Below are 56,982 nucleotides of genomic sequence, written 5' to 3'. Positions count from 1 at the left end.
CCTTGGGCCACCTTCTCTCCTTTCAGGTGTGGCAAAAAAAGCCTGTGGGGCCTGAGCCACTTCTTCCCACCGAGGCTGCAGCGTAAGGTCGGGGTGGTTTGGAGAGAAGGTGCTGTTTGTTAGGCATTTACATCTATGCATGGAGACGACTCCCAAACCTTGGGTCGTGGGACACAGCAAGGCTTTGGGAACTCCAAGGAGGCTTCCGTGCGAGCCAAGCAGTGTGCGAGAGTGGCTGGTCCTATCTCACTCCCCCAGGCTCGCCTTAACAACGAGCACTTCGGCGGCCGCCGGCGGGCAGGTGGCTCCTGGGGGGCAGCTGCTGAGGGGCCGAGGCCATCATCACCTGCCGGCGGGTTCGTGTGCGTGCGGCCAGCCCCGCTCCGCACCCCCGGAGCCATTCCCGCGGGCCGCCGCCTTTGAAGTGCAGCCCCCGCCCGAGGGCACGGGCGCTGTCGGGGCGGTCGCTCGGGAGCGCCGGCCGGAGCGGGGCTGACCAGGGGGCACCGGGGGGAGGGCGCACGGAGGCGTCGCCCGGGCCGGCCCGGAGCCGGGTCTCTCTGTTTCCCCGTAAATAAAGCGTCGGGCCGTGGGCGGCCGTATAAATGCGGCTGCGGCGGGGCCGCCTCGCCCTGCGCCAGGCCGGGGAGCGGGCGCAGGCAGAGCCGCGGTTCAGGACGCGGACAGCGCTGCGGGGCCGCGGGCGCGGCAGCGGGGCCGGCAGGGGGGGCCGCGCTCGCCGGCTCAGGCGGGGCCATGGCCGCGGGCGGGCGGGCGAGCGAGCCGCTGGCCGAGCTCAGCCACTACGTGGTGGCGCGGCCCATCTACAGCGAGCCCGGCTTCCAGGAGGAGAACGAGCGGCGGCCGCCGCTGCCGCCCACGCTCCGCGAGCGGGCGCAGGCGGCCTGCAGGTGGGTCCGGGCGGCGGGAGGGAGCCGGGGGCGCGCTGTCCCGGCGCCCGCAAACTCCACCCGCCGAGGCATGGAGAGCCCCACACGCCGGACACATCCCTGCTCCCCTGCCCCTCACGCCGGACACATCCCTGCTCCCCTGCGTATCGCACTGCCCAGGGCGCGCTTTTGACACCACTACGTGCCCCGTCCCGGTCTGGCAGACAGGGCTGTGACAGCCACTGCCCCTTAAATTTAAATGTGCATCAGCTCAGCTCTCCGTCACTTTGGGGTTCTTGGGGCGCTCCAGTTGCGGCTCCGTGGGGTGTGTTCATCACTTGTTTTCTCGCAGATGTTCAAGGAAAAGGGCCTTTCAGATTGCCAAGTCCTTTCTGCCCATCCTGGAGTGGCTGCCCAACTACCGGGTGAAAGAGTGGCTGATCAGCGACATCATCTCGGGGCTCAGCACCGGCCTCGTCGCCACCCTGCAAGGTAAAGCCAGGCACGCCCGCGCTCCGCTCCCCGGGGCGTCCCCATAAGGGAGCCGGCTGAACACCAGAACGTTTTGCAGATGGAATTACAAATCTGAGGCTTGTTATTTAATACTAGATATTCGGTATTATTTTGCAATAAATAATTTATGGTTTTAATTTATTCCTTTTTCTTTCCTTGGCTAGAAGATTTAAATTTCCTGTGGTGTGCTACAAGGATGTATTTAACTTTTTTTCCAGGCATTTTACTCAAAGAGTATTTATTTTTATATTTAAAATTTTAATTACATTGTGATAAATCAGATAGGTTGTGTGGTCTTATTTCTCTTTCTTGGTTGTCTAAGCCTATAGTTCTTCTGCAACTGCCTACAAAAATCTAGTTATTCCCCTAAAATAATGCAACCCTAATATCTAATCCTCTTTAAAATTTTTCACATAAGGTTGTTCAGGTCTCTGCAGAAGACAACCATCAAGGAGGTGGTGATGTATTCAGATTATTTAAAAAATTAAACTTTGTGGATATTTAGAGTACATGGCTTGCAATATTAAGTTTTCCTTACTTCCTTATTCCATTTGTTAGTAAAGCTTCAGTAGATGAATAAATAGGAAAGTGTCAGAAATAAGCAGAAATTAGTTCAAATAAGCTACTTAAGGAAGACTCAGGGGGCAGAACCAACCTGCCTGAGGCAGCATCCGCCTAAGACAAGACTGACTATAACCCTGATACATCCAGTAATTTAATCTCAGTAAAGTTCTTACACTATTTTCATTTTTTTTCGGGACTGCAGCAGGCAAAACTAGCTGTGTGAACCCCACACTTTCCCTGAATGGAAATTCAGTGTTTGCGGAAGAGGACAAAGATTTACATGGGAACAAAGAAAGCAGTTTACGCATTCCCGATTAGACACAAGTATTCTCTCCTGTCTGTTCCCTTGGAGCATGCTAGGAAGGCAGAGACTGGCAGGAAAAAAGCATTACAAACTTCTGCCCCAGGCTGGGGCTGACCTGAGAAATAAAGAAAGTGATTCTTTCCCAAAGAAAAGTGTCAGAGCTGGAAGATCCTTGCTGAAGGTAATGGCACAGTTACAGGATCTCTGTGCCTTTTAAAAAGGAAGGGCTAGATAGAACTTTCATATTACTTATAGCACCTATTGTGCTCATACTATAACCTCCTTATTTTTTTTTTTCAGTGCTCTTATTTTATCCTAAATAGAATCTACTTGTAAAACCAATTTTTAAATATACTGTCTGGTCTCCCACCTGTGCATTAAAAAAAAAAAAGTAGAAAAAAATGGAAAAACCCAAATTAATGCAAATCTACACCTAGCTATAATTAAAAAAAAAAAAAAAAAAAAACACCCTGAAATTTTAGAACATGAATTACAGGAAAAATTGGCCAAAATATTTGCAAAAAAATGCTGGGATCTTGAGGTCCCTGAAGTCCCTAATTCCCAGCAACTAAATGTGTTGCTTGCAGTCCTTCAGTCAGTCTCAGTAGTATGACCAGCACTTCAGGACTTGTCATTCTCTCACAGGTTTTGGAGAATCTTTGAAGGAGAACTCTGGCTAACTGGGATATGATTTTGAAAGCAATTTTTTTTTATTGCTTGCTGTATTTGACAGCTTGCACAGGTATGCAAAGGAAGAAGTACCAAGACTCTCAAATTTATGTGACTTGCTATTGATAGATTAGTTTTTACTGGGAAAAGAAGTGGCTCTATTTTCACAAGAGCTGAAGATACCGAAGCGTATTTGTTGTGCAATAACTCAGAGACTTGTGCTTGAAATTTCTGTCTGAAACTAGAACCTTCACACATCCTCCTTTTCTTTTAAGAAGCACACACTTGCAGCAATGTTATCCACTTAGGTTTCTGTCTCAGCCTGTGTATTGGGCTCCCTATGCAAACATGGGAACATCTTTCAGTACTCAGCTACCAGCATGGGATGTACAGTCAATTACAGTCATTGATACTCACTCACAGGTGTGCCTGCGACTGACTTACAAGACAAAACATATTCTAAATTGCATCTGCACCACAGCAGTAAATCTTTCTGAAAGACTAATCTAGACAAGATAGTAGATTGCTGAGAGATTTTAAATATGATATTTTGATGATCTATCATTTCAGGTTTGGCATATGCTTTGCTGGTTGCAGTCCCTGTTGGATTTGGTCTCTATTCTGCTTTTTTCCCCATCCTGACATACTTTTTCCTGGGAACATCAAGGCACATCTCAGTTGGTAACTGCATGTGTTCAAGTTACAGTGAATTATCTATTTCAGTGTTAATCCTTACTGCAGACATTCATATTTCATACAATATAACTACTTTCTGAAACAAATTGGCTATGGTGAATATTAACATTGGTGGATCTCCGGAAATTAAGGCTTATTTCTTCTTTATACAGGCAATTGTTCATAATAGCTAACTTTAGGTATGCCACTGCTTTTTGCTTGAATTTGTGCTGAAGTTTAAATCTTGTCTTTGGCTACACTCTATGCAAGAAATTACAAGCTCAAGGCCTCAGTAGGCAGTATGAATGACAAACATTTTGTCTATCAGCTAAAGCTCAAGATGGCTAAAACAGAGCTGTTTCAGTCTTCTCTACAAGCCTTATTTTCTGCATCCTTTTTTCATTACTGTGGACAGTATCTTCTTGCCTGTCATGGAGACCCAGAACTTGTGTATCCACTCCAGCCTCACTGTAGGGCCTCACATCAAGGCTATGGGTAAACTCTGTTGATTCTTTCTGAATACTTTCTTTAGAATATGAGGTTTGTTTCCTGTCAGTTCTCACACTTAAAATTCTTCTTACAGCTTGATCACTGAAGTGCCTTCATTCTAGTAAAATCTAATCTTTTCTTGTTCCTATCTATCAAGAACACATTGTTTTCCCCTCCCAGAGCTTTGGCATGATACTACACTTTTTCATCGGCTTTCTTCTCTGCTGCATCAAAAGTCTTTGTATGTTTTCTCAACTTTGTTAGCCTCTTCCTACCCTACCAAGCAGCTCACATTTGCTATCCAGATCTGTCTTGTTATGTCAACTTATGGTGGCATTCCTACTTTCTAGATTATCAAACATTCCTTTTTTTATGCTTTTCCCAATGCTCTTATTCGTGAAGTGTCCTTTAAGGTATCTATAAAATTAACTTAACCTTCTTTAAGACATTTTGTGACATTTTCCTTTTCTTCATAATTTTAGTAAATAACTGCAACAAATGCGATTACTTTTAGATTGTGTTTTGCTGACACAATGATCACTTTCTCTGTATCTTGCCCAAAGTATAGTTTCAGTCATCTTTAGCCAATATAATAGCACAATACTGCCAAAGATGTAGTCCTACCCATTGGATCATGTTCCTGCCACATGTGTGTTGTTGGGAACCCTGCTCATGTGGTGTGCTGGATCAGCTGAAAACTAACCATGACAAAAAAATCAAAAAAACAACCAAGAAAAAAAATCACAAGCAAACAAAGAAACCCTAAAATTCAAAGAAATAATTGTTGCTTTCACCTGGATCGGTTATCTGTATTGTCTGGTTATGATGCAGATACAAGGGAGATAGTTGGAGTGTGTTGAACATGTTGCCACTTTTGGCCTTGGTACAGTCCTAAATTGGCTCAAGGAAAGCATGAAACTGCACTTGTATCAGTATGTACAACACAAGTTATTTAAAGGAGGAGCAGTATTTAAAGAAGGTGCAGTATTTTTGTCTCATGTATGCAGTGCCTGTGGCTCTTGGCCCCCTAATACTACCAATGTACCCCAATTACAATATTACATTATTTTTTTGACGTAGAGTTCCTTGTCTAGTCTGATAAATGTTGGCTTTTTTCAATATGTGTTAAAGTTCAGTGTGCTCTGTTTGTCATTACAGGTCCATTCCCAGTGGTCAGTTTGATGGTGGGATCTGTTGTATTGAGCATGGCTCCGGATGAGAATTTTCTCATAGAAGGCAGTAATGCTACAGGGACTAATGTCACAGGGGCACTGATAGACACTGAGTCCAGAGATGCACAGAGAGTGCTGATTGCAAGCACTCTCACATTCCTGGTTGGAATTTTACAGGTAAAATAGTTGACTTGAAGACACAAGGTTGACACTGCTTTAATGTTAATGGCAGAAAAATGCCTACTACAGCAGTCAGATATTTTCATGTAGTAAAACACAAAAATGAAGGAAAGTTATCACAAACTTTTAAGAGCTTCATATCCTGTGTGGAGTCTCTGACAGCATGACTGGGAGCACAGAGAGCAGAATAGCCCTGCCTTGCAGACCAGAAGACCTGCATGAAACAGAGTACAATGGTGCATATCCTGGGGCTTCCTTTCACACATTGCTTCAGGTCTCCTTTATTTCCTTGGATGGACAATACTAAGCTACACTAAGCTGAAATGGGGGAAATATGGTCCTAAGACTCTGCATCAACAAAGAGAGAAAACAAAGCGTAAGAAATCTCCAAATAAAAGTGTACCTTTTTGTTATTTAACAAGCTGTTATTCTTCATAATTTTTCCAGGTTATATTTGGAGTTCTCCAGATTGGTTTCATTGTGAGGTACCTTGCAGATCCATTAGTTGGGGGATTCACAACTGCAGCTGCTTTTCAAGTGCTTGTGTCACAACTGAAAATAGTTCTGAATGTTTCAACTAAAAATTATAATGGTGTCCTTTCCATAATATATGTAAGTATGCCCTTCTAATCTGCTTTGGTTTTATGACGGGTGTTATTATATAATTGCTTATCTTCTGCTTCCATTTCACACAGAGATGGTTCATATATATGGTAGTAAGTATAGGGCATTCCTTTAGTTCTCCCTTTCATGAAGATCTGCAGCTGTTTATTTTTAGCTGTGGGGCTCTAAATAGCTGCCTTTGGGGTTCCTCAGACAGAAATTGCCATCTTGAAGTCTTTTTCAGACAGAGCACTTTTTCATATGAAGTTTAAATGCCAAGCAAAACAGTTCTTCACTTCTGGAGACTACAGTTTGTCCCATCCCTTGCTTTCTCACTTATTGTGAAGGACATTTGATCATTTATTAACCCTATCAGGTCATCTCCCAAAGCTCTTTACACTTAAACCAGCAGGTCACTGTGGTAAAAGGCATTGTTCTCCATTTCCCACTGTAGCCATGCATGTGAATTCCTAAAGGATACAGATTCCCACCCTTTGGCCAGGTATCTACTGGTTAGCAAATCTGAGGCTGATTGTTACTCTTACAACTCCATTTGTTGATCTTTTAGAAAATGCTCAAATGGAGAAATGTTTTGGCTGCATTACAGAAATACTGAATTCCTAGAGGTCTTGTACTACAGAATAGTATCCTTTCCCAGGAAAATTATTCAGAGTAGTGTCACTGACTTCAGCATGAAACTATCCAGGTTCACAGTATTTTAGATGTTCCATAGCACTTCATATTAGAATAGCAGATTTCTAAATGAGGCTGTTTTAGGGGGGAAAAAAAAGTATTTGGAGATTTTACCTGCCAGTTCTAGCAACCAGACTAGGAAAAATACAGCAGACATCTAGATTAACAATAATAGGATGAATATAACTATAAACAGCAAGGTAAAAAATTAAAAAGGGATCTGGAGGATTATTTGTGGGGGTAAAAAATTATTTTCTTAACAGGCCTTTTCAGAACTAATGAAAACTCTTCCCCTCAGAACAAGGAAAGTTAGATGAGTACTTACTGTATAATATACCTTACAGCAGACCTGGCAGAATGATGGACTTGTTAATCCAGCATTTTTTTCCATCTGTTTGTTTATTGAATGAATGGTATAATTTAGTAGAATACAATTTTTGAGAGGACTGCATGGTTCTTCCAGCTCCAGCAAGGCTGAGTGGGATGCTGACTTTTTAGGTTAAAGTTCAAAGCTTCTGTGTTCTTGCAGGTGAGCCAGGTGAATGTCTTTGCAGGTGCATGTAGAGCAAAGAAATTGTTATTTCTGGTCTGCTCAACCAGTGATTTGCTGGGTCTGCTTCAGCAAGTTTTGGACTTGCTTCAGTAGTGTTTAAAAAACTGCAACACCAAGCATCCAACATTAGCAGAATCTGCAGCCAAAGTTAGGAATTTACTGTTTCCCTGTGGAGTGAAGCAGTGCAAGAGGTGCTCAGCCATTCTCATGGGATCTGTGGTAAACAGAAGAATGGGCAAGAAATGGCTTCAGTCAGCCAACGGAGGGCGTCTGATTCAGTGTTTCAGGAAGGCTTCTTTACCTTAGGAAACATAGTCAATTAAGCACTTAGATGTTGTATTTCCAAACCAATGTCTGTTCAGAAGGGTGGGAGTGCTGCTGCTGCAAACCTCCTCTTATGTTTATACCAAAAGCTCATTACTGGGAGAGCTAACCAGGATGCAAGGAGTCTGTTTCTAGCCCCTTTTCTACCAGATGGTTCTGCTACAGCTACTTCACTATGCATGGGATAATTACATTTTCTTGGAGACAGGAGGCAAGTGAGAACTACCCTGATGGTTAGGAGTGGGAGAGAGTAATATTTGTGACTTTCTGTTATCATCCCTTCATGTTTTCTCTGTACAATAACTTGTAATAAACAAGAGGATCAAGCAAGGGCACAGGAAGGGTAGAGAAGGGAGCAGCCTATTGCAGCCCAGTTTGAGTGCTCCAGTCTGGGGCTAAACTCTGCTGGGAGGGTTAATTTACTGTAGAGTGAGGTTTAGTGGCTGCTTTTCTGAAGTGCAGGATTCTCCACAGCCTGGTATGACCTGTGTGTTCACACTCATTCTCTGTTTGTCAGCAGTCAAAATAGGAAACAAGTAATGCACAGACCACATGAACTGGGCATGAAGTGAACCAGAGCTTTGCCTGTGGGTCTGCTAGCTCTCTTTAGAAAAATGAGGATCTCCCTTGCTATTTGTCAAAGTGAAGAAGCTCCAGATCTTCCCTTCCTTTCTCTGATACAGGTAGAGGTAAAACACAGTTAGAGAGTTAGCTCTTTTTACTTAGTATTAATTGACTAAAATTGGGAAGCAGAAGCCCCCTGTGTGGACAATTCTTGCAGTTATGCTTTTCCCATTAAATTCACTATTAAATCCATTTACTGATAGCACCTTGACAATACATTTTCCTAAGGCTTCTCTAGGCTTGAATGAAGTTACTTGGCCTTTCCAAAACCCTATGCATCTGGATCATGTCATGAGTATTTGCACATCCTTCAAATGGACATGGGCATGTTTTATGCTGTCATTTTTGTTTTTCAGACTCTTGTTGAAACATTTGAAAAAATTGGGACCACCAACATTGCAGATCTTATTGCTGGACTCCTCACCATTTTTGTCTGCATGGTAGTTAAAGAAATAAATGATCGGTTCAAACACAAGATACCTATACCTATCCCAATAGAAGTTATTGTGGTAAGCAAGGGGGCTTAACAAAAGCTGAAAACAGATAAAATTGATGGGTCTAGGTACAGGAAGACAGGAGCTCTTTTTAAGTCTTAAAACTGTTGTTTTATCTTATTACAGACAATAGTAGCCACTGGCATTTCCTATGCTGCTGACTTGGAAAAAAAATACAATGCAGGCATTGTTAAGAGCATTCCAAGAGGGTGAGTTTTTTTGTTTTGTGGGGAAAAGGTATTATTTTAATTGGCTAAAAATGACTGTAGTAAGAGAAAATGCATAAAAGAAACATTGAGAGCTGTAACCTGAGTTTAGAACTCAGATCTGGAAATTTTCTGAGTTTTACTTCTGGCTCTATCAGTTATGCCACCCAAGTGTGTTGCCCAGCTTTCCTTCTGTAAAGTGGGCTTAGGAATGTCTGTCTAATTCATGAAGTCCATCTGAAAATTAATTACTTCCTGTTCATGAAGTGACTATGGGACTGTGGAAAATGGTTTTAAAAAATAATAATTTTTAATAAAGAAATTCTGCATAGATTTAATTTCTGTAATCCTGAGTTATCCCACTGCAGTTCATAATCCTGCTGCTACTGTTATCCCAAGCAACTTTGTCACTTCCATACTCATAGGAACAAGGATGTTGAGGATTACACTCGTAGAGACTTCCACTTGAAAGATTCAGAGCACTTCACAGTAGTAACCTTCACATTCCATTTAGTATTCAGGGCTTAATTAATTAAAATTTGTGGAAACACAGTAGGGGATAAAATGCTTCTGAGATCTTACTGAAGAAGTATGTTAACAATAGTATGAAGTGGCATTAACATATTTATATAATTCATCACACTATTCAATACATTCTTTATTCGATGCTTCAAAAAATGTAGTTTTTCACTTTGCTATCATAAGGCCAAATCTCAGTCATGCTGAGAACAATGGGGACTTTGTTGCTGACTAATACCATCAGGATTTGGGCTGGGGTGAGCTAGATAAGCGTGTTCTGTATGTCAATGGGCTGTTTCCACCTTTTTATTAACTTGAAACATTACACTTCATATTATAAGCAACCTGTATGCCTCTGCCTCAAACTCCTTGACAGTTCTGGTAAGAATGGAATTCAATCAAAGTTGTAACACCAATATATTTTCTAAATGCTAGGTTTTTGCCTCCTGAGCCTCCAAATGTCAGCCTGTTTTCCCAGATGATTGCAGCCTCCTTTTCCATTGCTATCGTTGCTTATGCTATTGCTGTGTCTGTGGGGAAGGTATATGCAACCAAGTATGACTATGCTATTGATGGAAACCAGGTATGTATAACCAAAATAGTTTATAAACATAGTGATGTTTATAATGTAAAACATGCTGACTTATATAGCCAAATGAAAGAAACACCATTCACACACATTTTTCAGACAAGCGCTAAAGTCTGACAGGAGAAATCCTTTCAACTCTTGGAAAAAAAAAATAGCTGAAATGGCCACATAGAGATGAGCCAGATCCAGCTGCAGAATGGGCTTTTCACGCTGTTTCATTCCTTCTTTATTGGTCTAGTGACTGCAGTAGCTCTGAAAGGGCTGAGCACTGTATAGGAGAATTTTCTGGTGATGTCAAGTTGACATGGCCTAGCAACCTACTTTCCATTTCCACTTGTAAGGCATATTTTGAGGTGGGTTGCTTGGGCAGATGAAGGCAATGTCAAGCTAAGAAGTTGCTCTGGACAGCTTTATTTAGGCTTAGACTTCATGCAGGATTTGAATCAGCTGAACTTTACAGTTAATAAATGATTGTACTTCTCAGCATGACTCCAGTAACATCAATATAACTGCACTTGTAACCTAACAGATCAGTCCTGCAGCTTCACACAAGTTACACACAAGTGCCTACCAGCATATGAACATGCTGGAGTAGCTGTGTGCACTAAGTGGCTGAACTGCTTTAAGCATTGGTTTCTAGGGGCACAGAGCTAGAATGTGCCATGAGCTGTGCATCACAAGCTCTTACAGGATTCCTGCATTTGTTCAATGTCTTCACTGGGGGTTATGTTGCTCGCCCGTGGTGAGGAATTAAAATGTCAGAAAGCTTCCTCATCCTGCATCTAGGCTAATTTTTAATTTTATCCTTTGAGCATATTAGAAAATGCCTGCACTACAACCAATAGATGAGTATTTTGTTTATTGAATCCTTTATTTTAGTCCTAATGGATTACATAAAGTTTGACTTTAGAAACTCTGCTTTGCTGTATATAAGTAAATTATGCTTCTGTTTGTCAGTTTACAATCCTCAAAGGTCATATCTGGTAACACTTGGTCTTAAAGGTGACAAAAATGCACCAACTTTCAGTTTAATAAATCTCAAAGCATAATACATAATCCTAGAAGTGCTGTTTATGCTGTTCTGTTGTTGAATACGTTGTTCTGCCAGCAGTGGTGTGCTTCAAAGATACTGATTAAATATTGTAGTAGAAGAATCAGTTTATAAAAGCAGAGTGCCTTCCTTTCAGTACTATGTTATGAATTTTACATGTAGCAAAGGTTAAATGCAGCCCAGGATGATGAGCAAATAGTTTAGTTGATCTGGAGAAGTTAAAATAACATCATAAAAGCAGGTAGTAAAATAATTTTGAAGGACAGGTTGATACTATTATCTACCAATGTCTACATTATCTTCATAGATCCCGATCATTAACACCTAAGAACACTAGGAACAATACCTCCAATATTTTCTCATCAATCACAGTGGTTACATGGGAATAGTCATGAATCATTTGTCTGTTACTGCTCTTGTGGTTGGAGCTAAATGAAAATTTACAGGAAATTTAGTTTTGTACAAAAGAAGGGAGACAGCCAAAATCAAATTTTAGATTATATTTTAAAAAGTTTGCAGTGAGTGAAAAGCTCTTGTGCCTGTGTCAGCTTGGTGAAAACAAGGTTTCTGTCAATTATGTGGGGTTGGTTGCACACAGCTCCCAAATTCTTGATTTCCCAGCAGAGGAATGGCCCAGATCCCAGGACATAAAGCTTCCAGGGTCCTTGTCACTTGAGCAGAAAAACCAGCATCAGTAGGTGCTGGCTTCAGTGACCCTGGGGCAAATCTATGAGAGTGCTGCCTCGGACTCAGTGTGAGTTCATTGGGATGCTTAGAGTGAAAAATTTCTGACTTAGCAAACTAGAAGTTTTCAGTGAAATTGTGCATTATTGCAAAGTTCCTTAACAGTTCTACTAATAATACAGTGCTTTGCATTAGTTAAAGTCTTGTCTAAACTCAGACTATTGTACTGAGTTTAGTACAATAAACTTGTTTAGCTTATGATACCTGGAAGTTAAATTTATTCTAGTACTCATTTCTTGATTCAATTATTCCAGTGTAATTCTTAGAAATGTTAGGTTTGATAACATTGATGAAAGTTTTAAACACCTTTTACTCAGATGAGTATGTCCACTTCAGGGGGAGTAAACCATCTTCTTTGTGTTGGTTTCCAAACAGAGGTAGCTGCACTGGCACAAGAGGCACTTGTGTAAACATTTAACAGCTATAACTAGTTCATACTTTTCATAATATTATTGTGCTACCTACTTTATCAACTACTGCAGAAGCTGCTGCTGTCTTTCTCCATTGAAAAACTGTCTTCAGGCATCTTTATTTACAGCATTATCCAATTATCTTTCAGGAATTTATTGCCTTTGGGTTCAGCAACATTTTTTCAGGTGCCTTTTCTTGTTTTGTTGCAACTACTGCTCTTTCACGGACTGCAGTCCAAGAAAGTACTGGTGGAAAGACTCAGGTAATGGCCTCTTCTTATTAGTACTGTGCAGAGGTAAATTTAATTTTGTGTAGTGCACAGATTTCGCTGTGAGATGAAAATAGTCCTAAAATGATTGCGTTGCTGGCACATGGAAAGCCACGGCTCTAGTAGTGAATCATTTTTGTAGCTCTGCCAGAAGAGGGCAATCAAGTTTTACATAGCATGAGTTACCTTAGGGGTCAGAGATCTTTTAACTCTAGTCCCCCAGAATTTCATTTCCAATTAAAGGACTGAATTTATCACAGTAGGATGTGGGAGGAAATCTCTCCCAGCTGGCTATGATATCTTTAAACTGCCGTATGCTGGCCTGAGCAGCTCTGCCATTTGCCATTCACCATCAGCTATGGAACATCTTCATCATGATGAGTAAATTACTTTGTTCTACCAAACTATAGCTGTGTGGTTCTTAATAGTGAAAAACTACAGGTTATCCAGCAGCTCCTTTTCCAGCTTACACACAGACTGCCCCATTCATCTGTCTTTGTAACATAACCCCTCAAGAGCTACTACCCTGTGTTTGTTTAGACTTCCTGCTTAATTGAATTCCCTCTGTGTTAGCTGAAGTGAATAATGGTTGCCCACATATGCCTAAACATAATGGCACTTTGGCAGGTCTCCTGTTCCTAAAGAAATGTAATGTGCAACTGTTTGTAGTTTTCTCTTTGTAATCCTAGAATCAGATGATAGAACCATAGTAAGTTCATTTCCTATAAACACTGTTCTTTGCAGGTTGCTGGTATAATCTCAGCTGGGATCGTTTTGATTTCTATTGTTGCCCTGGGGAAATTGCTAGAGCCCTTACAAAAGGTACTGTACTCTTCTGCAGCACAGCCACATCAGATCCAAATGTTCAGCTATGATGGGCAAGATTAATATCCCACTTTAAACTGTGCTATCTGATTCCAGACAGGGCTGTGGTTTATAGTGTGTGATGCTGAGCACTATCTTAATATGTATCTTTGCTTCTGAATACCACTTTTTCATTATTTTTCTTCACAGTCTGTGTTGGCAGCTGTAGTCATAGCTAACTTGAAAGGGATGTTCATGCAAGTGTTTGATGTTCCCCGTCTATGGAGACAGAATAAAGTGGATGCTGTAAGTAACCTAATTTTTTTTCCTCCTGAATGTTTTTGTCCACTTTTGGGTTTTTTTTACCTTTTAATACCATCCAAGTTTCTCTTAACTACCACATAAGCAGGATTTTGTGGGGTTAACATCAGAAAACTTTTATGTGTATCCTCAAAATGCAAATGTTATGAGGTCAGTAAAAAATTACCATTTTTAGGTCAGTATTCTGCTAATCTTCTTTATTAAAGAGTCAGAGACCTTTCCTTAATTCATGTACATATATTTCTGTTGTACCACATGAACATCCCATTTGCCTGAATAATCTCAGATAGTCCTCAGGAAAAATGGTTTTTTGTTGTGGTAAGACTAATCCAAGCTAGGATGTGGATTCATTTGGCACGCTAAGGGGTGTATGAAGAGACTTTTCTTATGAACCACTATAACCATATCTCAGGGTACTTGCTTACATCTCCCACTGTGTATTCTGTGGAGCAGACCTTCACTGTGGATCTTAGGGCAGAAAAAGATTGCATGGAAGACATTTTTCCCATTATTTTACGGTGAGTGTCATTGGGCAGTACCTGTCTTAGATCTCAGATATTTTAGTCAATCATTTACTGATTTATAGACAAAAGATTCCACTGACTTCAGTGAGAAGTGCAAGCACTCAGCTTTTAAAAAATTGAGTCTACTGCATGGGCAGTGATGTAGGAAAGAACTGAGGAGTGCACTTCAACTGTTCTGCCTGAATATTCAGTGGAGATCTTAGAGAAGTGCCATCAACCTGTTAACATGAAATACCTCTCTTTGCAACAGTTCTTTCTGATTCTTAAATGTCACTGAGAAATCCCCTTCCTTCCTTGTCTGTCTGCATGGGGGGCACCTTACAGTATTTTACATCTTGGTAAAATAAAACTCTTTCCAATTTTAAGAAAGATTAACAAAGATTGCCATGATCAGAAATAAGAAAATGCATTGCTTAATTGTATCTCCTTTAATTTTGCCAAAGGAATCAGATCCTTAAAAAATATTGTTATTGAAAACCCCTTTATTTCCTAAAAAGCTAACTATGCCTAATAATATCATGGATGAAAGCATCTTGGAGGAAGAAGAAGACTTCTGAATGGAAATCAGCAGATTGCTACTGTGCTACAATCAGCTCCAAAGTTAAAATCTGCTTCTCATATTACCTGGTCTAGTGTTTCTTTTGTGTGATTAGGAGTCATATGTTAAAATGAAAATACTTTACATTTGTTATTTCTTCTCCAGATGATCTGGGTTTTTACATGTATAGCATCCATCATTCTGGGACTTGATTTGGGATTACTTGCTGGCCTTTTGTTTGGATTGCTGACAGTTGTGCTGAGAGTTCAGTTGTAAGTAATACAGAATCAGAAATAATTCTTAGTTTTATATTATAAAAAAGGAAGATAATATGCTGAAATGCAAGATGATTTGTGGCAGAGTATCTGCTTTGGTTTACAAAAATTTTGAAATGAAAAAAAATCTGTTTCTTTTAGAACAAGACACTCTTTGTGTCCTATCATTTAATTACACTGATAAAAGAGAAGCTGCATTATTTGATCAGTATTTCATATCATGTTGGCCACTCTGGTGGTACTTAGCAATATGTTTTATATGCAGCCACATAGCTGAGTTCTGAAAAGGTACAGGAACTTTCTAGATCACATATAAACAGATGTATGGCTTTGGTAGTGAATTGATCATTATAGTAACTCTCAGCAGGTAATACTACTACAGTATGTTGCACATGCCAATAACCTTTTCACTTATTGCTTATACAAGACTGATTGAATGGCTGTAAAAGAAGAGCAAGAGAAAGCATGAGAATAAGAAAAAAAATTGTGTGTCTGGCTGATTTGTTGCTGCTTAAAGAATATATGGGAGTGGAGTGGTGAGAAAAGGTGGATTTGAAGAAACTTATTCAGTCATCTTGTTCTTGTTCATTGACCTTTTATCTGAAAATACAACATTACTTCTTTCCTTCAGCTTGGAGTTCAGAGAGTATGGTAACTAGCATTACCAAGATATAGTTGCACTGTCAGCAAATGCATAAAAATAAAGCCTTGTAAAAATTGTTACACAATAGTAGATTATAAAAAAAATTAAATTTGAAGAGCCTCAAAAAAGCATTCCCAAATTCAACTCAGATGTTACCAAAATATAAAGGGAAGATGAAGCCTTACAAACTTCAAAACAATTTGCTTCAGCTGTTAAATATATATCTGGAGACTGCAAAACATTTTGGTTTTGTTATTGACTAAAATAAAAATTTAAAAGGTTGGACAAAAAGATTTACATAATCTGAAAATAATGCAAATGCATTTCAGTTGATTTGAAATGAAAAAAAGCCATCAATTCTTTTTTCAGTGTAAAAAATTGGTTTTTTAAACTTCAAGCAAACTTATTTGCTTTTAAAATATTCTTCTGGTTTCGGAAACCAACTGAACAAGTTGTTCACTCAGCTCTTAAATCAAAATGGTGCATTAAGTAGGCTGAGACCAAAGTACCTTGTTTTTATAAAGGCCTGTTCACTACAGTGACACAAAATATCTTCAACACTTTTGCAAGTCTGTTGGTTTGGCATTAGAAAGCAAACTACAGGAGTCAAAGACACTTTGTATGCAGCAATCCCTTCAAATCTGTGAGTGCCCATGTATGACATTTACCTTCACTGTCCTTACTTCTGTTAGTCCTTCATGGGGAGGCTTTGGAAACATTCCTGGCACAGACATCTACAAGAAGGTCAAGGACTACAAAAATGTAAGTCATGGCTGAATTGTTTTCCTTGAGTCTACACATCAGTGTAAGAAAAGGTGGTGCCTTGCATATTGTACATAACTTGAATTTGGAATGGGGTATTCAAGGATAACAAATTTCAGCACCCTTTTCATCCAGATGGTTGGTCCATCTTGCACGTTGGGGCTGTAAGCTTCTAAAAATAGAACTCCCTCAATCATCAACAAATCCATGCAATTTTTAAAAATTAGATATGTAGTCGAACTGCTGAAATAGTTTAACTGCTTCTTATTGTCAAAATGTGGCTCTTGCTGTTTAACCTTATATTCTTTGGCTACAGGTTATAGAACCAGAAGGTGTGAAGATTCTCAAGTTTTCAAGTCCAATTTTTTATGCTAACATTGATGGACTGAAAAGCAGCCTCAAATCCACTGTAAGTGAGAAGTTATGGGTTTGGAAGCTTCTTAACTGTCCTTGAGATTTCCTCAGAACTATACTGAGTTAAGTTAAATAATTTTGGTCTGTTTTCTTTAGGTGGGATTTGATGCAGTCAAGGTATATAATAAGAGACTCAAAGCACTGAGGAAAATACAAAAGCTAATTAAGAAGGGAAAATTAAAAGCTACTAAGGTAGGTCTTTTTAAAATTATTTATATCTATTTTTTCTCAAAGGGTTACTGATGGAGCTTTTTTGTTAAGGTCTAATTATGAATTACTCTGTACTCATCTTTAAAATAGAGATGAAAAGTGTGACTTACTACATGGTAGTACAGTTCATAAGTAGCATACAGAATTTATAATACAACTTAACTCACAGTTTTAATCACCTAGACCCTAACTTAACTTAGAGTTTCTAACGACCTGCACCCCCTGCAGATCAGGTGAGGTATTAATACATGGTTTAATGTATCAATATAACAATTATAATCTAGATTTAAAAACTACATGAAAGAAGTTGAGTCACCAAAACTCAGAGAAAATAAAAGACAGTGTAGGCATCCCTGGCCCCTGGGGGTGTCTCACTGTTGGCAGCAGTTTTGGTCCAAATGTCCCACACAGGACTTGCCATAGAGAGTGCTCTGTTATGGCAATTCCTGTGTTACATTTCCCTTTTCTCTGATGGGGTCACCAACTACACCTGGTTGCCCACATGCCTGGGACCTTCAAGGCCAGCAAGGAAGGGAGAGATCAGCCTGGTGCCCAGGAACCTTGAGGCTGGCAGGGAGAGGAAGAAGAAATTGATTTTGTTTGTCTGATTGGTTCACAGGACCTTCAGGGCCTGAGAATGAGGGAAAAGGGAACAAATACATGACCTGCTCAGCCACAGAGAATGGCTTCTTGCCTTAGAAAATGGCATTAGTTATGCTACCCACTGTACCAGGATTGGGAGCAAGGGATACTGGTCACAAGTGTCTATGTCTTGTCAATTCCTTCAATAGAAGGTACCACAGGGTGGTATTTTCTGTAACTCCCAAAATTTACCCATGATTAAATTCTATATTCCATATATTGTCTGGCAATAGAATGGCATCATCAGTGAGCCTGGTATTAATAATGAAGCTTTTGAGACTGATGAGGAACCTGAAGACAGCCAGGATCCTCAAGTTCCCACCAAAGAAGTAGAGATCCAGGTGGACTGGAATTCAGAACTCCCAGTCAAAGTAAACATCCCCAAGGTGCCCATCCACAGTCTCATTCTTGATTTTGGAGCAGTAACCTTCTTGGATATTGTAGCTGTGAGATCAATAAAAACGGTAAGGACATTTTTTTCTGATGTTCTGTGAAAATGAAACTAGTCAGTAGTATGTAAATCCAGAGCTGCTAGCTGAAATTAATTTCTGAGTTTTAAAAAGTATGTTGTTGAAAAATACCATGAAAATATAAATATGAAAATATCAACAAGAAAGAGAATATTAGTGGTGTGTGTATTTAAAGTGGGAAAAAATGCATTAAAAGAACAATATGAAGGGTGCATAGTCAAGTACTCAAAATAATTAACTGCAAAATGTGGTCCCCTTATATGCAAATGTTATAAAATATTCTAGTTATATATTTTCTTTCCACATGCCTCCTGCTTTAATCTGGGCACAAGATGATGCTCACTCAACACAGAGGTAGTAAAACTTTCATTTTACCATCCCAGTTCAGTTTTTAGCCATAAGATTTATTTATTCATTCCTTCATTTATTCATTCATTTTAATTATGAAGGAAGAATGATTCATTTCTTTATAGTATTTTCTGTGGCTAGTATCAAGTGCTTCATCAACATTCATTAATTAATCTTCAAACTCACAGTACATAATAAGGAGATTATATGTCTTCCTAGGAAGAAGGAAATGAGGTGTAAAGATTAAGGTCTAGTATTTCCATTATTTTTTGGTGCCCAGTTACAAGTGTGTAGGACCAGATTGTTCAGTCTTCATTTTTTTCTGATAGTTCTCATGTTCAGATTAATGCTTTCAGTAACATAATTTTGCAGTTGGGACTACTTAGCCTATCTATAAAAGCAGATCTTTACCATGACTCAAGTTTATCAAGTAACAGAAATAGAATTAATAATCACCTCTGAAAACACTAATCTAAGAGACTTGCCTGCCATCAGGGAGCCAGGGGTAGATTTTAGTCTCCTGCCTTTTAACTAAATGAAATACAGGAGCAGTGTGTGTCTTGCATCAGCCTCCTGCCTAGGTACATGGAACATGGGGTTTGTTGACATGACTCTCTCCATATGTAGCTTTTTCATCCAAGGACAGGTCCATCTGTGCACTGCATGAGGGAAAAATCTGTGTAAAAAAATCTGCATGTGCCAGTGAATGAGTGTACCATACCACACATACATGAGGGAAACAAAGCTCACTCAGCCCCATGTGGTCTCCCTTGGAGAGATGATTATTTGAATTTTGAGAACAGAATGACAACCTTAATTGGCAGCAATGCTTGTGCATGTAAAATGGGTACTTCCACTTACATAGTTCAAGATAGGACACTTCAGCAACCAGGTACCTGACTAGTGGATCTTTAAGTATAGCAAAGTATAGCAGTACCTTAATTATGATGAATAAACAAAATGTACTATGTGGAATGAAGACAATCAGAAAAAAATAAAGTGTATGTGCCTATACATTACACAGACGTACAAACAGATATGTATTTTCTCCTTACAGACTTTATTTATTGATGTCTTTGTTGCAAACTTTTTTTTTTTTTAGATAATTAAAGAGTTTGAGAGAATTGATGTGAGAGTATACTTTGCTTCATATCAAGGTAAATATACAAGTATTTCTACTTTCACTCATGCAAAATATAAAATGAAGGTGAGAAGGGATCTCAAGATGTGTCTGTGTGGCATCCACAATAATAAATATGTGAACTGTAACACTGATAAGCATTGTTGGCTCCACTGGGACACAGAAAATTGTGCAGTGCAAAGGAGATATGGAAAGTAAAAGTCAAAACTAAACTATAATTGAGGGATTCATTTGGATTCACTCGATTTCTGACAGTTGCAACCATGTATTTTAACTTTTATTTCTTAAATACTTCATATTGTATAAACAAGTTATGACTTTTTTTTATTCAGACAACCTTATATCTCAGCTGGAACGGGGTGCCTTCTTTGATGACACTGTCAGAAAAGACATATTTTTCTTGACTGTCCATGATGCAGTGCTCTACATAAGGAATCAAATGACATACAGTGACAACCAGGATCCCATATTTGAGAAGGTAAGGATATCCAGCAGTACATTCCCCTTCCTTCCATCATCTAGCACTCATTCTGGAAGTTTCTGTGGCACATTTGAAAACTAGACCTAGAACTGTAGTACAAAAAAAGTGGGAGTGTAGTAAATTAGGCAGCTTCTGTAGTACATGAGTATTTTTGTAGATTAAAGGAAGGGTCTGTCAGCTCCAGGAGCTTGTTAGTGAAAAGAACATGAGAAACAGCACATATGGAAAACACTTCATCCTAAGACACATTTTCTGATTTCTGACTACTGGCATCTTAAGAACCTCATCAGCTGGAGGTTGCATTTGCAACATTATATTTAATTGCTACAGATGGAGTTTTCTTCAATGTGTCTGTAATACTTCTTTTGGAACCTGTGACACTATCCTGTGGAGATGGGTTCTCTAATTTTCAATTATATGACAAATATTTCCTGCTTGGTTTAGGCCTCCTGGACTTCTGGATTGTTAGCTGCAATGAATAATCATTCTCTGCTCCCTTTCCCAACGCTCCATAGACTTCTGATCAAAGCCATAGTCTCACTCTACTTGGCATAGATGTGTACAGAAGCTGTTCCACACTAGTGTTAATTCCTGCTGCCCTTCTCTGTGCATTTCATTATTGTATTCTGTGTTTTGTTCAGATAACCAGAACACTCTGTAGCATTTAAAGGTTTGCTGTGCTCTGTAGCATTTAAAAAGCTCTCATTAGGAAAATGGTCCTATAATGTCCTCCTTTCTTTTCACCACAATTCCTTTCCTAGCAATCACTACTACAGTATTATGAATAAATAACAATTAAAATTAATATTACTGATAATTAACTAGGGTAGAACTCTTATTTTTATAACTTTTTCATACTAATTTTTCTGCTAGACATTAACATTTTCATAATGCTATACAGCAATTTAAAGATAGCCTTTATTATTGTTACAAAGCCATAACTAGTCATATGAGCAGAGACAGGCCCAAAGGCTCTGCGATTTTTAAGTTCCTCTCAGCTGAAGTAAATCATCATCTTTGTCAAGGAACAGTAAACAAAAGACTATTCTAAGATGTGGAAGTTATTTTAGGTATTTTAGAGTAAAAAAATAAATTTCAATTATATGGACAACATGTAACTCATCATGTTTCTTAATTTCTTTCTACCAAGATTTCACTCATGCAGGAGTCAAAAGAACCCATAGAGTTCACAGAAGCCAGCCAGCCTGATGATGAACTTGATGTTCAGGAAGAGGTAAGAACTTCAGAACTGAAAGTGTCTATCCCTCTGCCTGTAGCCTTGAGTCATGCTGTGAGAGTATGGCCCTCAGCAGGTACCTGCTCCATAAACACATACTCTCTCTGGATACCGAATGTCAGTACTAGGTGGAGGAAGTCACATTTTTCTTGAGATGGTAGTAGATTATATTTGCTTAATTATCTCCTCATCTGTCTTGCTTTAGGATTACTTTTGCCTTACACAGGCTTATCAGTAGATCTAAATATAAGCAGGGCACCTAAAAGAAGACTTTGTAAGGCTTGAGGCACCAGAGTCCAAAATGATGATCAACTTTCTCCTTTTGTTCCTCCTTTTAACACAGCAGACAGCTTCTTGCACAACCTGCACAGTTTACAGAAGTTACTTCCTTTGTACTTTCACTGTGTTTTTAGTTTACACAAACATGTAATTTTCCCAGATGGTGTATGTATACTGAGAACTAACCAGAGCCTGTTTCTCTCCACCTTTCCAAACCCATTTCTCTAGGCTATGCGCCGACTTGCCTCCTGAAGGACTGCTGGTACCGTCCTGCCTGTGAGAGCACAGCAATATCCAGCCACCAGTACTGTCCATACCAGCATTTTCTGCTATGAAACCAATCTTTGCACTTGAAGAAAACCCTGATTGTTTGTCTGAATGATACAGATCTCTATAACTCTCCAAATTTTAGCTAGCATTATCCCAGAAATATTCTGGACTTTGATTCTGCAAGCACTTTCTGCTATGATATATATTAATAAAAAAGAAAATCAGAAGACTATTGTGAAAGATGTACTCAGTTTTGGGACTAGTCAGGCAGAAGTTGCACTACACTTTTATCAGTGTGTACAGGATGAAAAGCTGCTCTGTGGCCGGCCCAGGAGAGTGGAAGAGACCAAATTCTTTGGATGGCAAGCCTTTTGTTCAATATTTCTACAAAGCCTAGTGAAAGGGCTGGAGTTCTAGCTGGCCAAGGCTTTGAATTCAAGAACATTTGTGTGAGAATATGTGCTGATAAGCCTTGAAAAATGTACCATGATCATTTTTTTCAAGCAATTCCTTAAATTGCTGCAGGTAGTTAGATCACTGAAAGAGGTGACAGGTGAAACTGTCACATGAACAGGAAACAGCACTGAACTACAGTAATACTTCAAATAGGAAAAGTTTCTAAAGACCCTTGGATATGGGTTCATTAGATCTGTATTAATCCCATTGTAGCAAGTCTTGCACTCTGTTAATGATTGTCCCTTAAATAAGGGACAGAGAAGATTATTTTGGCTAGGTTACATAATCTTCATCAAGAGGCAGATCATGAGATAAATTAAGGAAAACCTTAGCCCCTGGGTACTTAATGAAATCCGTAAAACAGACTGATACTGAGTGTAAGCAAGAAAGTCAGAATGTGACCTAGTATTGATATTTGGGTTTTTTAATAGAATATAGATGTATTTTTTGTTTAATGAATAGTTATATTTTTATAGAGATTTTTTTCTTTTAATAGTCTACATCAAACTGCTGCTGTTCTTTGACATATGAAAGTTCATAATGCACAAGTGCAATAATTTACAGAAGATAAAAGATTTGAGCAGCAATATTTTAATTCTTAACTAATATTCTTAGTTTTCATGAAGAAGAAATGTATTTTGATGGAAAACTGACTGCTACCTTAATTTTTTTAGCATTACATTATTTTTTAAATGGGAAAAAACCCTGTGTTGTAAGGAAACAGATAAAAACTGAAGTGTAAGAAATTTCCATAGGTATAAAATGCCTTTAGGTTCAACAATGTGGAAAATTACCTTCAGTATATTTAATTCTCCTAACTTGATTTCATCAGAGAAATTTTCTCACATTACACTGAACAGAGATTTCTGCTGCAGGTGGAAGTGAAAGAGCTAAGCACTAAATAAATTATTCTGGCTTCAGGACCCTAGTGAACTCAGTTAATATCAGGGAAAAAAAAAATCCTTCAAACTTTGGCCAGTTGGACAGTATCTTAAATAATGGATAACAGCACCAATCTAAAATCTGTAGTCTCTTGTTAAGGCACAGACTTCAGCCTTCACAACAGTGAAGTTTCTCAGTACAGACACTTGAATTTAGGTGAGGTTGGTGCTCCAGTCCAAGCCAGCAAACAGCAGGATTGTATTCACAATGGACATGGGCTGTGGGGTGGGCATCTCCACCATCTGAGGATGGGGCAAGTGTTCAAGAGGCAAATCAGACCACTCTGCACCTCTGCAGATGGAAACATTAATTTCTATTGGCACCAGTGCTTCAGCCCAGCCTGTGATTTGCCAATTCATGCTTTTAACTCTACCTGTCTGTCCCCTTGCCAGCCTCTCACAGGAGGCTGGCACTACAGCCCACCTTACTGGCCTGAAGTCCCCATCTTAACAAAGGCCCCAGCTCCTTTGTTAACCTGACTACTGGAACAGCTGCCAGTGCACAAGGCCAGTGACATGTTTTTTAGAAGCTGTACTGCTTTTCTGAAACAGATGTACATTTTAAGTAAAAAGTAAAATAATCTACTTGGTAAGTGAGCTTTCAGCTAATTGTTATGCAGGACACAGTCGACAGAAAGATGGTAAAAAAATGGTTTTGGTGATTTTTTTTTTCCCTCAAGGCAACATCTGCACTGTGAAGTTTGAGTATAGATTCTTACTTGACAGAGATGCCATTACATTCTTTTTTGAACTTTCTCTAGTTCTTGTCTGTACAGGTATTTAAAAAGCAATTAAATACTCAACAGTCTTCCAGTTCTTTTTCCAAACAGGACATCTGATCTGGGATTGTGATAAAATATGATAAAATGCACTTATTCTTGGCCTGTGTATTTCTTCCAGACATGGTTGTTCTTAATTTAACAGGCACAAAATATTAAACGTTTTCTGAAAAACAGCATTTCTCTCAAAGCCTACAGTGGCACAGAAGAGTAAGATGTAGTATGCAGAATGCATTCAAATGCCTATCTCAGTGGTTATGTGCTTAATTTTCTATGTATCCATCAAAATTAAGGATACCAAAATAATGGATTTTGCAACTTTGAAGCTAAAATTCTCTACAGTTTTGTACTAATTAAAATATCTTTATGTTGTGTAACTAGATGTGCTTATCTTTTTCCAGTAGAATTAAAAAGTGGTATTTTTGTATGCATTTTGAGTATTACTGTTCTGTCTTTGCATGTCATATATCAAATTTGGAGATGTATTTTAAGTTTTTTTACACTTTTAAAAAGCTGCATTTGAAAAGTGATTGTACCCATTAACTAGAAAATAAAAGTTGTGCATACTGAAAATGTGCTCCTTGCACATGCGGGTGTCTTCTTTGGTTTTGGGTTTTTTATGTCTTCTCTTGGTGAATTCCTATTATGGGGAGATAAAGCATATTATGAAAGGATCAGTGTCACTCTTCCCTTGGGTCTGTTCTGAGGATCAACAAAGACAAAAGGGAAAACCTGTTCCCTCTGCCTTGTGCAGGTAAGACAAGAAATGCTAGACTTTAATGGTAGCTTTTAAATGTTAAGGCTATAAAGATAATGAGAGACATTGTCTGTAGGGGCACAAGATTCCAACCCGGGAGGCTTTTAGTGAGACAATCACCCATGTGAAGCACATGGAGTAGAGTTACCCGTACTTTAGGGCTGTGGAAGGACTGCTCGAGGCCATTTGCTACTTAAAACCTATGACTTTATTGTATTTTTATTTCTTTCCTTTCTTCAGTGCTATTCTTCAGCATCGCACTGAATTACACGGGAATTACAAAATGCTAAATTTAACATTTAAGTCCTCTCCTGAGCTAGTGAACTCTATAGGTGTGAAGCTTCTGGAGATTCACTGTTCCGTCACTTGTACAGGGTGTCAGCAATCTGCCATTTCCATGCCACAACTTGAGGCTGACCAGCAGCAGCCGAGAGCGCGATGCCGCTCACACCTTCCGAGTGTCTGAGGCCCGCACCGCACAGGGGGCCGGCCGGGGCCTCCGCGGCTCCCGAACGGAGAGACCCGCTCATGTTCTCACTCCATCCTTCCCCCAAACCCAGGGGGCCGCCTCGCAGTCCCACGAGCCGCGGCTCCGCACCGCGGGGCTGCCGCGTTCCCTCTCGGCCGCACCCGGCCCGGCCCGGAGCGCTCTGCCGGGGCTCGGCCAGCGCGGCCCCGCCGCCCGCGCCCCGCCCGCGCCGCCGCCGCTTCCGGCCGCGCCCTTCCGCTCCCACAGCGCCCCGCGCCGCATCATGGACCACAATGGTGAGCAGGGGGAGGCCGGGGGCCCGTCCGAGCCCGGCCCGCCGGGCCCGCGCCCGCCGCCGGGCGGGGAGCGGCCAAGCGGGGCCGGCGGGCGCGGGGCGGCGCAGGGGCGGCGGCGGAGGGCCCGGCCCGGCCCCCGGGAGCGCCGGCGGGGCTCGGGCGCGCCGCGGGGCCTGCTCCCTGCCCGGGCAGGCGCGGCGGCCCCGGTGCCACCTTGGCCCGACGGCGCCCGGCGCTGCCCCCGCCCCGAGGGCGCTCAGCCGGACTGAGGGGCCGCTGCCGGCGGCCCGGCCCGGCCCGTCCCGTCCCGGGCGGAGCGGCGGGCGCTGGTGGCGCGGCCGGGCCGGGTGCCGGGCCCGCAGCACCGGATGCAGCCGTGACGTGCCGGAGGTGGGGCAGAGACGCTCGTTTGCCCGCGGCGTTTCCCGGCATCGGTGCCCATAATGTGTTTCCTGATTCCGTGTTTGTTTGGGGCCCGAGAGGAAACTTCCTCGTGTGCTTAAATTCGGTTGCGTGGTTTGAGTGTCGTTTGCCGGCGAGCGCGCTGGCGTAGCTGGGATTCTTTGCTAGTTCATGCTCTGGCGTAGTGCAGTGAATAAATGAATGGACGTGGGCTTTGTGCTAGGGTCGTTTTGGAGGTTTTTTTCCTTTCCCTTACAAAAGATTGCGTTATGACTCTATCTGTGTAAAGTATTTGGGCTGTATTTGTGAATTTTAATAAAGCTGGAAATGCAAAAATAAAACTTAAGTTGATGAAGGTGACATTTCAGTAGGTTGCATCACCTCTAATTAGAACTTCTTTAGGTAGTCTCAACAAGTTTGGTATGTTTGTCGTAGTTTTTTCTGGACATAATCCCACAAATTATGCTCCTGCTGACTGGAATTTATTATCCTTCCATGAAGCATGAGTCACTAATAAACTTCCTAGTTTGGGTTAATTACAGCTAACTCATGTAAATATTCCTGTCTTGAAAGGATATAAGGAGGAGAAGTGACAGAACCTATTTGGCAGTTCAGTGGATTAACTAATTAGGTTTTTGATTTTTAAAATTCTTTTTAGTTATCCCTATTTGCAGATGGACTGAGTTGCTGCAGAGACTGTTTGTGGTTTATGGTGCTGTGGTTTTGTGTATTCTGGTAGAAAACAGAATTTCCCAACATGTGGAAAAGAAGTTGCTTTACCTCTGATGCCTTGGTCAAGCACTCCCTGGGGAAGCCTGATGACACAGTTGAGTGTTTGCAGGTTCTGGACAGCTGAAAGAAATTACAAATGACCAGAAGTGAAAACCAGTTTTATTGGTTTTGCCTTTTTGTATATTGCCTTTTAGAATGAAACTGTCAACCATAGTTCTAAGAGGAGTTTGATCTGTCTGCGGAAACTGAGGGCTTTTGATGATTTGGAGGTACAGGACTGTCAGGGCGCAGTCCCACTTTGCAGCTGACACATTTCCTAGCTTTGCTGGCAGCTGCTGAAAAACTGAGGGCTCTCCCGTTTTTTCTTGGTTTTCCTTCTACTTGTTGCATTGTGTGTGGTGGTTACAGGCTTTGAGAGGCAGCAGTTGGTGAGGCATTGTGCAGAATTACACTAATGAACCCTAATTTCAGTGTCCTGCACTGCAGTCCTTTGGGGCCTCTGCAGTCATTCCAGGGCTGTGGAACTGCGGGGCTGGAACTGCTCGGGGCTCACCCCTTCCAGACTGAGCATGCCCTGCTTTGAAACACCTGTGGCATTTTCAGTTAAAATCCCAGTGAGCTGGGAAGATCTGTGAAGGATGTAACTTCATTTTTGTATGAATGAGGTGCTGTGGGGTGGTTTCAGATACACTTGCTGGAGGTTGAGGGAGTTATGTCTCCTCATTGGTGTTCCTTGTTGCATTACCTGGTCTATGTTATCTCTTGGAGCCTGTACCTGCTGATGCATATGTCAGGCTGTTTCTTGCTTTGTTTGCCCTGGTACTTAGATGTAAATCTGGTTAAGGAGAATTTTGTATATAGCTGGGAACAGTAATTTTCAGTTTAGGAAAGATACAATGACATATTCCTAAGTACCAGTATTTTTGTGCTACTTTTTTTCCAAGTGATATATCAAGATGTTGAGTTAATATACGAACTAGTTTCCTTCCTACTTTAATAAATAATATACATAAATTGTAAAAATTATCTTTTCACATAAGAAATTCTGTGTAATCAAGGTTGTACAAAGAATTGACTCTCCAGTGCTCTTCACACTGTGAGAAAAGCTATAAGGTTAATGTTTCTGTTGTGGAAAAATGTGTGACTGGCTAGGTTATTTTAATAGCTTTATTTTTAAACTAGATTTCCTAAATTTGTTGCTGGTCACAAAACAGTTTTTTGTCATGATTTCTGGAATAAATTGTCTGTGAAGATACCTATTTGTAGTGATTAAATTTTGGTATGTTGTAGGAATCTTAAGCAAGCTTTAAAAATAATATTTCTTAAGACATTTCTGTTAATATTTAGCCTCTTTAGAGACTACTAGATAAATTTAAAAAATCTATACTTTCAAAATTTTTCTTTCACAGACAATGATTTGCAAGGAACAAATAGTTCAGGATCATTGGGTGGTCTTGATGTCCGTAGAAGAATCCCTATAAAGCTTATTTCAAAACAGACCAATAAAACCAAACCTGCACCTCGAACTCCAAGGAATATGAACAGGATGCCTGCGAAGACACAAGCTGGTGATGAAGGTAAATTCATGTAAATTCCTTATAGTAGGGAAGTGTATTATTCCACAGCATTGTTTGAGACTTAGAGACTGAAAAGTCCAGGGTTCTGTCCAAACACAAAGCAAGTTTCAAATCTGCAAGTACTGCTGCACTGTAGGGCTTCAGTAGTGCCCATTTCCAAAAAAGGCTGTCTAATTACTTTGGTTCTGCCTTTCTGTAGAATGGGCTCAGCAGATTGGAAGTGCTGTGGCATTTTTGATGAATTCAGTAAAAATGACCCATGCTCTTAATAGCAGCTGGTGTCAGTTACGAAAGTGTTGTGGTTGGCTCGTGTCTTTCTTCTCTTTCTCCTTTCCACAGAAGAATTTGATTATAACAAGGAGGAGCGATACGAATGTAAAGGAGGCGAAATGTTTGGCAATCAAAGGAGATTTCCTGGACCCATTTTTTGGGATTATAAGGTAAAGTCATGAATCTTGCCTGTGTTTCATACCAAGTTGTAGATAGTCCTGGTAGATACTTTGTTAATTAAAAGTTTTTCAGTTATTTTTGTTCTGCCTAAAATTACATCCTCTGCTTTCTCCTATTTGTGGCGTTCTTGCTTCCTTTTCAACTAATTCAGAAATAATGGGTCTGTTGATGATAATTGAAATGAGACGCTTTAGTGATGTTAGGGTTTGTTTTCTCACCCCTTTCTCTGTCCTACCAGATAAACTTGCTGGGCGAGAAGGATGATACACCAGTCCATTTCTGTGATAAGTGTGGATTGCCCATCAAAATGTATGGACGCATGGTGAGTGAAATTTCCAGTGGAAGATGCAGCCATGGTTTCCCTTTGGGTAAAATGAGGTTTTACTGTGTCTGTATGAGGCTTCTAGAGATCACTGATTTCAACAGGCATCTGAATAAACAGCAGAATAGTACCAGGATGGAGCTGGAAGCCTTCACTGCTCAGGTGTTTTTGTTCCATCTGTCTGACTGATTTTGCTTTACCCCCTGATTCAATAAAGTAAGCCTGAAAATGTTAAACAAAAAACAGAACACCATGACAAAGGAAAAAACCTTCAGTTTCTGGGGTTTTGACCTTACACCACTTAGGTTTGAAAATAAGCTTTTTATCTCAGTTGAAGACTTGCAGTGAAGTTAGAAAACACTGTTCACTTTTTTATGTACCCTTAAAAATACCTGAGATTAATTTAGATTTATAAGTGTGATGTAACAGGCTTCAGCATCTGACTTAATGGCAGTTAATGCTTTTAAAACTTTCCTTCCTTGCCAGCAAGACAAGTGTAATCAGATTGCATATGCAGCTTCTGTGAAAGTTCAGTGTTGGTAATAGTGCAAGACTCAAACTTCTGCCAATGTTTTTTACACTTTTTACACTTTACCCCAAACAACACTACTCCAAAAAACCCCAAACTCAGCATAAACTGTTCTAGAAGGTTTCTGTGCAAAGATGCTGTAAAGTGTTAACCACTGCTATGTTTGTTCACCTCATAGGTAACTTAGTTATTTTATTATAAGCTGTGTACTGGAGGGAGGAACTGTAGTCTGCAGAATGACATAGACACTTATACATGATGTCTTAAGAGAAATGTTTTATTTCTAGATACCTTGCAAGCATGTTTTCTGCTATGACTGTGCTATACTACACGAGAAAAAGGGAGACAAGATGTGTCCAGGGTAAGTTATCTCAAGATCTGTTATTAAAGGAAATGTAAGAAAGTAACTTAAATATCTTATTTCAGGTACTCTATAACATGACTCTTTTTTATGTACATTTAGCAGAGGCAGTAGTGTGCTCTGAACTTTCTTGTTTCTATTCCATATTTTGGGATTGTAAGAGATCAGTGTTTACTTTGTTGGTTTTGGGTAGGTAACCTGTTACTGCTGTAATTTAAAAAGGAATTAATGGCAGTTTGATTTACTTAGTGAAAATGACTTGTGTTATGTTTTAATGCACAGAAGAATTTGTTTGAGAGATGCTATTTAAAAATTCTACCTCATGACATTTTTATGTTCTTTCATAGTTACATTTCGATATTTATAAACTAGGTAAACTTCAAAATCATTGAAAAGTTTCTTTCATTGCTGCAGTGGGGCAAAATTGTCAGTTCTAATTTGGCTAATTATGTTAACAAGGGAGAATGCATGTGATGACAATAAATCAATATTCTCTTTTAATTTAGCTGTAACGAACCTGTGCAGCGAATCGAGCAGTGTGTCCGAGGGTCTCTCTTCATGTGCAGCATTGTTCAAGGATGCAAGAGAACTTACCTGTCACAGAGGGACTTACAAGCTCACATCAACCACCGTCACATGAGAGCTGGCAAGCCTGTTACTCGTCCCCCCATCGAACCCGTACACCCTCCTATCGCCCCGCCGCCGGCCGAGATTCCCGAGCGTTTCATGATGCCCCCCGAGAAGCACCACATGAGCCACATTCCGCCCAAGCAGCACATCATGATGCCACCTCCTCCTCCTCTGCAGCACGTGCCACACGAGCACTACAACCAGCCCCACGAGGACATCCGTGCTCCTCCCGCAGAGATGTCCATGGCCCCGCCGCCCCCCCGCCCCGTCAGTCAGGACACCTTCCGCATCTCCACGAGGAAACACAGCAACCTAATCACTGTCCCCATCCAGGATGACTCCAACTCGGGCGCTCGAGAGCCGCCCCCGCCGGCGCCCGCACCTGCTCACCATCATCCCGAGTACCAGGGTCAGCCGGTGGTGTCGCACCCTCATCACATCATGCCTCCCCAGCAGCACTATGCGCCGCCCCCGCCGCCGCCGCCGCCCATCAGCCACCCGCTGCAGCACCCTCCGCAGGCGGCAGGCACGCCCCACATGGTGTACAGCCAGGCGCCGCCGCCCCCCATGACCTCTGCCCCGCCGCCCATCACGCCGCCGCCCGGACACATCATTGCCCAGATGCCGCCCTACATGAACCATCCTCCTCCGGGACCTCCCCCCCCGCAGCACGGAGGCCCACCTGTAAATGTCAATGCTCCCCCTCCCCACCACTATAACCCCAACTCTTTGCCACAGTTCAGTGAAGATCAAGGAACTCTTAGTCCCCCTTTCACACAGCCTGGGGGAATGAGTCCAGGGATATGGCCAGCTCCAAGGGGGCCGCCTCCACCTCCCAGGATGCAAGGGCCTCCTGCTCAGGCCCCCCTTCCTGGACCACATCACCCTGATCAAGCCAGATACAGACCCTATTACCAATGATACAAGCAACTGTATGAATAGAGAATGCCATGAAGAGGATAAAACTAAATACAGAAGCCTTTTAATTAATTGTTTTGGGGTTATTTTGTTGTGGTTTTTTTAAGAATACTGTCATTTTGACTGTAAGACATTTTGAGGTTTGAATCTTAAATGATTTTTAAGCCTTGGCCGTAGGACTCTTAACTTCAAATACTCTGTAGTGCTAAAATAAGTGGCTTAGTAGACCACAGTTGCGTTTTAACAGAACTCCTGTTGCTAGCGTGGCTAAATTGTCCTAAGATGATCACTTGTAATATTATTTCCTGGAGAAGATGAACACGTGTTGTACCATTCTGAATATTGTTTTTGTTAAACCCAGTGTTTTTGTTAACCTGTGTACAATAATTAAATTGAAATATGGTTGTAAATGTGGTGAGTTTTTATATGAAGTTAACATACACGTAGTTCTGGGACACCATTTCAACACGTATACCTTCCAAACAGCAGTGTAGTGAAATATTAAAGGAACTTTAATATTTCTCCAACTGCCATTTACCGTTACTCATGAGGATTTCAGGCTGTAATGAATTCTTGGCACTAGAAATCAGACATGGAGAATTCTGCATTTACCACATTCCAGCTTTTCCACTTTTTTCTTTATGCATCAAAATGAATCTATCAAAGATAGAGCTTTGGGCATGACATGAAACCATGTATTCTGGGTTTTTTTGTTTGAGTTTTTGGAGTTTGTTTTAAAGCTAGTTTTGATTCAGAAGGTTCTGTTTACATGTAAGCTGCTCAGTGGAGTTGAATTCAAACTACTGTGTTCACCTATGGCTGTGTTTGTGTGGAAGTGGCTGTGAACTGGCTTGCCGTGTCCATGAAAAGCAGCTTCTTTTAGGCAGGGAAGTCACTTGCCTCTCTCACTTTATATAATGTGTACAGTAGGAGAACTTCCCATTTGGATAACATGAGAAAAGTGGTCTGAAATCCCATGTGTAGAAATAAAAAGGTACACATTATTTATCTGCTTTGATTTTGTGATACAGGTTTAGTTGATCAGTCAGTCATTAGGTGTTTTGCTTTTCTCAAAAACTAGCAATATCAGCAGGCTTTTAGTTCTGTTTTTGTCCAAAATTTTTGTTTTGTGAGAATACATTTAAAGAGAAACATAATATAAAATGAGAAGGTTCCTTTTTAGTGCAGCTGGTAACAGAAGCAGACACTAACAAGACAGTACTGTCTGTTGGTTGGAGTGTTTATCTTTCCATTTCTTATAAGTATTTGCACTGAACCATTGTTTTTCCAAATGCCACATTTCTGGCAGTGGTGCTTTTAGATTAAGTCCTTTGGGATTTTTTAAAAGTTTGTAGTTTCCTACTGTTCTCAGATAATCTGAGCCATCTTAAAGCCTCAGTGTTACTTTTTATTTTGTGAAAATTCTTTTCCAGAATCATAAGTGTTAAATTTAGGAAAGAGCTGTGACAGTGCAACATTCCAAATTTTGTATTTTTATGTCTAAACTTCATATTTTTAATTGGTAGAGCAAGGGCTCTTTAGATTTATTCTGTTCTTGACTGCCATTGATTTCTTGTGGCCAAATCTTTTGAACTGCCTTTCAAGTAAAACCTTCTTTAGAGATGGGATACAAATAAATTCCAGGATATGCAAATGGCCAGTAAGTGTCAACTGCTTGAAAATCTGCTTAGCTGTAACATACTTCTTTCTAAGAGAGAGTTATTTGGTTTGGTTGCTCTGAAAACTAAGTAATTTTAAATAAAATACAGTGGTGAAGAAAAAGAGGCTGATTGTGATAGTGTGCTATGAAATGGGCTGGTTGAAAATTTACTGTTTCTATGCTTGTGAAGGCAAAAATGTCTCTGCCAGCATTCTTTTCTTTCAGTAACTAACAAACACATGAGGAACTTTTCAGGACCCCTTCTGTCACTGTGAAGTTGCCTGGGAGGAGGCACATTCGTGTTACAGCACGCGGCTTCATCTGAGGAAAGCTGCATGTCTGATCCTTGTCCTTTGGCTCTGCCCAGCCAAGCCGAGGCCCAGCAGCACAGCTGTGTCACAGGGGCTCGAGGGCCCCAGCTGCCTGTGCTGGACACGCAGGGAGGGCTGTGCTCCACTTCACCCCTGCTCTGGGTTTGGGAAATCTGACATTCTGGAATGAGCCACTACCCACAGGCACAGGTGGTGAGGAGATGAGGCCACGCTTTCCACCCTGCTGGGTTTTTGAAGTAAGTCAGGCTGCAAGCTTCTGTTACACGTTCTCTTAACCCAGATGAAGAGTTCAAGATATTTCTGTGTCCAAAGCTATTCTTGACATGACTGTTAAAGTGCTTTCCTGAAAATGCTGAGGCAGATCGATTAAGGGAAAACAGCAGTCTTTGCTCTATCAAGAAGCACAGAAGATGAATGTATCTCTATCATTGTCACTGTAGACAGTGTGTGAGAATTTTTTTCTCTGTATTTGAAACAAAGGTGACATATATCATAGGGACAATGATGTGTTACCCAAAAAAATCAGTGGGATCCCTTGAGCTGGTTAATGACCATGGACCAAAAGTGTGTGATAGAGAACTTAGCTGAAAAGTCATCCTATGTAGGCAGGTCTTGGACTTGAGTCAAATTTCTATGTTGTCTTTTAAGAGGAAGACTTAAATATATTTTTTTAATTATTAAATCTGGATTAGATTATATATATAAATCTATTACCTATGTAACTAAGGGCACTGTTGATGTTTCCATATTTACAAAGTTTAAAAATGCTTCCTCTGCTTGAAACCCTGTGTTAACTGTCTTTTCAGTTTGTTTATGGGTTTTATGTATGTTTTAGGCTGTTTTTTTTCCCTTGATTTGATGGTTGGGTTGGTTTTTTTTATAAATACCTGGTCATTTTACTGAGAGGTTACAGAATTCATGTGTTGTATTTAACTCTGTAATTGACAGAGTTAGAAATGGTGAGATGTGATTTCTTCGGTTTCCTTCTTACTGTAAAGACAAACATTTGAATTTAATTGATTGCATTTGTTTTGAATAAATCTCCTTGTCTGTGGCAGTGATCGCCTTCCCAAAGCATTGCCAAGCAGATCTCAGGTTTGAAAGAGAACTCTGACATTTAAATTTGTCAGCCATTGCAGGTTCCTCTAACAATGTCACGTAAGCAATGAAAAAGAGTTTGAGATGGTTTCACCATGGAAAGAATGAAAGGACACCAGCACATGGCCTGAAAACACCTGTGGTTTAGATGCTTGTCTCCTTACACTTTCTCCTTGATCCTATCTCTAACTTTGCTTCAAGAGTTGCCTGCAGCCATGCATACTTTATAACCAGGGGACTAGATGTGAACTATGCTTTCTGTTTGTGGTGGGGTTTTTTTAATACTGTTAACTTAAAGACTGGTTACCTACATGTGATAAGTCATATTTTTCTTCTAAAAAGAAGAATTAAAACTGTGAATTATTTTTTTTTAAATCTGATCCAAGAGAATTATAAAACCTTACTGGATGAATTTTCCACTTCTTTTCACTTCCTGCTCTCAAAGACTGTCAAAAACTGTTACAAACTGAAGTGGAAGTAACTCCATTATTACCTAACTCCACTTTTGAATTTGCACACATAGAAGGGAGGAAACTATCTCCCCCTTAGTGGAAGCCAGGTGTTCTCAAAAACACATTTGTGGATATGCTTTCCTTGTGGATCAAGTCTGAACACACCCCTCTCTTCTTAAACTGTTTTCTGCTCTGTAAAACTTGTGTCTGAATTTGAGTTGTTTCTCTCTGTGTGCATTGCTGGGCTGCTGACAAAAGAAGGCCCAGGTTCACAGCAGAAGGTCCCAGAGGAGCACAGTGCATTGGAGCTGCCATGGAATATTCAATGTATGGGAAATAAGTTTGAACTTTTTGTGTGTATGACACAGAGTCCAGTGCAGCAGAGAAATGTGCAAGGTTTGGATTCATTTCCATCCTGATTACACTTCTAAAGTAAATATCAGTATTATACAAGTTGTATTTCCCTTTGTATTTATGGTGTTAAAAACAATTCTTAGCAATTCATAAATCATCTTGATACAGTAATTGTCCCTTCACAATTGTGAGCTTTTGCACTGTGTTCAGATGTGTTATACTCACACTAGTGATTCACACTGACCAGTTTGCAGGCTGAACTGGCTGAATATGTTTGGGCAGTACAAGTGAAAATAAAGATATTTAAATCCCCTTTTAGTCTTGACTTAGCCATGAGACACCAACTTTAGAAACTTTTCCTACTCTAAATGGGATCTCTTTATTCTCTTGAGTATGAGGCATTAATTTGTTGGTGTTTTTTCTTTTTTTTTAATTTATTTTCAGTGTAGACTCAGTTAATGAGTGCAAGAGATTAAAGTATTAAAAAATGCAGCATACATCCAGAAATGTGTGGGTGGAATAGCAGCAGGAAGCTGGTAAATCAGCTCAGTCATGATGAAACTTTAGTGAGCAATTTTGATAGTACAATTGAAGGGATTCCTGAGTGGCAGTAAGGCTCATTGTAACACACTTCTGGTAATGGGAAGAGTGCTAATGTCTGTGGGCAGCAGGAATGTTTCCATTTTTGTGCAGTAATGTTTCACAAAATAACTTTAGCAGAACTACTTAGGGAAAAAACCCCAAATGAGTAACTAAATAGAAGCAAGTGTGTCAGTCATCAAGGGTTTTCTTCAGTTTTATTTGTGAAAGTCAATGTTTGAACACACCTCCAAGATAATTTATGGTGAATTATTTCCTCCAGTAAATAAAATCACATAAGTGCTGATGATTGTTGCTCAATTTGTCCTTTGCCATTTCTGGGCCAGGTAAACTTTCAGGCATCTTCTTAGGAAGCAGAAGGGAGCAATGCATATAGACTGAGAAAACAAATTCTCCACTTTCAGCACAGGGATGAGGAATAGGGAGCTGTGAGTAGCATTTCAGTAAGGAAGTGCTTAAGGATACTTCTCCCTTAATAGGAACTCAGTTTGAAATTGAAAAAAACTCAGGTTTGTGTGTTACAATCCGCTCTCCATTGGGCCTAAGACCTTGAATAAACACTTCTAATTTTTTGTTTCTGTATTTCACATTGCACCACAAAGTGATAATCAAGCTTGAGAGTAGGCTTGAGCATCACCGGCTCTCTGGCTTCTCTATTTTCCATCCCTCTTGCTGGCTATAAAATTGTTATTTAGTTACAAAGTCTCTGTACTGTGCTGAAGAGATACAGGCTCAGGATATGTGATGAGAAATTATAAACCTGTCAGGTTTTCCGAAAAGCAGGTATGGAATTTGCCTTTTTGCTTAATTCCTGAGCAAATTACTAAAACACAGTATATGGTAGTGTTCTAACTGAGCAGCAACAGCAACCAGTGCAGGATATTTAGAAATCTAAATAGTTGGGTTTCTGAAAGTCCCTGTCTCAAAAATAAAGCAGTAAATCTGCATCAGCACAGTATCCCACAAGATGCTATCATCTGCATGAGAGTAAACTGCCCAGAAAAATGCTGGTGTTGGAATAACAGAGTTGCAGAAATAACCAGTACCTGGAGGGAATATCTCATAAAGCATCAGAAGTACAATTGCTGCTGGTATCAACATTGAAAAAGAAGGAGTAGGGTGATTTAAGAACATGTCAAGTTGCTGCTAGGGATGTGTGACATGGGAGTGCAAAGCTCTCTGGCCAAGGGTGTCTATGCACCATGTCCATTTAAGAGAAGGTGAGTAGTTTTGAAAGGGGGATTGATCCTGTGTGGCACTGTGCTGTGTCAGAAGAGTCATTAGTATAGAAATGAGTTGTTCTGAGACATACAATTTAGAAAATAATACTTTTTTTCATTAACCTGAAGCCTAACAAAAAATCCCATATGTTTTTGAAGTGCAGCATGTGGTATTCCACCAGATACTACACTTCATATATTGCTTTTGATAGGGATGTGTGCCTGGGTCTGTATAGGTGCATGTGAACACAGGACTGAAAAGAGCAGCTTGAGTCTGACAGTTCAGATTACACTGGTATGATGTGGTATCATGGTTTTCATGAACATGTTTACATCTCATCCTAAAAGCAGTTTAGCTTTTTGCTCCTCTTGTTCTAGCTTTAAAAGGATCTCACCATTGTAAAAATGAGGAACCATCTTCTAGTATCTTGTTCATGTTTAAGTTTCTCCAGTTGTTTTTTTTTTTTTCCCTTACAGGACAATATTATTTTTTTATCTTGCATAACTTTTCCTCTGTCCTAGGTTAAATCCCTGTATCTATTTCTTTTTTTGCCAGTCCTTAGATACAGGCTCTCCATTTTACAAAGATCCTCATTACAACTTTCTTCGTTTACACTTGATCTCATAACAATTTTCTTCATTTACAGCTCTTCTTGAACTGGAGAGCTCAGTCCTGAAGTTCAGACTATTTAGAGTGAAATTTCCCCTGTGCATTGCCCAGTACCACAGAATCACAGAATGTGCTGGGTTGGAAGGGACTCATAAGGATCATCAAGTCCAACACCTGGCCCTGCACCATCCCTTCATGTCACTCCATGTGCCCGAGAGCATTGAGCTCTGTCAGGCTGGTGCTGTGACCAGTGCCCTGGGGAGCCTGTTCCAGTGCCCAACCACCCTCTGGGTGAAGAAATCTTTCCTAATATTCAATCTAAACCTCCCCCAGCACAACTTCAGGCCACTCCCTTGGGTCCTGTCCCTGGTCACCACCGAGAAAAGATCAGCATCTGTCCTCTTCCCCTCATGAGGAAGTTGTAACTGCAGCGAGGTCTCCCCTCAGTCTCCCCCAGGCTGAACAGCCCAAGTGACCTCAGCCACTCCTTATACAGCTTCTCCTCAAGGTCCTTCACCATCTTTGTTGCCCTCCTTTGGACACTCTCTAATAGTTTCATGTCTTTTCTATATTGTGGTGACCAAATCACTTTCTTGTTCTGGAAAATCTGTTGTGTCTCACTCTATGTTTTTTGGAAGGCTGCATTGGATGGGCACTTTGGCAGTGTGCTAATTGTACCTGTCTTCAGGTACTGCTGTGCTGAGTATCTGGCACATGGCACGTACTTGACAGTGAGTGTGCCACTCTGCTGTGGCACACTCAGAAGAGCAGTGGCTGCTGTGAGCAGCTGCTCACCTTCCCTCTGGTGTCTGCAGGAAGCAGCATCTCTGTGATGCCACTGAGGGCCACGTCTCCCACACCACGTCAGGCACAGGATCACCCACCACAGAAGCACAGCTTGTTATTCATCTTCAAATTGCGTGAGTGTTTCCTGAAAGCTGAACTTGTCTACTTCTGTCTTCAAGCTCACCTAATTCTTTCTATATTCAAAATCTCCTCAATTTTAATACTGTCTCCCAGCTTGGTTCTCATCAGATAACTCCAGATTAAAAAAAATAATTAAAAAAAGATGAAAATATTTAACAGATTTTGTTTTTAACACTTGCATACTCTGAAGATAAAAACTGTAGTCCAGAACACTTTGTCCTTCCTTCAGCCCTTCTTCAAGTCCAAATGCACATTTCTGGCTACCCCAGCTCAACTGAAAGTCGAAACTAGGCTTTGAAAACTAAAAACTCTTGTGATTTCAGAGTGCTGTTTCTTTCAGACTCCAGGAATGGTTCCATTTTCCTCTAGGCTGAAGATTTTTATACCTCTAGCACTTGCTATGAGAAATTAAAAGTTCTGTCACTGTGGGCATTGGGTGTTCTTTGAAGGTTGTGATGTAGTTCATCTTCAAGCCTTAGACTTGCAGCAGGGGTTAACTGACAGCAGTTGTGCAGTGTATCAGAGTAGACTCTTTAAGCTGAAGCCCTCTGCCTGTCTGTCCATAGATCCAGGCAATTCAGCCTGCCCACCTGGAGCTCCACACCCACAGCTCCTCCAGCCAACTTCTGGGGCCAGTGTCTGTCACAGGCTGGTCTCACTGACTGTGAGCTACCCTGATGGTGCATGGACAAATGCACATACAGTCACTGAAACCATGGTGGCTCACTCTCTGTATACAATGGTTCACTATAAATGTGTCCTCCCTTGTGCACTTTACACAAGCTCAATCCAAATCAATGGATCTTGTTTGGATCTGAAAATCCTGTGTCTTTCCTGAACAATCTTCATAATTAGATACATTAGTCACTATGTACACTGTGCTTATGCTTGTGGTAGTAAACTGAGAGCAAGTTTAACTCATTCTACTAAATATCTTACAAACCATCAAGAAAACTTTATTCAAGTTATATACATGATGAAGATAAAATATCAGTCCTAACTATTATTCTGTGGTATCCAATACAAGATTTCAAATATTTATAGATTCTCAAGTAACTGTACAGGTTGTCTACAAACTGTGGCATGAAACAAGAAAATCTGTGTGATTTTAGCCTCTCTATATAAATATATATATATGTCTATATATAAATACATTTATATATACAGAGACACATAAAGACTAACAAGCCCATTTCAAAACCTGGAACATATCTATATGTAGTAAATCCTTTTTAAGGTATTTAAAAGCATCCTTCTGTCTTCATGCTCATCACACATTCATCTTCTCTGACATTGTGTTGCTGGATGATATTATACTTAGGAAGTTAAGTCTAAAATTTTGTTTCTGTTGGAATCTGTAGGGAATAAAAAAAAAAAAAAAAAATTCCACATTCTGTAAAGAATAGCCATGGTAGGTGTCATCTGGTAAATGGTGTAAGTATTTGATCCCCTAAAGCATTGGGGTCTGACATTTCCTCCTTACATGGTTGCCCCGTGCTGGATACTGCCCTTCTCTCTTTGTGCTGGAAGGCTGCATGTGTCCCTTCCTTATCTCTGTCTCCAGACTCCCCTTCTGCCTGAGACATTTAGATAAACTGGACTAATGTTGACTTCTCTGCCACAGGGCCATTCTACCAGTGACTTTATCATGGAGGAGCTGTGGAGGAAGGTGAGGATACCAGGTGAGGCAGGCTGGTGAGGCAGCCTTTGCCTGCCTCCCCTCTGCTCCGTGCACACCGCAAGGCTCGAGGGCTGACTCCATCCCTCTTACCCCAGTAAGGCTTTGCCCTAAGCCAATCCCATCAGTAAACTGTCTGGTGGCTTTCTGCCCTGGGCTGACACAAGAGCTCAGGTGTGAAGATGCTTTTGTTGTCTGAGCTAGCCATTCCCATGAGCAGCTCTTTTGGGCTGCACTGTCTACAGCTGGAGGAGGGCCATGGCCAGAGCCTTACTGTGCACTCGCGGCTGCGCAGTCCGTTCCTGGGGATGATGACAAAGTCACTGCTTCTACCCTTCTCCTGCAACAAGCACAAGAAGTTGTGGGTTAGGAAATGGATTGCTTTTCTTTTTCTGTTTATCGTTTTTCACATTAAAGAAGGTCTTTATTTTTAAATCTCTGGAACATGCCTGGGATGTTGACATAGAAGAAAGGAAGCTCTCACTTGTCAGGCTTTAATGACCTCCACCGCATCTCTGGGTCAGTGCAGAAGATCTGGACCAGCTCAGTTAAGTGGGATTAGGCAGTTTCCACATGAGAAGCATTCTGGGTCTGGTACATTTAAACACATTCATTGTACACAGGATCCTTTCTTGCTCGTGATTTAAGAACACTCCCAGAAAGGCCATCACCACATCTGGCAGTACAATTTATCCACACTACTTTAGTGCTCCTTTTGAAGACAGACAGGGCTGGAATGCCTATATGCAAGCAGCATAAAGTCTGCCTTTCAAGAGCCACTGCAGCAAATTGAGCAGTCTCTGCTGGGTGGGTGACCACAGAGGTGCATGGTGGATGGGCACTGTGCTCTTCCCAAAGAGATGACTTGAAGTCCACAGCCAGGCCAGCCACCAGTGGGGATTATTCACTCCTTTCACAAATGGTTTTCCACACACCTGAATCAGGAGCCACTCTTGTTCTTCAATTTGATTGGAGACCAGCTGAGTTTTAATGATTATCATTTTGAAAATAGAGACAGTGTAGCACACACAGCTATAGCTGTGCAGGGCACTGCTGGGAGCTTGGCAATACTGGAAAGACACTAAAGTAATGAAAGATGAAGACTGTAGTGTTACCTCAGCCAGCTTTAATTTGGGGGAGTTGGCTATGTCCTTCTTCAGCAAAATGTGTAAAACTGCATCATGAATGGTGAGGAAAAACATGGATGGCTTAATCTCTTCATCAAAAAATGCACTTCTCTCCAGTTTGTCCAGGAGGCCCTCTGTGAGTGAACAAAATCAAAGCATAAGTGAGCTGCAGGCCTTAAAAAGGAAGAAATTGTGTATCCTGAGCATGCCCACTGAGTGAACATGGGAGCTGCTGGTATAATGCAGTTTTATTTATTAAAGCAGATGGCTTTATGGATATCAAGAGGATGGAACATAAATGCCCATCAGTAGTTCCCTGCTCTATGCCAGGCAGGAAGGAATTTGAGCCCCTTTTCTTATTCAATGCCCAGCCCAGGGTGCATGACGGTGGGTCCGGCAGCCCAGAGCTCTACAACACAGCAGTGGCCATAGGCAAAAAGAGCCATCACACATGGTCCCAGCCTTTTGGGGACAGCAGGGGAAGGACAATTTCCCATTTAGTGGGACCAGTTTGCTATCCAGGACTGGAAGGTAAAACTGGGTGATCCTCCACAGCCATACTCAGTGGTCAGCAGGGGAGGCAGTGGGAAGAGGCATCTGTGGTGATGCCAAAGCAAAGGCCAGTACTCACCGTACGCCCCAGCAATGTAAATGTCAATGTCGAGCCGGACAAACTCTTTCAAAGTCTGTTAAACCAGAAGGAGACACCATTTAGATTCTGCTGGGCTTGCTGATTGCCACTATAGTGATTAGCCACAGCAAATATACCAACCACTCTATGATATTTAAGATCTATGATGGTAAGTGGATCTAGACTCAAACTCTGTTGCACATAGAGGCAGGACAATCTCTTCACATGGCTGCAGACAGGGGTGGCCAAGCCTTTTGAAAAGAGGCAGTATTGAAAAGGTTTAGCTCACAGAGAAGTAGGTGATCTTTCATAAGTTGTATGGCTTTGTTGTCTCTACATGATACATGATGAAACTAAAAAAAAATTACTTCACAATCTTCTGGGGGAGATTTTTGTAACTGGGAAATTGAGCAGAACTAGAATTCCCACTGTCATGGTGGGTCTTTAGTTCCTATGGATCTGTGCCTCCAGACAGTTACCTGCAGCTGCTTCTATTGAAAACGTTGTACCTTTTTCTTTGTTCAAGGTCATCTGAGCAAGCAAAAGCAGGAGCAGAAATCCAATGTTCCAGCTGCAGCTGGGTGTTCAAAGCTATATTTCATATCTACATTTCTGCAAAGCTTCCCAAAATCTTACCAGGTGAAGAAAGGGTACCACAGCCAACACTTTAATTCCAAGACAATTTATATTGACTATTTAAACTATTTCCTAAACTTTTTCTATAGAAAATGCACATTCAAATTTACATAAACTCAAGGTTTGCCACTGGCCTTTAGTCCCTGTAGCAATGCCTTTAAGAAGCAGACTACAAACACAGAAAAGAATCATAGAATGGTTTTGGTTGGAAGGGACTTAAAGACCATCTTGTTCCAAACCCTGCCCTGGACAAGGACACTTTACACTGGAGCAGGTTGCTCAGAGCATCATCCAACTTGCCATTGAACAGTTTCAGGGATCGAGCATCCATAGCTTCTCTGGGCAACCTGTTTCAGTGTTTCACCACCCTCACAGTAAAAGATTTCTTCTAATCTGGACCTGCCCTCTTTCACTTTAAAGCCATTGCCTCTTGTCCTGTCACTGTATACCGCTGTAAAAATCCCTCTCCATGCCTTTTCATAGGCTCCCTTTAAGTATGGAAAGGCCATACTTAATAGTACAGCCTTCACAGCCTTCTCCTCTCTAGGCTGAACAACTCTCTCAGCCTCTCCTCACAGGAGAGATGCTCCAGCCCTCTGGTCCTTTCCATGGTTCTCGTCTGGACCTGTTCTAAGATGTCCATGTCTTTCCTGTGTTGGTGACCCCACAGGTGGTCACCTACCCCGGGTGAGGTCTCATGAGAGAGGAGTAGAATCTCTCATGAGATTGGGGAAGAATCACCTGCTGGTCATACTTCTTTTTATGCATCCCAGGATATGATTGGCTTTCTGGCCTGTGAGTGCACATTGCCAGGTCATGTCCAACTTTTCATCCATCAGTATCCTTATCTCCTCCTCTGAAGGACTGTTCTCAATCCATTGATTCCCCAGTCTGTATCAATACTGGGCATTGCCCTGATCCACCTGCAGCACTTTGCACTTGGCCTTGTTGAACTTCATGAGGTTCAGGTGGGCCCAATCCTGTCCAGGTCCCTCTGTGAAGGGCACCATCCCTTCACTCATGTGTATCCCTCAAGTGTAACTGCATTTGTAAGATTTTCTCTCATACGATCACTGTTTGTCTTGTGAATTGTGATTACCTTTCGGAGGACTGTCATGGCAGAAAAATCAAGGAAGGACACAGATGAGAAATCTAGAATGATGCTGTGGAGGTTGATCTGGGGCACGCTGATGCCAGGGGGGAGGTCAGTGCTCCAGTTGATCCGAATGGGCAAGTCTGTCATGATGGTGGGCTGGTCCAGCTCCTCTATCTTGTTGTTGTCCAACTCTTCCTCTGACTCATATGTAGAGTTAGCCATGCAAATCAAGCCCTTCTGTGTTGACATAGAAAAATGTCCTAATTAGTTCTCTTCAATACCCAGCCAGGATAGTGGTACTTCTCACACAAGGGCAAGAGTAATGGCAACACACAACTGATCTTCCCATGAGACAGAGCAGGACCCACCTGGAAAGTTCTGTCTCTCCCTTGTCTGGAGAAATATGGAAATTATTTAATCATCATCATAATCACTGGATGATGGCTTTTTATTGTTTCCTGAAGCCGGTTGCCAGACACATTTTAATTCAGTAATTTTGGAACAAGGCAACAAAAGGCATGCAGGATTTGAGCTGGGAGAAAACTAGCTTTATCCTACCATTAATGCAGAAAGATATTCACTTCTGTGGGATCTGATCCTGCTATTTGTTGTCAAACACAGCTCCAGTGGACATGCAGAAGCTCTGCCCATGGTAAATCTATAGGTCTCTAACTGTGAGAGCCATTTAAAATCTTGGTTTTAAAATGTGTTTATGTCATGAAGTGGCAACTTGGGGAATAGTGTATCTAATTAAGAAGGAAGGCTATTAGGTCCTTCTTTGCCATGTAAAACAGGGAGCTTGGTTGCTTAACTCCCCCCTCACCCCAGGGGATTGCCTGACATACCGGTGTCACTTGCAGCTCTCCTTTCTTCAGCATCTTCCTAATCTTCCTCAGAGCTTTATTGCGTTTCCTCAGGACTCTCAGTGGGTTGAAGCCAACCTGCAAAACCAGCACTTTGAATAATTAAACAAAAAAACACCTCTGTGACACCAGGGGAAGGACAAAGCATCTTATAAGGCTTTTGTTACAGTCATGATGACCATAGTTTGAACTTGATGTTGTCCACCACTTTTCACAAATTCTAGCAAGAGCTCATTCCAGGTTGGAAGGATGTCGATGGGAATGGCTGCAAATGAGGCAGGGCTATCTGTACTGCTTTAGGACACCAGCATGGACAGCATTATAGCAGTGACAGTGCTGTGCACAGGCCAGCAACTCCAGCAGGCTGGCACAGTGCTGCCATCTCCTACTCATCTGCATTATGGGGTGGCCAAGATCTGAAAGCTCATGATTTGTATCTGCTTTGTGCCTCCTGACTGCAGCGTGGGTCATTCACCCACTCTTTTTCCTGAAGAAGAAAGCCAGATTTTATCACGTTGCCTGCATATGTCTCTTGAAACGCTGAGCTGGTTTTAAAGAATTAGATGGCAGGTAAATTAGGCTAATAAGAAAATTAGGCTAAAATACTAAATTCCTGCAAGTCTTCTGCCTCATCCATCTAGTGTGTAGAGGAGAAAGGTGTTAGAAGTATCTGTATTTGTAGAGAAAGAGTGGTGTGAACATCTGCACTCAGAAAAAAAGCTTCAGGCTCTTCTGAGGTGAAAGCCAAGCACATGGAGAACCAAATGTGTCAGATTCCCTCTTTCCTCTGCCAGTTTCAGTCCCTCATGTGAAGAGCAAACTGCTCATTACGAGTGCTCAGGGGAGTCACTGCTTATCAACTCCTCACTAAGAGCAGCAGGAAGGGGAGGTTATGGTGCAAGTTGTGTTTGGGCTGGGGATGGTGAGCCTCATTCACACAGTGGGGGCTCAGGGGTCCTGCATCTCTGTGCTGGCTATGGAAACACTGGCTGCATTCACCAGTTTGTTATGAAAGATGTTAAGACCTCTTTGAGAGGATGATTCCATTTGGCATTCTTCTGACTGTTGTGGTTACATTCTTGGGGCAAGATGAGTAAGTTAGAACGTATTCTGTGTAAACAGTAGAAGAGCAAAGAGAATAAAATAAAATAAATTTTCCTTTTTATTATCTATGTTTACACTCCTTTGTTCTTGAAATATGTATTGTTATGGTATATGTATGGTATAGACAATGCTATGGTGTAAGTTCAGCATGAGACAGGCTGTTCTCTTTCTCAGAGGTGTGTGCATACATGTTATATTACAGTAGTGGTAACAGTATAAAGAAAGTTCACCCTTGAACTGTGGAATAACTGCATATATAGTAATTATTGGGAAACTGTATCCACCTTAAAGTGTCATACAATTCATATGTTCAGAACAGCCCCAGACACTTACAGCAGTGATGAGTTTCTCTCTGAAAAATTCAATATTAGCAAAGAAGATTGGAGAGGAGCATCTGAAAATCTTCACTCCCTCTGGCTCATAGATCTGTAAAATGAAGAAAAGTGTCAGTGGCAATGTCTGCTATAGAAGCACAAGTGCAGCAGGCGGTAAAAGAAATGAGACATTTCTTACATCAGTGTAATCCTTCCTGTTTCTGTAGATGTTACTTCTCCCAACATTGGCCAAAACAGTGCAGCTTGGACTGTGAACAAACACACAAACAATTATTTGTGTCCCACATTCAAACTTGGAGGATGCCAAGGATCAAATGAAACCATCTCAGATAGAGTGGCACGCTGAGGCAAGCCCCACATCCAAAGGTTTTATGCCTGTAAATTATTTTTCCATGCACGGTTTCTGGACAGACCAAAGCACAGACAGGGCTGTTACCCTTCCCTGTACAGAGGGAGAAAACTTATATGAAAACAGGAGGCCCTGGGATACCATTTCCTTGAACTAGTACTCACATCTGGGAGCGGATTACCACAGTCAGCAGCTGGAATGCCACAGCTGTTGCTAGTCCAATGTCCAGGCCAAGAAAGATGGCAGCTAAGAAAGTCACCACCCATATAACCTGTAAGGACACGGTGGATGGCAACATTATATACATGTCAAGAACCTAATGAAAATCCAGCAGAAAGGCAAGATTAGAAGTGAATCAGAAATCTGCTGAAGTTGAGAGCTGTAAATGTGCAAATATAGGTCCTGTGAGTGTACACGACTGATAAATTACTAGATAATACTGAATAACTTTTAGTCACAGAGTTCAAAGTATTTTCATGGGGCAGATAACTGTTTGATAGCTGGGAAAACTGAAGCCTGGGACAATTTGTGAGCCTAAATTTTCTGAGAGGTAACGAGTCTGCCCTCTAGCCACAAGCTTTACCATTTGGAGTAGACCCTTCAAGTCCCAGTTTTAATTTGTTTGTTGCTGTGTATCTTCCATATGACACATTGTGTGATTGTGAGAAATGTCCCTGAATGCTTAGTCAATGCAGTAGATATTTGGATATTTTCTGTCATTTAGGCATCTTCTGTAACTGTCTTCTCTATTTGACTTTATATAATGCACTATTTTAATAGATTTTGATGAAATGGATGAAAATGAAGTTAAGAGTGAGGATCGACTCCAAATAAATGGGACAAAATGGAAAACATTAAGAAGGGATGTACCAGTAAAAAAGGCATGAAAATATTGTACTTTCTGTTTAGTGAAGTAAAACAGGGATAAAAAAAGAACATTTGTATGATAGATTACTTTTTCAGAACATTTAACTTCTGATGCTTGTGAAACTCAACTTACACAGTCATACTTGTCCTTTCTCCAGAGGATGCCTATTTCCTTGAACTGCATGAGCATTCCTTTCAAATTGCCAAGAGCCAAAGATGCAAGGACTGACTGTTAAAAAGACCAAAACACATGTTCCTTGTTTAAGTAAGCAAAGAAAATGTAAAACATTAGGAATTAAAAGATCATACAAAATAGGGCCAAAGTGCAGCTGAAAGGCCAGGGAGCTGCTCTGCTCCCAGCGCATACTGCTGTTGGAACATCCAACACTGCACTACGGTTCAGTGCAGGTGTCTCACTGAGGCTGTAAATCTCACCTATTTTTGGCACCTGAAAGTTGGTTTTTGGTGTTTGGGTACTTGTGTTCCCTTTGAAGGACCAGATGTAGGGGTCCTTTCTGGCATAACATGGGAAGAAGAACCAAGCTTTTCGGCTCCCACTGAAGTCTACGAACACTCAGTGTGCTCAGAGATTAGCCCTGTCTTTGGGAAGCAGGAGGAAGCATTAGATGAAACGAGTGAATACCTTCTGTAATGGTGCCAGGAGAAACCCAATGGCCAAGATCACAACCAAAACAATGACAGATGAGATAATGCCAGCAATCTGCATGAGAGAACAATTCCACAATGAATAAGTGCCCACAGGCATGATGGTTAGCTAGGAAAAAAGAGCTGTCTTTCATTAAATGCCATCATGACTTGTTGTCTTTTGTACCTGTGTTTTGCCTCCTGTGCTCTCCTGCACACCTGATCTTGACAGAGCAGTGCTGGAGGCAAATCCCTTGAATGATCCACCAACTATATTACCCAGCCCAAAAGCAATTAGCTCCTGAAATAAAAATAGAAGAGATTGTTTTTAAGAGCTGCTTTGTGACAGTTATTCACAAGGCAAAGCTTTCCTAAAATTACTTATTTCCCATTGATAAATGCAGTATCTTGATCTCTGTGTTACTGCCAACCTGGTTGCCATCTATTGGGTAGTCATGCTTGATGGAATACACTTTAGCCACGGAGAAGGCAACTGCAAACCCAACAATTGCGATGGAAATGCCATCACCAATACAGCTCTGGAGGATGCCTACATCAGGTGCAACAGGTGCATAAAACCTGAAAGACAAAAAACTCAACTCATGAAGGAGATGCCTAAGGGTCTTTTGCAGATCCTGGGGAGAATTCCTTTCTGAACTTCTTTTTTACCCTTCTTTTTTTTCCAGTGAACTGAAATCTGAAGAAAGGAGACTCATGAGCAGAAATAGCTGTTGCTCTGCAAGCTTCACCTACTAACACCCCTGGGGCTACAGAGACCACCCCAGACTCACTCTGCTGTCCTAGCAAATGTCTTCCTCCCTCTTCTTAACTTGACATGTGCCACCTGATTCTTTATGCCAAAATTCTGGCATAGCCAGATGAAGGCTAAATATTCTATATCCACATAAAGAAATAATCTTTATGTGGATATAGCTCTGGATAGGCAGATATTGAGGCCTCTGGAGGATAATGGTGCTGAAGAGATGCTGATGTCTGGTCATGGGACCAGACAGGAGAATTGTGCAGGGTCTTGGCAGCTTCCCAGGGTTGATGGTGGCTGATGAAGTGTGAATGTGCTGTGAGGGAAATGGAGGAGTTCAGAAGTGAGTAGTTCAATTAAAAGCACAAACATCAACCTCCTGCTCACCAGCTATCTCAGAAAGTGAAGTGCACAATTATTTCATATCTCAGTGTACTCCTTGATAAGTAGGAGATGTGCTCTAAGTGTAACTTTTGTGTACTGAAAGTGTATCATATCACTGAGAGAAAAATGTTTATTTACCTACTGAAGAAGATGAAGCAGATAATTTTAATCAGAAACATAGCTGAACTCGTTCAACACTGCTGAACTAAAGAGAACGTCTTGCTCCACTGGTGAATTGTAAGTCACTTACCCTTCCTCTAGTTTTCCAACAACAGCTACATCAAATTTTTCTTCAAAGTTGACAAAATAGGAAATCAGTGCTGCTAAGATTGTCTGAAAGATAATAAACCACACCTCCATTAGGCACATTAAAGCAAGAGTGTGAAGAATCTATTAAACACAATTACCTTCCTTTTCTTACACACTGTCCAGCCTCATCACTAGTGGCAGAATTATGCCCCAAATTGTCACATCCCTTTGCTGTTCAGATGTCATTCCTGAATGACCCTACAGGTATGGGTTTCCATTCACAAATCACACAGATTGTAACAGAATATTTTACTAACAGAGATCATCCCACCCAGTAAACCAGGTATGTTCTAACAAGGTGCTGTAAAGATTCTGGGGGAAAACAAGTGCTGCTTGAGTCTATACAACACCCTCCAGGATTTTAGGGGCTTGCTGCCCCTGTGAAGCTTCCTCCACCCCTCTGCTGCTCAGAGTGGGCAACATCATTCTGTTGCTGGAGGGCAAAATAATTTTGTGTGTGGCCATAGATATCTAGGATTTCAGTGACTGCTTGCAGGTATGGCGCAGAGGGGCCTCAGCTGTGAGACTGCAGATGGCTGGTGTCAAAGCCAGTACTGTCCAAGGAAAAAAATCATAGTTTATAACATCACAGATATGTCAGTTAAGAACAGCTATGTGGAAGTAAAACATCTCACAATAGCTCCTGAATGCTGCAATTTTTTCTTTATGGGTAAAATGATAATGCATCATTTAGTGGATAAGAGGGGAAGAAATAGTTAAAACTCTGCTTCCCATGTTCTAACATGGAGCAATTGCAAAATCAAAGGAAGTGACTCACCACAAGGAGTTCGATTGGGATGGGAGCCGGTAACTTTTCCTTGTATCGATCGTTCATTTCTTTTACCACAAACACGATAAGCAAGACAATCAGTGATGTGACAAGGTCAGCAACGTTTGCTTTTGTGATCTGGCTGAAAATGCTCTCCAGAGTCTGCAGGATCAGGAAGAGACATGTGGTGCTTTAAAAACACTTGTGCCTTGGCACAGTAGCACTATCCCTTCCAGAAGGACCTTGTATCTGAGCAGCTCTAAGGATTATGCTGTTTGGGATTTATTCCCTGTGGGATGATGTGGACTGCAATGCATGTGCCTCTGCCAAATGATAGAAGCATCTGCAAAAGACCTTTTCCTTTTCCACTAACTTGTGATCCTCTCCTCCAGATTTGCCCCTGAGGGAGGGCTGAAACAACAGGCAAGTCCGTGATAGGAAATGTGGGCAATGGCATTGCTGGGCAGGTGCCTTTTTCCATTCCTTCCTTCCTGTTCTTCTTGTCCCTCCTTTCTCATCCAACAGCCCTCACAGAGTCATATGCAAATTAAATATGTATAATATCAGCCCAGTAAAAATGAATAATTAAATCCTTAAGGCAGAGTTGAGTGCTTAATTGAAATACTCCACCACAAAATAATAAATATTATCTAATTATCCTAATGGGATGTAACTTGGTGCTTGGTAATAAATTTAAAGATTGCCTAAATACTAATAACATATTCTCATTTTTCTCTTGTTTTTCCTCCTGCTTTGCTTTTTTTTTTGCTGAGTTGTTATTACTGCCTTGTGATACACAGTCAGAAATATATCCCAGGTACATCAATAGCATTAGCAAATAATGAGCACCTAGCACTTACATAGATGATGCCAAATGGTTTATTAAATCCGGGGACAGGTAACTGAAACATGAATTTCAGTTGAGATACCAAAACATGGATAGCTGCAGCAGTTGTGAAACCACTGATTAATGATTGTGATAGATAAATAACGATGAATCCAAACTGGAAAATTCCCAGAAGCAACTGAAACACAAAATTAGCATATGTCAGTGGGATTAATTTGTGTTTTTAAGCAATCTTTGAAAGAAAGACAGTCATATTTAATGAAAGTAAAGATTTTCACCTAATCCCATCCATCCAGAGATTAAGGAATGTACCATCACCAGACTTGCAACAAAAGTTGATATATAGCAACAGAGGGCACACTACTAGTATGAGTAACTGCTGCAGCAGTGAAAACCCATTCTTTTTATTTTACTGCTAAAATATACATCTTTATTTCTAGGGTTTCCAGTTCCTATATTTTCACATGTACAAGTGTTTCACGAAGCTGCAAATATATTAGTATGTTAGGAAAGGAGGAACTATAGGAATTCTTTATTAGGGAGTAAGGATAAGTGGGTTTTTTAAAAAAAACAAATCCAAATATTTTACCATTGCAAGGCAGAGCTTTTAATACCCTTGGTGCATCTGCATCATACACATTACTTTCACAGCTATTTTTTTTCCTATCCAGTAGATTGTTTTTTGCTGTAGGTGTAGGTTGTAGCTGTGTAGGCTGTGGGCTCAGGCCTGTGCAAAACCAAGGGTTTCACAGCACATGTGAGTGCCTGGTCACTGGAGGGAAGAGGTGTCTCCTAACAGTGAGCCAGGGTCAGCTACATGGGAAGTGGAAGAGGATTACTTTGGTGACTACAACAGCAGAAACCAGAGAGGAAGGTCAGGCCACCCTCCATCTATTCACACAGGTGTGCATACACACATACATTTACCAACCTGAACAACCCCAGAAAGGAAGGTTACAGATGCAGCCACCATCACCCTCTCATCATTTATTGCTGAGATATTTGTGGAATTGCCATTTCCAGTGCTGTCATCAGGGACCAGCCTGGTGACGACTCCTCCCACCATGAGGCTCAGGACAGGGAAGGGACCTGAGCAGCACAAGGCACTTGGTTAAAAGATCTGAAGAGGCAGCATGTAGCTCTTCATCAGTGAGGAGGGTAGGTGGTGTGCCTGAACTTACCCACTGAGATATGTCTCGATGTGCCAAAGATAAAATAGACCAGGACAGGGAAGAATGCTGCATAGAGTCCATAACTGGGGGGGACATTCACCAGCAAAGCAAAGGCCAGGCCTGCAAAGACAGAGGCCCAGGGAAGGTGATGTGTGTGTTGCAGGCTGAAGCCAGCAGTGCCTTGGCAGCTGGCTTAGCAGGCTGTGTCAGGACACACATTTCCCCCAGGTACCTTGCAGCACAGCCACCAGCCCTGTGTTGATGCCAGAGATGATGTCACTCAGGACCCACTCTCTGAAGTGGTATGCTGGCAGCCACGAAACGACTGGAAACAAACGCAAAGCAATTTTTTTGGCCCTTTGTGGGGAGCAGCTGCAAAGGCACAAGGGAACAAAATTTTGTCAGTGAACAGCTTGGCTGAATTGCAGCCTGTTTCAGAGAGCTGAGGAAAGGGGAAGGATTCAGGTTCTGGATGCCAGAAGTCAAAATCTCACCCTGATCAATCACAGCCCTGATCAACCTGCACTGCCATCTGTGCTTCAAGGTATATCCAGTGGCCTTCAGAGGTCCTTTCCAAACCAAATTCCCATAGAACTCTAGAATGGCTTGGGTTGGAAAGGAGCCTCTGTGGCCATCTAATCCAAACCCCCACCCCAATAAGCAGGCATGCCACCCACTGGATCAAGTTTCTCAAAGCCCCGTCCAATCAAAACTTAAGCATTTCCAGGGAGAGGGGATCCACCATGTCTCTGGGCAACCTGTGCCAGTACCTCACCACCCTCATCATAAAAAAATTATTCTTGATATCCAGTCCAAATATACTTTCTTTTAGTTTAAAATCATCATCCCATGTCCCATCTTTTTACCATGTCATCCCATGCTGCAATAGGCCATGGTAAAAAGCCTGAGTATGTCTTTCTTATAAGACCCCTTTAAGTACTGAAAGGGTGCAGTAAGGTCTTCCTAGAGTCTGTGCTGCTGAGGGCCCAGAAAAAGAGAAGCTACCTTAGATACAGCTGTAGGAAGACTTCTAACAGCAGTCAAAATCCATTAGAAAAATCTGACATTGAACTTAGTTAATGAATTTTCACTGGCTATGTTGGAATGGGAGATGGACACTGTCAAGATGGAGTGCAAGAGCAGTCAAGACTGTTTCTTAGATCTAATTTGAAAAAAAAATCTTCTTACCTAAAATAGAGTTTCAGGTGATCCCAAAAGGTTTTATGGTATCTGTGCAATTTCTCATGCTCTTCATTGAACGTTTTCTCCGAGTATACAGGTCTGGCTATAACATAATGGTTACCCACAGGTTCAACCATTTCTCCTGAAATGTCAGGATAGGATAGTTACTTGTGTGTGCTCCTCTCTGCTCCAGGCACTTAAAAACCTGAAATGAAGAACAGGGTTAGCTCCTTATGTACTGTGGGTAGCCATAGCATAGCTGAGTGAGCTCCAAACTGAGCGTTACCACCTTTGAAGATCAAAAGAGGGATGGTTGAGACACCCGCTTCACTTTGCCAAGGTGATCTCCTGCCCTGCTCCTCCTCCCACTGCAGAGCAGTGTTTCACTGGAGCATGAAGTATTTCTTTCTAAAGATGCAGCCAAAAAGTGGACAAGATGGTTTCTGAGTTAATTTATCTCTCACTCAGCCGTGTACAATCAAAAACTTCCTCCCTCAAAGGAAATTAATTTCCTAAAGAACAAACAAGCAGATCCCAAGCAGTTTCTCTTTGTGGCACTGCTGGGAGGGCAGGGAGCTCACTGTAACCCACACATGAGGGGAAAGACAGAGCCCAGGCAGGGCTCAGCCATCCTCTCTTGGATTCAGAGAAAATGCTGAAGGTATTGGGCTGGATTTGTGTGACAAGGACATCAGGCTCAGGAGTAAAAAAGCATAATATTGCTGCTTGTTATTTGTAAGATTTATTTCCACAAACTGTCTGGACTGCTTCTCCTCTGCTTCATGTTCACAAACAGTTGTTGCAATGTCTCACCTGAATGCTATTTTCTGCCTTGTCCCACCCTAGATTTGCATGTTTGTGCTGAAGAGAAACTGTCCTGGGTCACTCTAGAAATGACCCCTGGAGCCCACATTACACATGAGAATGAATCTGCTCATCACTCACTTCAGTCAATACCCCTGGGTATTTTGCAGCAATTAATTGATGCCATCATTGTGCTGCTCACTGTGCTGTTACATTTCTCCTTATGCCAGACATTCTTCCCACATTAAATTCACCTTAAACCTGTACTGTCTAAAAATATTCCTCTCAGTTGAAGCCACCGTTAAATGTTTAATATAGGGTTAGTCCCAGACAGAAGCTGTGGAACTTGCTCTTTGTAGCAACAGTTGGACTAGATGATCACTGTAAGATCCTGCCAACTGGAACTAATCTGTTCGATCCTGTTCTATTTTGTTTTGACTCAGAGATTAAGGTGTGCTGCAGGAAGCAAGTAGTCTTTTGGGACACTGATAATAGAGTTTTTTCAATTTATTTTCTCTCCCTTAACAAAAATGCTCCATGGTGCCTTGGTGCTGGCTGGTGGTCTCTTGACAGATGCCTGACCAGCACCAGTTCCTTGCCCATATCTAACATCTGACTCTGCTGAAATACCCCACATGCATTTCTAATTCACACCTGGGAGTACTCAACATTTGGAGATATCACAGCACAGATTTTAATGTGGCACAAAGCTGTTTGCATAGTTATGAACAGATGAAAAGCTTTTAATCTATGGCAATTTTCGCATTAAAATGTGAATCCCATCTTGAAATTTGCTACAGCTCAGAGCCTATTATTGACCTACTTGAAGTGATTTCATTTTTAGTTTCCTTGTTGTTCTTTCTGTGGAAATTCATAGACGTGTAGAAGTCCAAACAATGTCAACAAACATCTTAGATATTTTGTTGACATACTATTCTTGCACAAAGGATTCACTATTTTGGCAATGGGTTAAACATTTTTACTCTTTTTTCCAAAAACTGGCAGGCAATAATTCTAGCAGGCAAATGCTCAAACTCTAAGCTCATTCAAAACATCGATCCAAAGCCAATTAAAATAATACTCTGATCTGTAATTTTACACTGTGTCCCTCCCTTTGTTGGGATCAGAGCTCCAGAACGGAGGCTGATAAAATTTCAATGAAAAAAATTTGTTAGTTCAGTTTATTCCCTGATAAATCGTGGTTACTGAGATTTGCAAGAAGTTGTTTTATCTATTAAAGGTTTTAAATTTGCTCTGTTTCTTAGTCTGGGTATCTGCCTTTTAGACTTCATGTCACAAAGAGGGATATTGCTGAAAGTCCTGTGGAATAGTTTTGCCATTACATTGTAGGGCACAAGATGTGCTATTTGTACCCTTTGAAAATTTCATAAGCCATAAAAATAAAAGAAGTGTATGGGTGACTCTTTCATTTCAGATTTTCCTCAGTGCTGTAGCTGCTGAAGCTTTTGAGAGTAGTTCAGTTGTCCCTCCTGTCCCTTGCCCAGCCATTCTTCTTTCTTCAGGCCAAATTTACTGCCCCAATCTCAGGGAGCATACAATATCTTCTGTACAACTCTCTAAACATCCTTTGGTTTATTAGTGCTGGTCTTATTGAAGGTGTAAGTGCTTTGCATGTGTTTTTTACCTCCTGAATGCCTCCCCAATTTACAGACTGCCTTGGGGGCTGATGGCTTAGAGCTGCAGGGGAGACCAGGAGCTTTGCCAAGCTGAAGTCTGCATTAAAAACCACAGTGCTGTGCTTCACTGAGGTTTAACCAAGCCAGCCCAAGCACCTGCAGGGCAGTGGAAGGTTCCTTCAGCCTGCTCCCTGGTAGGTAAGCAGGACCACAGGGAGCTACTTTGCTTCAGATAGATGACCACTGCTGCTAGGCAAGCTTCTCCTGTCTCATTCCCTCTCCCAAGGCTCTGTCAGCAGCTGTCAGATACCACAAGTGCAGCCAGTATTGCCTTCCTCTTGTTCACTCTCATTTCCTTCCCATATATCTTTAAAAAGATGGGATGCCCTCAGTATAGGGAGGGTTTTTATCAGACATTACTTACTTTAGATATTTTAAAGAAAAGGAGGATATTGTGAAAAGTGCCAGCATGGTGAAGGCCAATGTCCTTCACAAATTCATTAAAAGAGAAATCTGTACTCCCATAACCCACACTGCTCTCTAGAGTGCCTTGGGCTCCCTGGGGGACAAGACCAATTTTTCTGATGACTTCTGCAATGTGTCAGCATGGACCAAGCTCACACTGCACAGCTATTGAGTGGTAACAATTATCAGTCACTATTGACCTAGACTAGATCTGAAACAGAACTCCAGAGACAACATTCTGGTTCAGTTTTAAAACATATAGCCTCTGATCCTGTTCTCATGGTCAGCAACTAACAGCACTGGCATTTCTCACACGTAAAAATCTCCAATTCCACTGCTAATCCCTCAGCTCTGTGAAATTTTGGAAATGTGTATTTTCATGTGTCCCATTTTGTTGAGAGGATTAACAAAAGGATTTTTTCCCTTTACTAATTTATCCTAAATATTGACTAAGAACTACACAAAAATACGTAATTTTAATTGAATGATTAAATATTAACATGGTCCATCTCACTTTTAAATCTATGTATATCACTCACAAATTGAACTTCTCTGC

The 56,982-nt window shown here is 41.2% G+C and overlaps 3 protein-coding genes across 5 annotated transcripts; 2 read left to right on the top strand and 1 right to left on the bottom strand.

The window, feature by feature from the left end:
* Positions 1 to 756: 756 nt before the first annotated feature.
* Positions 757 to 24,656, top strand: SLC26A4 (solute carrier family 26 member 4). The gene is made up of 20 exons (XM_066550808.1): positions 757 to 911; positions 1,243 to 1,382; positions 3,511 to 3,621; positions 5,263 to 5,453; positions 5,904 to 6,068; positions 8,610 to 8,762; positions 8,874 to 8,956; positions 9,908 to 10,055; positions 12,416 to 12,529; positions 13,280 to 13,357; positions 13,550 to 13,645; positions 14,888 to 14,994; positions 16,333 to 16,402; positions 16,719 to 16,811; positions 16,913 to 17,008; positions 17,902 to 18,132; positions 19,589 to 19,643; positions 19,960 to 20,105; positions 21,259 to 21,342; positions 21,853 to 24,656. Exons 1-20 carry the CDS (start codon positions 757 to 759, stop codon positions 21,874 to 21,876), a joined length of 2,340 nt encoding a protein of 779 aa, XP_066406905.1. The 3' UTR covers positions 21,877 to 24,656.
* A 904-nt stretch (positions 24,657 to 25,560) lies between these two features.
* CBLL1 (Cbl proto-oncogene like 1) lies at positions 25,561 to 31,923 on the top strand. Of its 3 annotated transcripts, none has more exons than XM_066550806.1 (6): positions 25,561 to 25,592; positions 28,136 to 28,303; positions 28,646 to 28,743; positions 28,992 to 29,075; positions 29,892 to 29,965; positions 30,472 to 31,923. In XM_066550806.1, exons 1-6 carry the CDS (start codon positions 25,580 to 25,582, stop codon positions 31,514 to 31,516), a joined length of 1,482 nt encoding a protein of 493 aa, XP_066406903.1. In that variant the 5' UTR covers positions 25,561 to 25,579; the 3' UTR covers positions 31,517 to 31,923. The 3 variants fall into 3 exon arrangements, with proteins under 3 accessions (XP_066406903.1, XP_066406902.1, XP_066406904.1); XM_066550805.1 differs by having other exon boundaries at positions 28,643 to 28,743; XM_066550807.1 differs by lacking the exon at positions 25,561 to 25,592 and adding an exon at positions 25,886 to 25,982 and having other exon boundaries at positions 28,643 to 28,743.
* Positions 31,924 to 40,072: 8,149 nt separating this feature from the next.
* SLC26A3 (solute carrier family 26 member 3) lies at positions 40,073 to 53,657 on the bottom strand. Its single transcript, XM_066550005.1, has 20 exons — positions 53,527 to 53,657; positions 52,571 to 52,710; positions 52,348 to 52,458; positions 52,098 to 52,255; positions 51,180 to 51,344; positions 50,329 to 50,481; positions 49,492 to 49,574; positions 48,529 to 48,676; positions 48,285 to 48,398; positions 48,096 to 48,173; positions 47,586 to 47,681; positions 46,750 to 46,856; positions 46,415 to 46,484; positions 46,235 to 46,327; positions 44,780 to 44,875; positions 43,938 to 44,171; positions 42,203 to 42,257; positions 41,560 to 41,705; positions 40,719 to 40,784; positions 40,073 to 40,121 (listed from the first exon to the last, which is right to left on the bottom strand). Exons 1-20 carry the CDS (start codon positions 53,655 to 53,657, stop codon positions 40,098 to 40,100), a joined length of 2,268 nt encoding a protein of 755 aa, XP_066406102.1. The 3' UTR covers positions 40,073 to 40,097.
* Between the last annotated feature and the right edge of the window lie 3,325 nt (positions 53,658 to 56,982).

Source organism: Molothrus aeneus, chromosome 5 (genome assembly GCF_037042795.1).
Source record: "Molothrus aeneus isolate 106 chromosome 5, BPBGC_Maene_1.0, whole genome shotgun sequence".
Classification (NCBI taxonomy): domain Eukaryota; kingdom Metazoa; phylum Chordata; class Aves; order Passeriformes; family Icteridae; genus Molothrus; species Molothrus aeneus.
The sequence above is the reverse complement of the archived record's forward strand: the minus strand, read 5'-3'. Positions and strand labels throughout refer to the sequence as shown.

What these genes read in the sequence shown, in the direction of transcription:
- SLC26A3 (XM_066550005.1), bottom strand. Translation starts at nt 53,657, where the DNA reads ATGGTTGAACCTGTGGGTAACCATTATGTTATAGCCAGACCTGTATAC. An exon ending in TCCCAATCGAACTCCTTGTG is followed by an intron (nt 49,575 to 50,328) that starts GTGAGTCACTTC and finishes ATTATCTTTCAG; the next exon opens with ACAATCTTAGCAGCACTGAT. An exon ending in TTACATTGCTGGGGCGTACG is followed by an intron (nt 41,706 to 42,202) that starts GTGAGTACTGGC and finishes GTTCACTCACAG; the next exon opens with AGGGCCTCCTGGACAAACTG.
- CBLL1 (XM_066550805.1), top strand. An exon ending in GACACAAGCTGGTGATGAAG is followed by an intron (nt 28,304 to 28,642) that starts GTAAATTCATGT and finishes TCCTTTCCACAG; the next exon opens with AAGAATTTGATTATAACAAG. An exon ending in TCAAAATGTATGGACGCATG is followed by an intron (nt 29,076 to 29,891) that starts GTGAGTGAAATT and finishes TTTTATTTCTAG; the next exon opens with ATACCTTGCAAGCATGTTTT.
- SLC26A4 (XM_066550808.1), top strand. Translation starts at nt 757, where the DNA reads ATGGCCGCGGGCGGGCGGGCGAGCGAGCCGCTGGCCGAGCTCAGCCAC. An exon ending in CGGGCGCAGGCGGCCTGCAG is followed by an intron (nt 912 to 1,242) that starts GTGGGTCCGGGC and finishes GTTTTCTCGCAG; the next exon opens with ATGTTCAAGGAAAAGGGCCT. An exon ending in ATCAAGGCACATCTCAGTTG is followed by an intron (nt 3,622 to 5,262) that starts GTAACTGCATGT and finishes TTGTCATTACAG; the next exon opens with GTCCATTCCCAGTGGTCAGT.